Source organism: Pantherophis guttatus, chromosome 1 (genome assembly GCF_059756535.1).
Source record: "Pantherophis guttatus breed Tessera chromosome 1, ASM5975653v1, whole genome shotgun sequence".
Taxonomy (NCBI): domain Eukaryota; kingdom Metazoa; phylum Chordata; class Lepidosauria; order Squamata; family Colubridae; genus Pantherophis; species Pantherophis guttatus.
Genome location: NC_142063.1, coordinates 9,554,791 through 9,614,011, shown reverse-complemented (window position 1 = coordinate 9,614,011; position 59,221 = coordinate 9,554,791). Strand labels below are relative to the sequence as shown.

Genomic DNA, 59,221 nt, shown 5'->3' with positions numbered 1-59,221 from the left:
TAGAAAAAATGAGATATACAAAAATGATCCCCATGTCAGTTAATACTTAGTTGGGTAACCTTTAGCATGAATGACGGTCTTACAACGTCTTCCCATGGAGCGAACCAAGTCTTTTAGTTCTGCAGCTGTTCTAATGGGAAACCAAGATTGAATGATGGCTTCTATTAACTGGGTTTTATTGCTGGGTCGCTTCTGACTAACAAGTTTCTTTAGTCGGCTCCATAGATTTTCAGTTGGGTTAAGAAGGTTAGGGCTATTCCCAGGCTATTCCAGCAGTGGAATAGGATTATCTTGAAACTCCCCCCCCCAAAAAAGCAGTGTTATTAGCCATCAAACCTCAAAAATACACTTTTCCCAAAAGGTTTCTACAATTTTGGCCACTACTGTGGGATCCCGAGATTAACTTTTCTAATAAAGGAGAATATTTGCAGCTCAGGGTTGAACTGCGCTGTCCTTGCTTGTTTTCTTACAGACGTTTCATGACCCAACTAAGTAACATCATTGGTGAGGGTGGAGGTTCATTCTCCGAGCTTATGGGTTGTTTTCTGAATGTTTTGTTACCAGGCTAGGTAACATCTTCAGCGGAGTTTAGGGGATGTCAGTGTCGGTGTTCTGCTTACTCCATGTGGTCAGTAGGTCTTGTGATGGGGAGGTCATGTCAGGTGAGGGTCAAGTCAGGTGAGGGTCTTGTGATGGGTCCTATGACAGGGAGGTCACATCAGTTGGGAGGTGAAGTGCTGGTTTTGTGGGGGGGGCGGTTTGTGTGGGTGGATCAACCACATAGCCAATCAGTGACGGCACCAACTCTCAACCAACCCATGCAAACAGAGGTGGGCTGCTGGCTGCTTTGCACCAGTTCGAACGAACTGGTAGTTAACATTCTACACAGTTTGGAGAACTGGCAAATCCCAAGACTGGCTGGCCCCGCCCTGATTCGTTTTCAGCCTGTTTTCCAGGCCGTTTTCAAAGCCATTTTCCGACTGTTTTTTGGGCCAAAAACAGCCCAAAAAAACACCTGAAAACGGCCCAAAAAACCGCTTGAAAAATGGCCTGAAAAATGGCCGGAAATGGCCTGAAAATGGCCCCAAAAACGGCTGAAAAACAGGCTGAAAAATGGGCGGGGTGGGGCCAGCCAGTGGTGGGATTAGCCTAACCGGCTGAATCCTACCTCTGCCTTTGAGACAAGTGGCCAGGAGGCAGGTCTGGGTGTGATGAGTGACGTGAGTGAATGACCAACCGGCCATGCCTACCTAGCCAGAGAATCGGTTGTTAAGTTATTCAAGTCCCACCACAAACCCCCCCACCCAACAAGCACTTTTCCTCCCAACGACCCTCACCTGACGTGACCTCCTCATCATAAGACCCATCACAAGACACCTGACGTGACCCACACCTGATGTGAATTCCACATCACAAGACCTACTGACCACATGAAGGCCCTTAATAGCACTGACATCCTCTAAATTCCACTAGGTAAGATATTACCTAGCCTGGAAACATTGAGAAATTAACCCACAAACTCAGAGAATTAACCTCCACTCTCATCCTACACCCAAGCTACAGATATTCACCACTATCACAAACGTCATCGGTGTCAGAGGGAGTGTGGAGTTTGCTCTCCGTTTATATTCTAGTGCAGGGCTGTCGAACTTCCGGCCTGCAGGCCGGTTTAGCGAAAGGGGAAAAAGTCCCGATACGTCACGTGACGTCGACGTGACGATGTGAGTTTGACACTCCTGTTCTAGTGAGCCGTGATGGTGCAGTGGTTGGAATGCAGTATTGCAGGCTAAATCACTGCTTACTGTAGGAGTTCGATCTTGACTGGCTTCAAGATCGACTCAGCCTTCCATCCTTCCGAGGTGGGTAAAATGAGGACCCAGATTGTTGGAGGCAAGAGGCTGACTCTGTAAACCGCTTAAAGAGGGGCTGTAAAGCACTGTGAAGTGGTATATAAGTCTAAGTGTCAGCCTGGGAACCATCTTTTACATTGGGCCTTCAGGATTGCCACATTTACTACTGAGGGAAACTGGGAGGGGGGATTGTATGGAGCATGGGTGATATGTAGTCATAATAACATTCTTTTCTCAAAGAGTCAAGGACATCTTGCCCTGCACCTGGAGGGCTGGAACTGAGAGGCATCTCCAGTTGGGACGGTGTTTTGATTGGACCATGTAATGGACATGTGGGTGCTGGGCAAGGACCTGGACTTTCCTTTGGGTGGGGAAAACCTGGAAGCTTTCAGAGTCGGGTTTTCCCAGATGTGCCAATATGACATCTCTAATAAAATGGAACGTTGAGGAACTTCAAGCCTCGGAGTCTTCTTTCGTTGGGGGTGTTACTTGGAACCCTGACACTAAGTGCTATTGCTATTGCTTAACCTGTCAAGGTTAATGGGGGTGGTCTTAGAGATTCTTTGATCCAGAAGGCCAACAGCCCCAGAAGGAAAAACAGGAGTCATCTACAACATACAGTGTAAGATCTGCCACAACCACTATGTAGGACAAACAGGCAGAAGACTCACAGAATGCATCCGTGAACACCAACTGGCAGTCAGAAGACACAATGAAAACTAACTTCACAACATATGGACAGACCTAACCATAGTTTCAATTGGGAAAAGGTGACCATCCTAGACCAGGCCAAGTCCAAAAATGCCAGGGGATTTCTAGAAGCCTGGCACTCTGACCAATCAGCCATCAACTGACAAATAGACATTAACAATGTCTACAGACTATGCAAAAGAGATGATCAACAAGCCAAAAAGGGAACAAAAAGACTCTTCCCATCAGCAATCAGCACCCAGATCAGCATAAAAGAGCATTCATAGTGCAGCCACTGTTAAGTAGCACCAGCTGCCTGCAATTACTGCAAGTTCAAATCTCACCAGGCTCAAGGTTGACTCAGCCTTCCATCCTTTCGAGGTAGGTAAAACGAGGACCCGGTTTGTAGGAGCAATAAGCGGACTTTGTATAAAAAAGAACACCGCTGGGGGGGGCGAAAGCCCTACTAAGCAGGTATATACAAAAGTATGAAGGCTATTGCTTAACGCATTGTAAGCCGCTCGGAGTCTCTGGAAAAGGGCAGCATATAAATCGAACCAATTAATTAATTAATTAATTAACTCCAAGATTAACGACAGACCAAAAATCAAGTCAACAACATCCCAATCGAACTGCCAAACAACTCAACAGTAAACAGCCAAAAGAATCTCTAAGACCAAATCCCACCAACACTGACAGGGCAAGCTGCTAACTAGAATATAAATTGAGAGTAACCCTCATTTCTTACTAGCACTGGTGATGTTACTTAGTTGGGTAATGAAATGTCTGCAAGAAAACCACCAACCTCAGAAAGCACCAAGGACCCCTCATAAACATTTCTGCCTGTTGTCTCAATATTTTACAGAATGGGAAGGGACCGTGGAGGTCTTCTAGTCCAACCCCTTGCTCAAGCAGGAAACCCTATTCCGGACAAATGGCTGTCCAGTTTCCCCTTGAAAACCTCCAGTGATGGAGCACCCACAACTTCTGGTGGCAAGCTGTTCCACTGGTTAATTGTTCTTACTGTCAGGAAATTTCTCCTTAGTTCTAGGTTGCTTCTCTCCTTGAGTAGTTTCCATCCATTGCTTCTTGTCCTGCATTCAGGTGCTTCGGAGAAGAGGTTGACCCCCTCCTCTTTGTGGCAGCCCCTTAAATATTGGAACCCTGCTGTCATGTCACCCCTGGTCCTTCTTTTCATCAGACTAGACATACCCAATTCCTGCAAACTGTTCTTCAAATGTTTTATTTTCCCCCAATCCTTTTCGTTGCTCTTCTCTGCACTCTTTCTAGTGTCTCCACATCCTTTTTGTATCGTGGTGACCAAAACTGGATGCAGTATTATTCCAAATGTGGCCTTATCAAGGCATTATAAAGCGATATTAATACTTCACATGATTTTGATTCTATGCCTCTGTTTATACAACCAAGGATTATACTGTATTAGCATTTTTGGCTGCTTCTACACACTGCTATTTAAGTGATCGTGTACTAGAACTCCAAGATCCCTCTCACAGTTACTGCTATTGAGCCAGGTATACCACCTGTTGTATACCTGTGCATTTGGGTTTTAAAATATTTCAAAACATTGTTTAAAGAAAGGTCTTTCCGGATGGACTTTCACTTTTATTTTTAAATTCCTGGCCTTTAAGGAGAAGTTTTCTCCCCTGTGTTTGTTCCATTTCAGTGCAATGGGTGTGTGATTCGACCCACTCCCTGTTTATTTCCCAACTGGCCAACTGTACATGCTGTTTTTCTGATCCTCCTCTGGTCCGTTTTCGCCTTTTGCTCTTTAACAATCGGAAGGTTTAAAGGTATCAGTAGGGAAAAACAAAATCCTTTATATTGCTTGAAACATCTGGGTGGAATCTGCGCATCGTGGATTGTCTGTAAAACCCAAATAGCTGCGTTCGCACAACTGCTTGGTTAGTTTTCACACTAGTGATGGGGAATTGTGTTTTTAGTGGATCAGGAAAATCCAGACCGCTTGGTCAATTTACAGACCGAGCTTCAAAGTGCACCCCCACCCCCTCCCCCATTTGATCATCATGTCATCCGAGGTGCCAAATTTTATTTCAGGGATCGTTAACTAACATGCTACAGAAATTCAGAAAAACTTAAAATTTCCCAAATGGCTGGTATCTCTGGGAAGGCAGCTCTGATTAAAAGCTTTGCTAGCTTTTTTATATCCCTGGTGCATGGTTTGGCTGAATTACAGGCAGTTCTCGACTTACGATGGCAAATGGGACCAGAATTTCAACTGTAAGTCGGTGTAGTCGTAAGTCGAGACGTCACGTAACTGATGTTACAACTGTTTCTACCACAGCCGTAAAGAAAATCACATGGTCATTAAGTGAATCACATGGTTGTTAAGTGGCTCATGTGGTCGTTAAATGAATCCAGCATACCAATTGACGTTGTTTTGCTGGAATTCAGCTGGCAAAGTCACAAATTGCAATTGTGCCACTGCAGCATGCGGCCGCTGGTTGTAAATGCGAGCTAGCAGCTGAATTGCAATTGTGCGACCGTTAGAATGATACGAAGAGTTGTAATTGCAAGGACAAGTCATAAATCACTTTTTCCCTGCCTGTCGTAACTTTGAAATGTCATTAAACAGACATTGTTGTAAGCCAAGGAATATCTGTATATCCACAGAAAGAATTGGTCTCCTCAAAATTAGGAGCACTATGGAATAGTGCCCAAGACTGCAGTATATAAATTTGATAAATAAATCAGGAAAACGCTGCTTTAAAAGCAGAATGGCTACAGTTATGAACAGTTAGACAGAGGAACTCAGGACCTCAATCGCTGTTGGGATTCTCCTTTGCTGGATGTCTTCAAGCAAAAGCTGGACAGCCATCTTGAATTCGAATTCCTGCCCTGAGCAGGGGTCGAGACTGGATGGCCTCAACGGGCCCTTTCATGGAAGGATTCTCCCTATGTACACCCGTGTGAGTGCCAAGTAAGCGATCACAAGTGGTGGCCATCATCACCTTCCCTGCTGTCCATAATCACCACCAGCCATGAGTTGGTAGAACATCTTCAACTCAGGTTGAGTTGAAAAGAGGCCAACTGTAGCTACTGTATTAGAGCAGTGCTCCTCAAGCGTGTCATCTTGAAGATGGGTGGACTTCAACTCCCAGAATCCCCCAGCCAGCCAGACTGGCTAACTGAGAAATTCTGGGAGTTGAAGTCCACCCATCTTCAAGCTGACCAGCTTGAGGAACTCGTCAAACCTAGATGTTTAGCTGGAACAACTGTTTGAGGAGATCCTGAAGGAACGTGCAGATGCTTGCTGGTTTCCAAGGGTCTTTAATTGGAAACGATGCCTTGAAGCCCTTCTGCTGGCCCAGGGGAAGCTGACCTACCTCTCCCCAGCCCTACGAGACCTCCATCTCCCTCCCACGGCTTCTGTGGTGGAACCGAAGCCCGCTAGCTCATCAGCCTTTCAACGTTTGGCATTTGTGGTCAAAGGAGGCTACAGTCGAGGTGGGGCTGGAGGTGGTGGGTGGGGAAACTGCCGAGACCCTGTGCTCTCTGCCTTGACTTTCTGCTCAGAGGTGGTCCCTTCTCGTTGCCTGAGGGTGGGATGATACAACAGTTCCTTGCCTGAGGGAGAAGAACTGGCCTGGGGTAGCCAAGGAGACCCCGCATTCTTTCCCATGAATTCCAACAGCTCATCCAGATTCTCCCGGGCCGTGGCTATTTTTTGCCGGCTTTGGAGAACGATGCTGTTGGGCAGATCCCTCAGGTTGGTGCTGGAGGACAGGTAGCCCTGCATCTCCTCCAGGTTTTCGTGGATCTGAGTCACCTTCTCCTGCAGGTGCGCCGGCAGCTCGGAGATATGCGGCAAGAGGTTGTGATAGGTGTGGTAGAGCTCCCGGGCCAGGTCACGGGTCAGAAGGAAAGCTTTCATCTCCAGTTGCTAAGAGTAATCAAAAGAAAGAAAGAAAGGAATTGGATCTCTAGCTTTGGTGCGGGAGATCTTTCAAATCAGAAAGTTGCTTTGGGTGGCAAGAAATCTTCTAATCTTCTGATGTAGGGTTTTCTATCTTAGCAACTTTAAGATAGGTGGACTTCAACTCCCAGGATTCCTCAGTCACCATTTGTGGATTTCAACTCCTAGAATTCTCCATATATATGTAAAATCTCTCTCTCTCTCTCTCAATTTCTCTCTCTCTCTCTCTCTCTGTCATCTATCTATCATCTATCTCTATCTATCTATCATCTATCTCTATCATTTCTATCTATCTATCTATCTATCTATCTATCTATCTCTATCTATCTATCTATCTATCTATTATCTATATCTATCTATTGATCTCTCTCTCTCTCTCATCTATCTATCTATCTATCTATCTATCTATCTATAAATTTATAAAATTTATGTTTTATAAATAAATATATTTTACAGCTCTATGTACAGTAAACTAGATAGTCAGGCAAACAGGAGCACCCTGAGGTAAATCTAGTTTGCTGCATTGTATTGTATTGTATATGTATATAAGCCAGCCATGTGCAGCAGCTGCCAAAAAAGCCAACACAGTTCTAGGCTGCAGTAACAGAGGGATAGAATCAAGTGTTAATACCACTTTATAAGGCCTTGGCAAAGAAGGCCACATTGGAATTCTGCATCCAGTTTTGGTCACCACAATATTAAAAAAAAAACGTTGAGACTCTGGGAAGAGTGCAGAGAAGAGCAACAAAGATGATTAGGGGACTGGAGGCTAAAACATACGAAGAACGGTTGCAGGAACAGGGTATGTCTAGTTTGATGAAAAGAAGGACTAGGGGAGACATGATAGCAGTCTTCCAATATCTCAGGGGCTGCCCCAAAGAAGAGGGAATCAAGCTGTTCTCCAAAGCACCCGAAGGGAGGATAAGAAGCAATGGGTGGAAACTAATCAAAGAGAGAAGCAACATAGAACTAAGTAGGAATTTCCTGACAGTGAGAACAATTAATCAGCGGAACAACTTGCCTCCAAAAGCTGTGAATGCTCCGACACTGGAGGTATTTAAGAAGAGATTGAATAACCATTTGTCTGAAGTGGTGTAGTAGGGTTTCCTACCTAAGCAGGGGATTAGACTGGAAGACCTCCAAGGTCCCTTCCAACTGTGTTTTCTATTCTATTCTATTCTATTCTATTCTATTCTATTCTATTCTATTCTATTCTATTCTATTCTATTCTATTCTATTCTATATATATATATATATATATATATATATATATATATATATATATATATGTTTTTCTTTCTTTTTCGTAGGTTTTATGTGTATTTCTCTTTAGCCAGGTTCTACCTACGTAAACCAAGATATTATGCAGCCCTAGTTCAGTGAAATCCCAGAAACTAGTGAATTGTGATTTCACTGAACTAGGGCTGCATAATATCTTGGTTTACGTAGGTAGAACCTGGCTAAAGAGAAATACACACACACATATATATATATATGTATGTATGTATGTATATATATATTACAAACTTAAGAAGACAGATATATTACAACTGTATATACAGCAAACTAGATAGACAAACTGGAGCACCCTGAGGTAAGTCTAGTTTGCTGTATATAGTGTTGTAAAATATATTTACTTATAAAATATAAATATATATTTATTTTTATATACTGCGTATTTATTTATATATATTTTATAACTCTATACATAGCAAACTAGTCAGGCAGGCAAATAGGAGCGCCCTGAGGTAAATCAAGTTTGCTGTATCTAGAGTTATAAAATATATTTACTTATACAATATAAATATAGATTTATTTTTAAATTATATTTATATATATTTTACAACTAAATAGTCAGGCGAACAGGAGCACCCTGAGGTAAATCAAATTTGCTGTATCTAGAGTTGTAAAATCTATTTACTTATGAAATATAAATATATATTTATTTTTATATCATATTTATACATATTTTACAACTCAAGATAGTCAGGCGAACAGGAGCACCCTGAAGTCAATCTAGTTTGTTGTAACTAGAGCTGTAAAATCTATTTATTTATAAAATATAAATATATCCTTATTTATTTATATATATATTTATTTATATATATTTTACAACTATATATAGCAAACTAGTCAGTCAGGCAAACAGCAGCACCCTGAGATAAATCATGTTTGCTATATCTAGAGTTGTAAAATCTATTTATTTATAAAATATAAATATATACTTATTTATTTATATATATATTTATATATATATATTTTACAACTCTATGTACAGCATACTAGATAGTCAGGCAAACAGCAGCACCCTGAGGTAAATGACGGAGTGCACACGGCCCACAGAAGAAAAAGGCGGGAAAAAAGGGAAACACTCCCTCCCCCTCCCACATCCACAGCAACCAATCACAGCGCAGATTGCCTCAGTTATATAAAATTACAAGTTCGTGTCAGCGTCTCTTGACTACATTAGAACAGCCGCTGCGTGGTGGCCTCACACACGTTTAAACTCAGCTCCTGACGACCGAGTTGATTCCAAGCTCCCACTGCTCTTTCTGGGAGGGAAGACTTTTTAAACTTACTTTTAAGCTTCCCTCCTGTCAGTTTGGGGTTATGCCCTCCCGCTCTCCCCCCGGATTCTTGATTTTTGCTTAATATTGAAAATACTGCCTTCTAGAACCTCATTCCGTTAGAACAATTAATCAGAGGAATGACTTGCCTCCAGAAGTTGTAAATGCTCCAACACTGGAAATTTTTAAGAGACTGGATAACCATTTGTCTGAAGTAGTCTAGGGTTTCCTGCCTAAGCAGGGGGTTGGACTAGATGACCTCCAAGGTCCCTTCCAACTCTGTTATTCTATTCTATTCTATTCCATTCCATTCTATTCCACTCCACTCCACTCCACTTCACTCCATTCTATTTTCCATATTCCATTCCATTCCATATCCTATATTCTATTCTATTCTATTCTATTCTATTCTATTCTATTCTATTCTATTCACAGCCTTAATACAGGTAGTTCTTAAATTACATCCGTTCATTTAAGTGACTGATCAAAGTTACGGCGGCACTGAAAAATGTGACTTATGACCGTTTTTCACATTTACCTTTATAGCATCCCCATGGTCACATGAAAATTCAGAGACCGGGCAACTGACTGGTATTTATGGCGGTTGCAGTGTCCTGAGGTCACGTGACTCCCCCCCCGCGACCTTTTGACAAGCAAAGTCAATGGGGAAACCAGATTCACTTAACAACTGTGTGGCTAACAGAACAACAGCAGAGATTCACTTAACAGCTGTGGCAAGAAAGATGGTAAAATGGGGCAAAATTCATTTAACAACTGTCTCACTTAGCAACAGAAATTTTTGGCTCAATTGTGGTCATAAGTCAAGGACTAACTGTATATTTAAAGGTTCCAACCATGTGTCCCTTTTCCCTTAGTCCTCCAGGCTGTGTATACTCCGTTCCTCCAATCTCTCCTGCTAGCTTTTGTCCCTCAGACCTTGCGCCATTTTTGTTGCCCGTCTCTGGACTCGCTTTATCTTATTAATATCATTTTTTAAGTGAGGTCTCCAGAACCGGACACGTAGTAGTCCTCAAGTTACGACCACAATTGAGCCCAAGTTTTATATTGCTAAGTGAGACATTTGTTAAGTGCCAAGTTTTACAACTTTTCTTGCCACATTTGTTAAGTGAATCACTGCAATCATTAAATTAATAACCTGGTTGTTAAGTAAACCTGGTTTCCCCATTGAGCATGATTACCAGAAGGTCGTAAAAAGGGGATCCTATGCCATAAATATCATAATGTGAGTCAGTTGTTAAGCATCCAAATATAAATCATGTGACTATGGGGATGCTGCAAAGGTCATAAGAGTGAACATGGTCATAAGTCACTTTTTTTTAGTGCTGTTGTAACTTCGAACTGTCACTAAGCGAATTGTTGTAAGTTGAAGGCTTCCTGTATTCCGAATGGGGTCTGATTAAAGCCTTGGGGGCATGCTTAGGTGATCTGAACCCTGCCTTGTCCATGCGTCGTCAAAAAAAGAAGAAGGAATCGAGCTGCAAAATCTTGGATACCTGCTTGACTTTTTTGCCTTCTGTTGGGTTATTCTTGTGCTCCGCCCCCACCCTCAGCCCCCCATCCCACCAATGGCCACTAATAAAACCTGGACCCACTTGGGTTTTCTGTTTTACCAAAATACCTCAGGCATTAAAGAGAGGGACTCTTTGACGGTAGCCGATGTTGGCTGTGTGTTGGGCAAACCCTGGGATGTATTCCATTGAGTCCACAAATTAGCCAGCTTTTGTGGGACATTGGACAAAGTGGTGCTCCCCGTGGTTTGGGCAAATTCCACCTGCAAAGAGAGAAAGAAGCATTAGTACAGCTAGTCCTCGACTTACAACTATCCAAAGCGTGAAAGAAAGGTTACAGATGGTCCTCAATTTACAACCCTTCACCTAGTGACTGTTCAAAGTTACATTGGCACAGAACAATGTGACTTACGACCATTTTTCACAGTTATGACCTTTGTAGTACCCCCATGAAAACTATTACCCAGGAACAGGGTATCTCTACTTTAATGAAAAGGAGGACTAAGGGGTGATATGATAGCAGTCTTCCAGTATTTGAGGGGCTGCCCAAAAGAAGAGGGAGTCAAGCTATTCTCCAAAGCACCTGAGGGCAGGACAAGAAGCAATGGGTGGAAACTAATCAAGGAGAGAAGCAACCTAGAACTAAGAAATTTCTTGACAGTGAGAACAATTAATCATGGAACAACTTGCCTCCAGAAGTTGTAAATACTCCAACACTGGAAGTTTTAAAGAAGTGGTTGGATAACCATTTGTCTGAAGTGGTGTAGGGTTTCCTGCCTAAGCAGGCTGGGGTTGGACTAGAAGACCTCCAAGGTCCCTTCCAACTTGAACGGTCATTAAATGAAATGTTGTGAGGACTAGCTGTATGATGGTGGTGAACTTTGAAACAAGGATGGAGCATGGAGGATATATGATAGCAGAGAACTTTGGGATAAGAATGGAGGACATATGATGGTAGAGAACTTTGACACAAAAATAGAGGACATACTATAGCAGAGAACTTTGGAATAAGGACGGAGGACATACGATAGCAGAAAAGTTTGGAACAAAGATGGAGGACATATGATAGCAGAAAATTTTGGAATAAGGATGGAAGACATGATAGCAGAGAACTTTGGAATAAGGATGGAGGACATATGATGGTAGAGAATTTAAGGACATATGATGTAGAAAACATAAGGATGGAGGTCATATGGTAGTGGAGAACTTTGAAACAAGAACACACAATAGCAGTGAACTGGAATAAGGATAGAGGACATAGATGGTAGAGAACTTTGACACAAGGGTGGGTCATATGGTAGTGGAGAACTTTGAAACAAGAATAGAGGACATACAATTCTGTAATTCTATCCATATTGCTATACTTTTTTCTGTAATTTTTAATAATTTTCAATAAAAAATTAAAAAAAAGAATAGAGGACATACTATAGCAGAGAACTTTGGAATAAGGACGGAGGACATACGATAGCAGAAAAGTTTGGAACAAAGATGGAGGACATATGATAGCAGAGAATTTTGGAATAAGGATGGAAGACATATGATAGCAGAGAATTTTGGAATAAGGATGGAAGACATATGATAGCAGAGAATTTTGGAATAAGGATGGAAGACATATGATAGCAGAAAACCATGGAATAAGGATGGAGGACATATGATGGTAGAGAACTTAAGGACGTATGATGTAGAAAACATAAGGATGGAGGTCATATGGTAGTGGAGAACTTTAAAACAAGAACACACAATAGCAGTGAACTTTGGAATAAGGATAGAGGACATATGATGGTAGAGAACTTTGACACAAGGGTGGGGTCATATGGTAGTGGAGAACTTTGAAACAAGAATAGAGGACATACGATAGCAGAAAACCATGGAATAAGGATGGAGGACATATGATGGTAGAGAACTTAAGGACATATGATGTAGAAAACATAAGGATTTTCAATAAAAAATTTAAAAAAAAGAATAGAGGACATACAATAGCAGAGAACTTTAGAATAAGGATGGAGGACATACGATAACAGAGAACTTTGAAATAAGGATGTGATGGTGGTGGGACTAGCCTCTTCCAGCTTCTCTTCAGACCTACCATCTCTAAAATCTGATCAAGCAGTGAGAGGTTCTCGTGTGTGTTTTGACGCGCTGCCTTGATTTGGTGCAACACAATTTTGAAGGCCCGGTTCCTCAGCTGGGTCGAAAGTGAGTTGATCCTCATGAAACAACCTTCTTTGCAAAGATCCTGCATAGATGTGTCCGCTCCTCCTGGGATGGCTGAGAAAACACAATCACACATCTCCTTGATATGGAAGCATCAAAGTGAATTTCGTCAAAGATTGCGGCCTTTGGTGTTTAAAAAAAATTTAGATTGAACATCACAGTGCTGGTGTGCTACTAATACATCACATTACCTGATGTAATAGTAGAGATAGTCTCTCACATACTACCGTAATGGAGCTTGCCCATATGGTCGTTTGTTCTATCAGACATAAAACAGGTTGGTTATGTGACTGATCCAATTTTAGGATCTTTTTTGCAATGGTCATTAAGCGAATGCAGTGGTTGTTAAGCAGCCACAGCAGTTATTAAGCAAGTGCCATGGTCACTAAGTGAACCAATGATTCACAATGGGTGAGGTTTTGCCAAAAACTGAAAATGTTGGTTTTCAGTAAAACTGTCATAAAACACAGTCACATGACTATGGGAAGTTGCAAATGTCCATCAATGCAACCATATTGCTGAGTACCTAAAGTTAGGTCATGTGACCATAGAGGGGACTTAACCGTTGGAACGTTGAATCCAGGTTGTAAGTCCCCTTGTCAGCTACCTTACTACCTTACGTTTGCTTCTGCTTTGCTACCATGTGGTGGTAATCTTCCGTGAACTTCAGGAAAGGAGGAGTTCACAGCAGGGAAAAGGAGTTTACAGTAGGGGAAAGCGAAAGTAATGGCTGTATCTCCCCGAAATACTGCTTCAAGGTCACTTGGGAGAAGAAGGCAGTTTGAAGTGACCATTCTGAAAACATTTTGCTGGAACCCAATAAATGGAGCCAAGGATAATTTCTATTTAGAGGTTTAAATGCTGGCAGGTCTGACATTCTTTTTTTTTTTTTTTTTTGGGTCAGTTGTAACTTTGACTGCTAAGTGATTGGTCATAAGGTGAGGATTACCTATAAGTGGGAATGACCTTGGAAGACTTAAGGAAGAGCTCCTTAAAAGCATGTTCTTTTCATTTTGTATCTGGAAAACAACTCACTTTGCTTGGCATCTTTTCTAATATATTGAGCATTAATTGTGTGACTTTAGTAATTATCTGTCCATTTATAAATACTGCCTTTGCCGGAAATATAGCTTTTGTTTTAATTTTTTAAAAATTAAATCTAGGGATAACCTCGCATCACCTTAAGGAAATGACAGAAACTTTTTCAAATATTAACTGTATTCCTATATGTAGGTACTGGTAGTTATTTGTAGATAAATAGATGATAGATCGATGATAGATTAATGATAGATCAATAGATAAATAGATAGATAGATAGATAGACCGACCATGTTTTCCCCAAAATAAGACCGGGTCCTATATTAATTTTTGCTCCAAAAGACACATCATGGCTTATTTTCTGGTTAGGTCTTATTTTGGGGGAAATATAGTACTAAACGCCTCTGTCTTCTGATGATCTTAACTGGGGCTTATTTTTTGGGTAGGGCTTATATTACAAGCATCATGAAAAATCATGCTAGGGCTTATTTTCTGGTTGGGTCTTATTTTTGGGGAAACAGGTTGGATAGATAGATAGATAGATAGATAGATAGATAGAGAGACAGACAGACAGACAGACAGACAGTATGTTTCCCCAAAAATAAGGCATCCCCCAAAAATAAGCCCCCCGCAAAAAAATATTTAAACGCATGCACAGCTGGTCCCTGCCATTTCCTCTGGTTAGGGAGACAGAGCTGGAAATGCTCCATGCCCCAAAATATGGGGCATGACCTCCCCGAATATGACCTCCCCGAAAATAAGGTCAAGTACTTATTTCAGTGTTCAAAAAAATATAAGACAGGGTCTTATTTTCGGGAAAACACAAGAGAGAGAGAGAGAGAGAGAGAGAGAGAGAGAGAGAGAGATGGATAGATACCATGTTTTCCCAAAAATAAGACATCCCCTGATAATAAGCCCTCCCCCTAAAATAAATCCTCCCCAAAAAATAAGCCCTCCCCAAAAATATTTAAATGCATGCACAGCTGGTCCCCGCCATTTCTTCTGGTTAGGGTTAGGGAGACAGAGCTGGAAATCAGGTAAGATGGCAAGAGGAGCCCCATCTTGTTCCTTGCACCCCAAAATAATAAGACCTCCCTGAAAATAAGGCCAAGCACTTATTTCGGGGTTCAAAAAAATATAAGACAGGGTCTTATTTTCGGGGAAACACGATAGATAGATAAATAGATAGATAGATAGATAGATAGATAGATAGATAGACAGACAGACAGACAGACAGACAGACAGACAGACAGACAGACAGACATAGAAATATGTGAAACCCACCTCTGCCCATAATGCTGAGAAAGGGTTTTGAAAAGCGATGAACGTTGGAGGAGAAACAAGAGTTAGAAGATGTGCCAAGAGAGGAGTCTTTAGCCTCAACTAGCGTGACCTGTTTCTCACCTTTGTTAGACTCTGGTGCTGGAAGGTAATAATTCAGCCATTCCTCGGATTTACTGAGCGCCCGCTCGATGGTGTCCGCAAAGACCTGTCCGACGGGCGATACCACGAATGAGCTGAGGCTGGTGGCCATAGCTGAAGAATTTTCCTTCTCAGCTGGCAATAAGAGAGAAGTCTCTTCACTGGTAGCCTTCTCCTTTCCTCGTTGAGATAAAAGTCTCCCCTTGTGGGTCACCAAAATGCTGTCCACTTCGTCCTTCTTGGGCCAGTAAGATAGGCAGCAGGAAGAGGGAGAAGAGACATGAAAAAAACGGGTTGAGTAGGTTGACCAGATGTAGTTGCCCTTTTTTTTCCCTCCCACGGTCATTAAGCGAATCCATCTTGAGGAGTGGCCTAGAGGTGGAGCTAGAGACCTCACAATTAGGAGGCTGTGAGTTCGATCCTAGGTAGAGGCAGATATTTCTCTCTCTCGGCACGATGAGAATATATCTGCTGAACAAAACTCTGCATTGGCGACAGGAAAGGCATCCGGCCATTAAACATTGCTAGCTCCATTCAGTTACCCAGACTCCAACCCGCAAGGAATTATGGGGTCGTTAAAAGATGATGATGATGATGATGATTAAGGGAATCCATCTTCCCCCACTGATTTTGCTTTTCACAAGTATCAGATCAAAAGTATTCAGAAGTCCTTGATTTACAACTGTTCGTTTATAGTGACCGTTCAAAGTTACAATGGTACTGAAAAAGCTGACTTATGACCGTTTTTCACTGTTACGACCTTTGCAGCTTCCCCATGGTCATGTGATCAAAATTCAGATGCTTGAACCAGTGGTAACCAGTGGTAACCGCCGGTTGAAACCTACTACTGATTTTAAGCCTATCTTCCGGAGTGTTGTCACAATGGGAACATAGGGTACTCCATCATAAGGACTTTACTTGGGTGCAGTTTTGGGAAATGAGTTCAAAATGCGAATAAGTGGGTCTACCTTTGTTTCGGTTGGGACCGCCGTCTGTGGGTGATGCATCGATGCAATTTCTTGTATGATAGTATGAAGACCCTTCGGGACCATGTCAAAGACGGGTTTGGTCTGATGGAGAAGACAAAGAAGTTGGCTTCTTAAAGGACCAGATGGTTGCTGAGTGTGAATGTTGCTTTTCAAGAGAATTTTCATTTCTTTCACCTGCTATTTACTTTATTTAAGATGATGGCGGTCAAATCCAGAACTTTCTATGTTTGACCCTGTTGAAGTAAAACCCTATGACTTCTATCCAGTCATATAGAACAGAGTGCCACAACCTTTCTGGGTTGGCAACCCGGAGCAGGGAGAGGGGGGAAAGAGGGGATGATTTTGTGGGAGGGGCAAATGTTTGCAGTGATGCAAACGTTGAGTGGGACCACAGGCACCTGCGACAAGGATCATGTGAGTGGGGCCACCGGCACCTGTGATGACGCTCACATGAGTGGGGTCACGGGCACTCATGTCGAGGCTCATGCAAATGGGCCCACAGGCGCCCATGACGAGCCTCGCGTGAGTGGGGCCACGGGCACCTGTAATGAGGCTCACACAAGTGGGGCCATGGGCACCTGTGACGAAGCTCACACGTGTGGGGCGATGGGCACTCATGTCGAGGCTCATGCGAGTGGGGCCACAGGTGCCCATGACAAGGCTCATGTGAGTGGGGCCACGGGCACCCATAACAAGTCTCAGGCAAGTGGGGACACGGGTGTCCACGACGACGCTCGTGCGAGTCAGGCCGCAGGTGCCTGAGACAAGTCTCATGTTAGTGAGATTGTGAGCACTTGAGATGATGCTCACGCAAGTGCAGCTGTGTGCACATGCGGAGGCACATGCATCGGCCGGCCACTCACATGGCTCCGTGGCAATTAGCCCAGTTGGGGACCCCTGATGTAGAAGACTGGATAGTGGGGTTCAGAAGATGAGACAAGAAAAATGGATGGAAATGACCAGATTTTAGAAGGCTGTGAAGGCAATATCCATAATGGGATTCACCAGTGGACTAGATTGCCTTCAAAGATGGTAGACGCTACTTGTCTGGAGGTATTTCAACTGATGCCGGTGGCCATCTGCTTGGGATTCTGGAGTCATGGATTCCTGGGATCCGAACTAGATGAGTTTGGAGATTCCAAATCCCCAACTCTTCCTTCCCATGATTCTGGGAGAACATTTCAAATAATAAAGGGCCACCAGATGATCTCCAAGGCCCAACCCCAGCTCATGATTTTTTATGAGTCTGAATTTCTCAAAGGGAAGGAACACCATACCCTCTCAAACAATATTCGAAGGACCGAGCCTTCCTCAAAGCACTTTGATTGAAGAGTCTTCGGTTCCTGCGGAGAAGGAGGCGGGAAGGCTGGTGGAATCTTGTCTGGAAGTGGAACGGATCCTGAAAAAAAAAATCCCATCTCAATTATTGGGTCCTCATCACTCCTGATGAAGATGTCTCACTATGTCCTTCCTTCAATAAGTAAGCAACGGATGGAAACTAATCAAGGAGAGAAGCAACCTAAAACTAAGGATAAACATCTTGACGATGAGAACAATTAATCAGTGGAACAACCTGCCTCCAGAAGTTGTGGGTGCTCCAACACTGGAAGATTTTAAGAAGAGATTGGAGAAGGACTTGTCTAAATGGTGTAGGGTTTCCTGCCTGAGCAAAGGGTTGGACGAGAAGACCTCCAAGGCCCCTTCCAACTCTGCTATTCAACGACAGTTTGTTAGGATATGGTTTGAGCCTAATAAGTTGTCCAGGCAATATATGTGTTCTGTGACTTTAATATGAATATGTATTGTGTGACTTTAAAGTTTTCCTGCTGATTCATTGTAATGCTGAGTCATGCTGTAATTAGTTGTGAACGTATTTAAGAAAGGTACTGTAAAGTATTCAGTTGATGATAAGCTACCATTGTGTGTGGAGTTGCAAGCATTGTGCTATCATCGGTTGGATGGATCTGCTACCATCGTGGTTTGTGAACCAGAGTGAGTTTGTTATTCTAACCAACTACTGTTTGTGTGGTAAGAAGATTTTGTATCACTGGACTGATTTAACTAGCAAAGACTTGGATTGATTTAAAGACTATGAGATTGTTTTTTCACTATAAAGTAAACTTGATAAACCAGTTTGCACATCTCTTATTCATTGCTCTTAGCAATGTTTCTCTGTGCTCTACACTCTGCTGGTTGGTAACACAACAACAATATCCTTAACACAGTCAACACTTACGTGGAGCTTCGGAAGGTGGTGGCAAGACGGCCAAAGCTTCACATTTTGGCGGAGTACGGGGCGGTGAGAGTTCCCTCTCAACAACTTTGGGTTCCTCAAGAGCTTTGCGTTCTTCTTTAAGTTGTTCAGTTGAGCCTGATTCGAGCAAGATAATGATGGGTCCAGTCGGTGTGACTAAGGTGTCCAAGGTCCTCCTAGATGACATCTCGCTTGCCTTCTCTTCACGTTGAACTGCTTGGTTCTTTATCTGGACCTCTTTTTCTTCCTACAATGGTGGATGCAGAAAAATGAGAACAGTTGAGAGGAACAACAATGGGACGCCATCCATTTCGCGCTAGATGGAATGTTAGATGAGATAAACATAAATAAAACATGGGGCCAGCATATTTTATGAAGGGTAAATGTTGTACGGGAAATCTCTTATCTTTTTTCATAGCGCATGAAGAACGGCTGCAGAAACTGGGTATGTCTGGTTTTTTGTTTTTTTTAAAATTTGATTTATATGCCGCCCTTCTCCGGAGACTCAGGGCGGCTTACAGTGCGTTAAGCAATAGCCTTCATACTTTTTGTATATTTATACAAAGTCAGCTTATTGCCCCCACAAACCGGGTCCTCAATTTACCTACCTCAGAAAGGATGGAAGGCTGAGTCAACCTTGAGCCTGGTGAGATTTGAACTTACAGTAATTGCAGACAGCTGGTGTTAATCACAATGCTATCAGTCTGCTGAGCCACCAGGTTTAATGAAAAGAAGGACTAGGGGGGACATGATACAGCATTCCAGTATTTGAGGGGCTGCCCCAAAGAAGACGGGGGTCAACTTCTTCTCCAAAGCACCTGAAGGCAGGATAAGAAGCAATGGATGCAGGTGTGGTATTCACTTACCTTCGCTACCGGTTCGTAAATGTGAGCGGGCATGCATGCGCAAAGCGTCAGTGAGGACAATTAACCAGTGGAACAGCTTGCCACCAGAAGTTGTGGGTGCTCCACCACTGGAGGTTTTAGAAAGAGATTGGACAGTGATTCGCACAACTAAATAAATGGGCTCCTTTAATGGCCATGGCAAAAAAAGGTCATAAAATTCAGCACAGCTCACTTAATGCCCCCCACACTAAGTGCCGGAAGTGCCAGTCTCATTTGTGATCATAACTTGAGGTCTACATGTATTAGAGCCATGGTGGCACAGTGGTTAGAACGCAGTATTGCAGGCTACTTCTGCTGACTGCCGGCTGCCTGCAATTTGGCACTTCAAATCTCACCAGGCTCAAGGTTGACTCATCCTTCCATCCTTCCGAGGTTGGTAAAATGAGGACCCAGATTGTTGGGAGCAATAAGGCTGACTCTGTAAACTGCTTAGAGAGGGCCGTAAAGTACTGTAAAGCAGTAAGGTAAAGATAAAGGTAAAGGTTCCGCTTGCACATATGTGCTAGCTGTTCCCGACTCTAGGGGGCGGTGCTCATCTCCGTTTCAAAGCCAAAGAGCCAGCACTGTCCGAAGATGTCTCCGTGGTCATGTGGACGGCATGACTCAACGCCAAAGGCACACAGAACGCTGTTACCTTCCCACCAAAGGTGGTCCCTATTTTTCTACTTGCATTTTTTACCTGCTTTCGAACTGCTAGGTTGGGAGAAGCTGGAACAAGTAACGGGAGCTCACTGCATTACGTGGCACTAGGGATTTGAACCGCTGAACCGCTGACCTTTCGATCGACAAGCTCAGCGTCTTAGCCACTGAGCCACCGCATCCCTTGTAAAGCGGTATAGAAGTCTAAATGCTATTGCTATTAATCTAAGTAGGCTGGATGCAAAAATGATATGTAAAAGTAAGTTGAAAGGGTGTTGTTGAATGGAATAGAAATAGAGAATAGCGGTGTTTGTAGAAAGTAAATAAAATACATAAAAATGGAGACCTTGCGAGGAACAATAATCTCTTCCACGACTGGTTGAGGTGCTGGGGATGAGTCTTCTTCCACCAATTCTTTCTGTTCATCCAGAGCTCTGAAGTTCAGATGATTATCCCTGCACAGGTCCTTGGGTTTTCGGGCTGCGAAGGTGAACCTCAAATGAACCTTCCCAACCCGGAGAAAGATCCAGTTCTGAAATCCATCCCAACTTCCCAACGGTTAGAGCTGCTCGATCCCCATCTTCACCATCACCCCCACCCCCACGCCTCACGCCAAACCCCTCAACTCGGCCGATACTCACTGGGACTCTTGGAACGAGATTGTGGATCTGAAAACATGGAGATGGTCTCCATCATAAGGTCAACGTCGTACTTTCGGTCATCCAAGACTCCGTCAAAGTCGGCGTCGAGACTCTCGCACTGGCTCGTGACTCTATTTATTGCAAGCTGAAGGGTCACGACAATTCAACAATGCCATTTAATTAACAATGCCCTTTAATTAACAATGCCATTTAATTATTTAAAGCAATGAGAAAGATATTTTGATATTTTGTCGCTCGCCTTTCGTTTTATCCCTCCTTTGGCATCCTTTCTGTAATGATTCTATTCCAACAATCGTTTAAATATGAGCCAGCCGTAAATAGGAGCCTGAGTGGCGTAGGAGGCTAATGCCTCCTACTAAGGCAGCATTTAACATCCAGCTGTCTGCAATTACTGCGAGTTCAATTCTCACCAGGCTCAAGGTTGACTCAGCCTTCCATCCTTTCTAAGGTGGGTAAAATGAGGACCCAGTTTGTGGGGGCAATAAGCTGACTTTGTATAAAATATATAAAAGTATGAAGGCTATTGCTTAACGCATTGTAAGCCGCCCTGAGTCTCCAGAGAAGGGCGGCATATAAAAATAAATAATAATAATAATAATTAAAAAAAAGTGTGCTGCAGCTGCCAAAAAAAGCCAACACAGTTCTAGGCTGCATAAACAAGAGGGATAGAATCAAAATCACGTGAAGTCTTAATACCACTTTATAAGGCCTTGGTAAGTAAGGCCACACTTGGAATATTGTGTACAGTTTTGGTCGCCACGATGTAAAATAGATGTTGAGACTCTAGAAAGAGTGCAGAGAAGAGCAACAAAGATGATTAGGGGACTGGAGGCTAAAACATACAAAGAACGGTTGCAGGAACAGTTTGATCAAAAGAAGGACTAGGGGAGACATGATAGCAGTGTTTTAATATCTCAGGGGTTGCCACAAAGAAGAGGGGAAGTCAACTTATTCTCCAAAGGACCTGAAGGCAGGACAAGAAGCAATGGGTGGAAACTAACCAAAGAGAGAAGCAACCTGGAACTAAGGAGAAATTTCCTGGCAGTTAGAACAATTAATCAGTGGAACTACTTGCCTCCAGAAGTTGTAAATGCTCCAACACTGAAAGTTTTTAAGAAGATGTTGGATACCCATTTGTCTGAAGTGGTGTAGGGTTTCCTGCCTAAGCAGGGGGTTGGACTAGAAGACCTCCAAGGTCCCTTCCAAGTCTTATTCTATTCTATTCTATTCTATTCTATTCTATTCTATTCTATTCTATTCTATTCTATTCTATTCTATTCTATTCTATTCTATTCTATTCAATATTATTCTTGTCCCACAGTAAGTTATCCCATGGCAAATTGGCTATGGCAAGTTAACTGTAGTGAGTTGTCCCAGAACGAGTTGGCTGTGGGAGGTGTTGTCGTAGACACAAATTGGTGATGAGCACGACTCGACAGGGGAAACCTTTGCCTTTACATTTTACAGGGCAAGGACCTGGTTACTCCCCTTAAGAGGTAATCCCTCCTTAAGAGGGATTGGGGGGCAAAGGTCAGTACTGACCGCGAAGAGTCAGGATCAGGTTGCTGTGCTCGAATAAAGAGAAAATTTCCTTAAAGATCGGTAGTTTGGAAGTTCATTTATTTTGAATTAGCATCGAAACCTGACAACCTGCCCATCCTACTAAATCCCACCAGATTCAGATCACTTCCCTAAAATCGTGCCACCTGGTGGGATCTTGGAAGCATGCTGTGGGACCTGCTACAGCTTCAACCTCTAATCAGAAGTGATTCTTGGCTCCATTTGTTGAGAAAGGAATAGCAGTAGCGCTTAAATTTATATACCGCTTCACAGTGCTTTGCAGCCCTCTCTAAGCGGTTTACAGAGTCAGCATTTTGGCCCCTAACAATCTGGGTCCTCATTTTACCCACCTCAAAAGGATGGAAGGCTGAGTCAACCTTGAGCTGGTCAGGATCGAACTCCTGGCAATGGGCAGAGTTAGCCTGCAATACTGCATCCCAACCACTGCGCCACCATGGCCCTTCCTTCCTTCCCTCCCTCCCTCTTAGCAATACCACTTCACAGTGCTTTACAGCCCTCTCTAACAGTCAGCCTGTTGCTCCCAACAATCTGGGTCCTCATTTTACCGACCTTGGAAGGATGGAAGGCTGATTCAACCATGAGCCGGTCAGGATCGAACTCCTGGCAGTGGGCACAATTTGCCTGCAATACTGCATTTTAACCATTGCACCACCAGGGCTCCTATAGTGTGTAGTTTATTAGAGGTTAAGTGTACAGGTAGTCCTTGGCTGACAACAGTTCATTTAGTGACCGCTCAAAGTTACAACGGCACTGAAAAAAATGACTGATGACCATTTTTCACACTTATGACCATTGCAGCATCCCCATGGTCCTGTGATTTACATTTGAATTCTTGACAAGCAGTTCACCTTTATGACGGTTGCAGGGTCCCAGAGTCATGTGATCCCATTTTGTGACCTTCTGACAAGCAAAGTCAATGGGGAAACTGGATTCACTTAACAACCGTGTTACTAATTTAAAAACTGCAGAGATTCACTTACCAAATGTGGCAAGAAACGTCGTACAATGGGGCAAAACTCACTTAACAAATTTCTCACCGAACAACATAAATTTTGGGCTCAGTTGTGGCCGTAAGTTGAGGACTATCTGCATTGCAGTATTGCATAGAACAGAACTGAAAACGGTGCGCCCAAATCCCTAAATTCTACTTTTCCCCTCCCTTAACTGTCTCTCATTGTTTCACCTGGTGTAACCAATCAGGTTCAGGCAAAATGTTTTCCTAACAGCCAACCCAAGCAGAGTTCGGTATGCGGCTCCTTCCTTTTTCCAGCTGGGTGACGTTGAGGCAGCATCTCGAGAAGATACAGCGTTTACTTTCGCTTCCCCAAGCATTTTCCCCTTTCCTTCCCCTCCGCACAGTTCATGGCAGCCTGTCACCTCATAGCAGCAAACCACAAGCAAGCATAAGGTGGCAGCTGACACATGCCTTTTCAAGGGCCGCCCCTTCCTTAGGGAATACCCTCCCCTTGCTGATTTAATCAGGAGCCCCTCACCCTTTTGTCTTTTAGAAGTTCTTTAGGATCAGTCTTTTTACTAGAAACAAGATAGCTTTTTCATTGGAATAAGATGTCAGCCTTTCCAGATGGACCAGACTTAAAACACGACCAGATGAGCTAATTCTATTTTACAGGTAGTCCTTGACTTACAACCATTCATTTAGTGACCATTTTAAGTTACAACAACACTGAAAAAACTAACTTAGGATAATTTTTCACATGACCCTTGCAGGATCAAAATTCTGACACTTGGCAACTGACTCATACTTATGACCGTTGCAGTGTCCCAGGATCACACGATCCCTTCTTGCGACCTTCTGACAAGCAAAGTCACATGGGGAAGCCAGACTCGCTTAACAACCTTGTTACTAACTTAATGACTGCAGTGATTCACTTAACAACTGTGGCAAGAAAGATCACAAAATGGGGCAAAACTCACTTAACAACTGTCTTGCTTAGTAATGGAAATTTTGGGTTCAATTGCGGTCATAAGTCAAGGACTACCTGTATTATTATTCTTGATAACCAATTCATTATCGCATCTTTCTTTAATGCTTTGGATAGTAAGATGGGAGGCATATAATTTAATAATAAGCAATAAATAAATAAATAATAAGTACCCTTTCCAATTCAATCCAAAGGAAACAAAGAGACAATACCGTTTTCTCCTCACGCAAATACAGAGTTTGTGACATAGGATCTGAAGAACCAGCAATCATCTTATATTCTTCCGAGCTCCAAACTAAATAATAATTTAAAAAAATTCAATCTGTTTAATTGATTACAAACATTTATAGATCCCAGCTCTCTCCTTCAACCGGTTCGCCCTTCCGTTCCAGACTTTAGGACAAAATTAATAATTCTTCCATTCCTTAATTTCGGCCCTCCACCTTCAACCTTTCTGGTTCTTTCATCATCACACCCCCTTATAGCACTGATGATGTTACATAGTAGGGTCATTAAAAGTCTGCAAGAAAACCACCAAACTCAGAGAGCATGAAGAACCTTATGGTTGTTCTCCTCCTCCTCCTCCTCCTCTTCCCCTCCCCCTCCTCCCCCTCCCCCTCCTTGTCCTCGTCCTCCAACCCCATCCCCTTCTAGCACTGATGATGTTACCTAGTTGGGTCATGAAAGGTCTGCAAGAAAACCACCAAGCTCAGAGACCACCAAGGACCCCGCAGTTCAACCCCGAGCTGCAAATATTCTCTTTCATTGCTCAAGGCAACGATAAATGATATTCCTAGCCAAAAGGCAGCAGGATATGGTCTATGTAGTCACCCAGCCTGAAGCAAAAGCTGGACGACTGAAGGACGTATAGAATTTGGGTATTTCATCCCTTCTCCAGCCACTTAGAAGACTTCGGAAGGGGCCTAGGAGCTAGTTTAACAAGCACTGAAGCCTCCAAAATTCCCAAGCAAAGTCCATTCCTGGTTCTTCCCTGCCACAGCTGACCACTCGGCTTTCCCACTCACATCTTGCCATGATCCGGGCTTGGGAAAAGCTGGAATTCAGGGCATTTTGGTTTCCCCACCCAGGCCAGCCATCATCCCAAGGGCGGTGGGCCAAGGCTAAAGATTTTCCCATCATTCCAAGCGGCTCTTGTGATGTAGCGTGTGATGTCACAGATCCGGCGACGGGGCCAGCTTTTCTCCCCCCTCCCCGCCGTCTGGCCGGGCACTACAATGCCCAGTATCCACAGCTGGATGGGGAGGTGGAGTCCCCGCCACCTCCCCAACTGGCGGGAGTTTGCCTTAGCTGTGAAAGAGAGTGGGAGGGAGGACGTTCTGAGAATCGCAGGCTATGCTTGTAATCAGTGGTGGGTTTCAAAGAATTTCACCACCGGTTCGCCAAAAATGTGAGGCACACGTGCGCAGCTTCAGCACGGCGAGGCTCGACCGAGCAGCCTTTCAAGGCCTGCTCCTCTCCATCTGTCCGGATGCGGCCTAAGTCCCATCCGGACAGAGCTGTGGCACAGTGGTCCAAACGGTGGTGCGATTTGCCGGTTATTTGAACTACTCTAAATTTCCCCTATTGGTTTTCCCGAACCGGCTGAATACCACCTCGGCTTGTCATTTACAGGGCAAGCGATAATTTTGTGATTGTTATTTATGTTTGCTGCAAAGGGAATTGAACATGTGTCGACTCTGAAAATGACATATGTGTAGCCATTTTTTTAATCGTAGCCTTTGTCTATCCTTTTCTCAGCTTTTAGGTTTGCTAGTGAAGGAATTTAGTATTACTTCAGGCTCGCCACTCTCTAACTGTTTGTTTGTTTGTTTGTTTGTTTGTTTGTTTGTTTATTTATTTATTTATTTATTTATTTATTTATTTATTTATTTATTAGATTTTTATACCGCCCCCTCTCCCGAAGGACTCGGGGCGTTGAACAGCCAAAATTAAAAAACATACAATATAAACATTAAAATACGTTTTAAAACAGAATTAAATCCAAAATGGCTCCCCAATTTAAAACGCCTTACCCATGACCCTATAAATAAGACGAATTTAAAATTTAAAATTTCCACATTTAAAAGGGGGAAGATTTAGGCCAAGCCAGCTTGATAAAATAGAAAAGTCTTAAGCGCGCGGCGGAAGGTGCGCAGATCCAGGATCCTCCGTATCTCCGGGGGGAGCTCGTTCCAAATCGTAGGTGCCCCCACAGAGAAGGCCCTCCCCCTGGGGGCCGACAGCCGACATTGTTTGGCCGACGGCACCCGGAGGAGCCCCTCTCTATGGGAGCGTAATGGTCGGTGGGAGGCTATTGGTGGTAACAGGCGGTCCCGTAGATAACCAGGTCCTAAGCCTAACTGTTGAAAGGGGGGTTATAGAGATAAAGGGGGAATGTTATGTCTAGGTGGCTTTCCTTTCCCGTGAGAACAGAAAAGATGCCTGCAGCTGGAGGACGATGGAGTTTGGAATCACCGGACTGATGGCCTGAGAGTTTATTGGAGGTTGTGACTGGGGTGTGTCTGTGTGTTTCTGTCTTTTGCTTTTTATTGGGTGTAATTCTGGATCCGGGTCAGAGTCGGAATTACACCAAGTCCTTGCCAATTTGATATGTTCCTAATAAACAGACTTTAATGGACAATGGAAGCCTTGGATTTTATTTCAGGGGAACATATTACTTGGAAGCTTATTCTTTGTTTTGGCCCCTTTGATCCTGCCTGCCTGCCTGTCTTCATCCTTTTTTCTTGTATTCCCTTCCTTCCTATTTCCTACCCTTCTTCCTTCCCTTTTTCTTATATTTCCTTTCTATTTCCTTCCCTTCTTCCTTCCCTTTTCATGTCCATCCTTGCTTTCTCCTGCATTTCCTTTCTTCCTTCCTGCCTTTCTTCCTTTTTCTTGTATTTCCTTCCTTATTTCCTACCCTTCTTCCTTCCCTTTTTCTTATATTTCCTTCCCTTCTTCCTTCCCTTTTCTTGTCCATCCTTGCTTCCTCTTGCATTTCCTTTCTTCCTTCCTTCCTTCCTGCCTTCCTTCCTTTTTCTTGCATTTCCTCCCTTCCTATTTCCTACCCTTCTTCCTTGTCCATCCTTGCTTCCTCTTGCATTTCCTTTCTTTCTTCCTTCCTGCCTTCCTTCCTTCCTTTTTCCTGTATTTCCTTCCTTCCTATTTCCTTCCCTTCTCCCATTTTCTTGTCCATCCTTCCCTTTTTCTTGTATTTCCTTCCTATTTCCTTCCCTTCTTCCTTCCTTTTTCTTATATTTCCTTCCTATTTCCTTCCCTTCTTCCTTCCTTTTTCTTGTCCATCCTTGCTTCCTCTTGCATTTCCTTCCTTCCTTCTTCTCGTATTTCCTTCCTTCCTATTTCCTTCCCTTCTTCCTTGTCCATCCCTGCTTCCTCTTGCATTTACTTTCTTCCTTTCTGCCTTCCTTCCTTCCTTTTTCCTGTATTTCCTTCCTTCCTATTTCCTTCCCTTCTCCCATTTTCTTGTCCATCCTTCTTTTTGTATTTCCTTCCTTCCCTCCTCCCTCCCTTCCCTTTTCTTGTATTTCCTCCCTTCCTTCATTTTTCTTGTATTCCTTCCCTTCCCTTCCCTGTTTTCACTTGGTTTGTTTTTATGTTCTTTTAAAAACTTTTCATAAAAATTATTTTTCAAAAAGGAATCACACACCATGTGCAAGATGCCATGCTCACACCCAATGGTGCGATGCTCACAGCTGATAGGTGTTGTTGTCCTTTCTTCCTTGCACACTCAGTTTCTTTCTGGGCATCTCCCAAGTTTAAAACTGAGCAGGTTGTGTGTATTGTATGAATGGCAATTGCTTTTGTTAACCCAAGTTACATTAGCTAAATATATATGATTGTTTATCTGAGTTCCCAGGTGAAGTTTGGATTGTTCCAAATTTGGATTGGTGAAATCCAAATTCTTTTACTACCGGTTCTGTGGGCGTGGCGTGGTGGGCGTGGCAGGGGAAGGATACTGCAAAATCTCCATTCCCACCTCACTCCAGGGGAAGGATACTGCAAAATCCCCATTCCCACCTCACTCCAGGGGAAGGATACTGCAAAATCTCCATTCCCACCTCACTCCAAGGGAAGGATACTGCAAAATCCCCATTCCCTCCCCACTCCTGGGGGGGAAGGAGATTGCAAAATCTCCATTCCCATCCCACTCTGGGGCCAGCCAGAGGTGGTATTTGCCAGTTCTCCAAACTGCTCAAAATTTCTGCTACTGGTTCTCCAGAACCTGTCAGAACCTGCTGGATTTCACCCCTGCTTGTATTCTGAAAGGGTGTTGGGCAATTCCTGTTGTGGCTAATGGCTTTAGTCCTGTGTTGGATCTTGGGTGAGGGGCTGCTTTCTAATCCTATCACTCTGCCTTCCTTAGCTTTGCTGCAAGGAGTTTCGAAATATCCTGTCTTGAATGGATTGCCAAATCTGCATTCCTAAAAGCTGGCCTCCTCAGTTTCTGCTTGGGGCCTATTAAGAAAGACCGAGTTTGCTTTCTGTCTTTAAGAGCATGTTTCTCCATTTCTTCCTTTAGGGAAATATAATATTTTGTCTTTTAATATTCCCCAAATATTTCATTCTTCTATAGAATGAATCTTCTATATTTCATTCTATAGTGACTTTCTACACTATATAACCTATAGCAGTGTTTCTCAACCTTGGTAGCTTGAAGAGGGGTGGACTTCAACTCCCAGAATCCCCCAGCCAGCAGCGCTGGCTGGGGGATTCTGGGAGTTGAAGTCCACCCCTCTTCAAGCTACCAAGGTTGAGAAACACTGATCTATAGGATCATACTTACGGTTGGAAATGGAAGTATTTCTGTGTTCTGCTCCCAAGAAAAACTGACATCATCATCTTCGTTTAATGACCCCATAATCCCTTGCGGGGTAGAATCTGGGCAACTGAATGGAGCTAGCAGAGGGTTTCCTGTCCAGATGCCCTTCCTGTCACCAGTGCGGAGTTATATTCAGGAGATATATTATCATTGTGCCCAGAGAGAGAAATATCTGCCACTACCTAGGATTGAACTCACAGCCTCCTGATTGTGAGGCGAGAGCTCCACCTCTAGGCCACTGCACCACTCCCCAAGAAAAACTGACATGCAAAAATCAAAGATCTTCCCCCATCCTTCCCTTTTTTATTTATTTTTTTAATGTGTAACCTTTTATACGTTTTCTTTTGCGGATGGGATATGATTTTTCTCTTAGCTGTTGTCCTTTCCCAATGCATAACTGATCTGATTTCCTGCTGCTACATGCACCCAAGCCTACAGCCATCTCTTAAAGCTTCTAGTCCTCATGTTCCCCCTTTTGGATTCCAAATTAGCAAAGGCCACCTCGTCCTAGAGCAAAGGGAGCAATTGGGACAGTTGGATGACCTCTCCTCCCCCCCCACTTCTCCCCTTGGAAAACATACCAAAAAAAAAGTTTCCAGCTTTTTAATGCAATGTGATATTAGTTTTATTTTGTGAGTTAAGGCACGGGTTATAAAATTGACAATGGGAAGTATGGAGGGCAAATCCATGTTTACAGAACATACAAAGAGCGCATGGAAAACTCTGAAAGCCATTACAAGCAAGGAGCTGAAAATGAAATAAGTTTGATCATCTGTATTGGTTCCCCTCCTTCAAAGATGAAGGTGTCTACCCTGTAAATCAGGGGTCTCCAAAGTTGGCAACTTTTAAAACTTGTGGACTTCAACGCCCAGAATTCCCCAGCCAGCCATACATGGCTGGCTGGGGAATTCTGGGCGTTGAAGTCCACAAGTCTTAAAAGTTGCCAACTTTAGAGGCTGGTGATGTAAATGATGGGAAAAACTTTAGCCAAAGGATGTTACACTGCCCTAGATAACTTCACTTGCAAATACAGAAGAAACTTTGCAAAAATGTTTAATCTCATTTTCCTTCCTCTCACCTCAAATTTACAGGCACCGAAGAAAGGCTGAATAAAAAGGACCGGAATGCGGGAATAAAAAGAAAACAGATAATTTCCTAATCTTTGTCTCCATCTCTTCATCCCGCTTACATTTCTGGCAATTTCAGCTTTCTCAGTTCTGTCACTCTTTGCAAAAACCCTGAATCCATGTCCTCAGCAGAAAAGGTGGAGGGGAGAGAAAGACCAATTAAGCCAGAGAATTATCACGGGGAAGAAAAAATTGAGAGGAAAAAGGCACTAGTTGGGTGTAATTGGTTAAACTTCCCCGTTGTTTTGCTGCATTTTGCACCAAACGTGAATAATTCTTCGTCTCCCAGATTTCCTTTGCAAGAATAATCTTCCCTGCGATTGAAAAAAAATAATTTGGGCGCAGATGAAAAATACAGATAACCGTTTCTTAATTTTGGCCCTATCCATTTAAAATGGATTCTATTCTCCTAATCCTGCGATGTAAAAAATTTTGCTTTTAAAGATGAGTTAGTGAGGGAAAAAAAATGCCTCTCCAATTGCCAATTTACAGTACTAAGTCAGCCGTGTTAAATTGGGCGAAATAAGCCATCGAGCCCAAAATTTCACTGGATTGTGTTAGAAAAACCAAAGCAACCAGACTGTCAAAAAAAACTTCTGGGCTTTGCATGGTCCGGCAATCTTTTGCACCAAAAATTCTATATTTATTTAAACTATTTGCAGCCAAGCTTAATTCTTCCCTTTGCTCCCCCCTCAAAAAAAAACCCCTTACACTTAACAATATTCTGAATTGCTCACATCTTTGAAATGCTATTTCATTTCTATTTCTTCCCCCTCTGGTTTGCCTGAGGGCGAGAAAGGGCCTACAAGCCAAGTAGGAGGGACATTTTGGACCACGTGATCCATCAGCTCATCCGTCAACTGACGGGCCTTGGCGACTTTTTCCCGACTCTGAGCTAGAATGGATCCCGGCAGATCTTGGAAAGATCCAGCGGTCATGAAGGCGGTACGGAGCTCGTCGACGTTCTGGCGGATGAGACCCACTTTCTCTTGGAGGCCGGCTGGTAGACCTTGGAGGTTGGAGACCAGTGTTGTTGTAGCTGACTGCAACTGTTGGGTGAGTCCGCGGGAGACCTCCAGAGCTTGGGACTCGATCTCCTGTAACAGGATCCAAGCGAGAGTCAGGTTAGTTAGCAGGGGGTTGGACTAGAAGACCTCTGAGGTCCCTTCCAACTCTGTTATTCTGTACCTGTGGCTTGGGGGCCTCCTTCTGAGTCTCCTCAGGAGCCTGTTTTTGATGCCACTGAAGCCACATCTGGTGGAGCTTTTCTTGGCCACTTTGAATCTTCTGATCAACCCCCTGTTTGACGTGTTCAATCTGAGAAGAGAGAAAGGAAAGGGCTGAGTCAGCAACTCTGAAAAAAAATGGGGGGGGGGGAATAAATAGCCAAACAGGAACCCCAAAGAGTCTATACCAGGAGTGTCAAATTCAAGGAATGGGGGCCAGATCCGGCCTAAGGAGTGCTTAGATCTGGCCTGCAGGAAAGAGAAAGAGAGAGAGAGAGAGAGATTGTAGATAGAAGAGAGAGAGGGAGAGAGGAGGGGAAAGAGAGAGAAATGTGTGTGTGAGAGAGATTGTAGATAGAGGAGAGAGAGAGAGAGAGAGAGAGAAATGATATATAGATAGATAGATAGATAGAAGAGAAAGAGAGAAATGAGAAATATTGTAGATAGGAGAGAGATTGTAGATAGAAGAGAGAAGGGGAGAGAGGGGGAGAGAGAGAAATGAGAGAGATATATTGTAGGTAGAAGAGAGAGAGAGGGAGAGAGAGATTGTAGATAGAAGAGAGGGAGGAAGAGAGAAATGAGAGAGAGAAATGAGTGTGTGTGAGAGAGATTGTAGATAGGAGAGAGAGAGAGGGAGAGATATTGTAGATAGAAGAGAGAGGGAGAGAGAAATGAGAAAGATATTGTAGATAGGAGAGAGTGGGGGAGAGAGAGATTGTAGATAGAAGGGAGAGAGACGGGGAGAGAGATTGTAGATAGAAGAGAGAGGGAGAGAGAAATGAGAGAGATATTGTAGATAGGAGAGAGGGGGAGAGAGAGATTGTAGATAGAAGGGAGAGAGAGGGGGAGAGAGATTGTAGATAGAAGAGAGAGAGGGGGAGAGAGGAGAGAAATGAGAGAAATATATTGTAGATAGAAGAGAGAGAGGGGGAGAAATGAGAGTGATATTGTAGATAGGAGAGAGAAAGGGAGAGGGAGGGAGAGAGAGAAATGAGAGAGAGAGAGAAATGAGTGTGTGTGCGAGAGATTGTAGATAGGAGAGAGAGGGAGGGAGGGAGAGATTGTAGATAGAAGAGAGAGAGGGGAGAGAGAGAAATGAGAGTATGAGAGAGAGATTGTAGATAGAAGAGAGAGAGGGAGAGAGAGATTGTAGATAGAAGAGAGAGTGAGAGAGAGAGAGAAAGAGAGAGATATATTGTAGATAGAAGAGAGAGAGAGAGAGAAATGAGAAAGAAATATTGTAGATAGGAGAGAGGGAGGGAGAGAGAGAGAGGGAGAGAGAGGGAGAGAGAGAGAGAGAAGGATGGGTAGGTGGATGGATAGATGATAGCAATAGCAATAGCACTTAAGACTTATATACCACTTCACGGTGCTTTACAGCCCTCGCTTAAGCCGTTTAGAGAGTCAACCTATTGCCTCCCCAACAATCTGGCTCCTCGTTTTACCAATCCCGGAAGGATGGCAGGCTCAAAAGAGTCAATCTTGAGCCAGTCAGGATCGAACTCCTGGCCGTGGGCAGAGTCAGCCTGCAATATCGCATTCTAACCACTGTGCCACCAGGGCCCCATTGTGCCACTACGGCTTCCATCCCATATCCGTTTCTCCTTACCAGTTCAATGGTCTGGTGCAGCTGGGACAGGGAGTCTTGGGTTCCCTGCTTGGCCCTTTTCAACTTAACCAGGGAGTGCTGGAAGGCCCGGTGACGAAGTTTGCTGGACAAGGACCCCAGGCGCACAAAGTAACTTTTCTGCTCCTTCTGCTGCTCCACCGTGCCAATTTCGAAGCCCTCCACGGAGGTAGCCAGCTTGGCTAGAAAAAGGAGCGATAAAAATTGGAGTTACCCACCACACCTAGCCAAACACAAGAGAATCTATGTAGCTCGGGGTTGAACCGTGGAGTCCTTGGTACTGTTGTGGCCCGTCAGCGGCCTGTGCGGGTTGTAGCTGATTCCGACAGCGAGGAGGCTGGTGTGGTGCTGCGCCAGCAGCCTGTGCAGCTGGCACTCGAGTCGGACAATGAGGAGGCTGGAGAAGATGTGGTGCCAGAGGCGGGGGATTCAGCCAGGGTCTTCAGAACCTCTAGAAGCTTCCATGGGTGAAGAGGACGAAGAGGAGGAGCCTCTTCTCGATGCACGGGCGCGCAGAGCTGCCAAAAGGCAGGAGTGGCTCCTCAGGAGGAGGTCTCCTCGAGAGTAAGGCTTGGGGCTAATTGGCCACTCCCTTAGCCTATTTAAGGAGGAACGCCGACTAAAGCAATTTGCAGGGAACAACTTCGTTCCCTCTCCTTCGCGTCTTGATCTTAGTTCTCTGCAAATTGCTTCTGGGCTTTCTGCCAATCCTAGTAAGATTACTATTATTTATTCTTTGGATTCTTATAGGCTGTTAAGAAAGTTAATTAACAGCCTTTGTTTGAAAAAGACTGATTTAATTTAGTAAACTAAGGTTTGTACAGACTTTGTGGGTACTGCGTTCTTTGGGGTCCGTAGCTGGCGCAGAACAGGTACTCTCTGAGCTGGGTGGTTTTCCTGCAGACCTTTCATGACCCAACTAGGTAACATCATCAGGGCTACAAGGGAGTAGGATTAGTGGAGTGGAGTGGAGTGGAGGAGGAGGAGGAGGAGGAGAACGACAACTATGAGGTGCTCTCTGAGCATGACTGTTTTCTTGGAGACATTTCATGACCCAACTAGATAACACCATCAAGTGCTAGAAGGGAGTGGGGTTTGCAGGGAGGAGGAGGAGAAGGAGGATGAGGATTGTGGGGTTCTCTCTGAGCTTGGTGGTTTACTTGGAGACATTTCATTGCCCAACTAGGTAACATCATCAGTGCTAGGAGGAGTGTGGGGTTTCCTTTCTATTTTACATACAGTAGCTTGCCACTACTAACTCAGACAAACAAGCTAACAATAAACCACAGCCTATTCAAGGAACCACCAAGGCCACCCCCACCAATACTGACAGGGCAAGCCACTTTGTGTAAACAGAGGGAAATCCCCACTCCCTTCTAGCTCTGATGATGTTACCTAGTTGGGTCATGAAACGTCTCCAAGACGACTGTCGAAGCGTGAATCAGCCTCGTTCCCCCCTCTGGGGAAACTGTAATTAATTAGAGGTGAATGGATCTTGTTTTCCATGCTGTATACTTTCAAAGAAAGAAAACCTGAAGTACTGTATATATTCTAATAAGGATTTTATTATAAAGATAGAAAAAACTAGCTAACTACATCTTTACCGGCAGCCCATCTCAGAGACGAACAAGACGCTCCCATGTGACATCTTGCCTGCGCGAGCTGCACTGGCTTCCGGTGGTCTTCCAGGTGCGCTTCAAGGTATTGGTTCTCACCTTTAAAGCACTCCATGGCTTAGGGCCCGGTTATTTACGACACCACCTTCTGCCACCGATAACCTGCCACCGGCCAACTCGGTCCCACAGAGAGGGCCTCCTCACGGTGCCATCGGTCAAGCAATGTCGACTGACGACCCCAGGGGGAGAGCCTTCTCTGTGGGGGCACCCGCCCTCTGGAACGAGCTACCCCCAGGAATACGACTGATCCCGGACCTCCGGACCTTCCGTCGAGCTTTGAAGACCTTCCTATTTCAGCAAGCTGGGCTGGCTTAAAATTTTAATGGGTTATTTTAAGGGTAGTGGGTTTTAATTTTTGGGAAGCCAATTTGATTTAATTCTGCTTTTAAATTAATTTAAGTTTCATATTGTATGTATTTTAATTTTGGCTGTTCACCGCCCTGAGTCCTTTGGGAGAAGGGCGGCATACAAATTTAAATAATAAATAAATAAATAAATAAATAAATAAATAAATAAATAAATAAATAAATAAATAAATAAATAAATAAATAAATAAATCAGGAAGTTACTTCCTTAAACTTGGACTTGCGCAGTAGCTCAGAAATCACAAGACAGTCTTATCTCTGTTACTACAGAGACGTGATCAAGTTCTCCGACAGGCTACCTTAAGTCTTAGAATGGACGCTCAGCTGGCAAACACAACGCAGTGACAAAGGCAACCAAACTCAGAGACAACACCAAGGACCCCACGTATGGCTGGCTGGAGTATTCTGAGAGTTGAAGCCCACCCATCTTACGGTGGCTGAAAACTTTCAGCTTCTTTCGGACAACCGACTCACCCAGTTCTTCATCGGTCATGGGAAGATAATGGTCCACGATCTCTTCAGATTTTCCAAGGGCAGCTTCCAAATTGCTGGACACCATCTGTCCCACTGAGGACTCCATCACGGTGTTGACACTGCTGGAAACCGCCGAGCGGGTCATCTCCACACCACTTTGGACAGCCGAGCGGGTCATCTCCACGCCGCCCTGGACTACTTCCTTGGTTTTGTCCACCATGCCGCTGACGGTGGAACTCACCGCCTCCTTAGCTCCGGTCACCAGGTCTTTTGTGTCCGAAATGATCTGAAAGAAGAACAGAATAAACAGAGTTGGAAGGGACCTTGGAGATCTTCTAGTCCAGCCCCCTTTGCTCAAGCAAGAAACTCTATCCCATTTCAGACAAGTGACTGTCCAATCTCTTCTTAAAAATCTCGTTTTGGAGCACCCACAGCTTCCGGTGGCAAGCTGTTCCACTGGCTAATTGTCCTCACTCTCAGAAAGTTTCTCCTTAATTCCAGGTTGCTTCTCTCCTTGATTAGTTTCCCATCCATTGCTCCTTGTCCTGCCCTCAGGTGCTTAATGAGAATAGCTGGCTGTGTAGATCGTCTTCCACTTACGACCGTCATTGGGAATGAAATCACGGTTGTAAATTGAGGCAGCCGATTTTACAATTTTTTTGTAGTGGTCATTCAATAGTAATCAAGTGATCTTAGAAAATGCCTCAAAAGTCTCTGTAAACCAATTTCTATTTTCAAACTCCCAAGAAAGTGGAATGTAATTTTATGCATTGAGATAAATATTTATTTATCTATGTCAATGTTTTTCAACCTTGGTCCCTTTAAGATGGATGGATTTCAACTCCCAGAATTCCCCAGCCAGCATGGCTGGCTGGGGAATTCTGGGAGTTGAAGTCCATCCATCTTAAAGGGACTGAGGTTAAAATATACTTGTTTAAATTATTTATATGCTAGTTTTGGGCCCAGAATTTACAATATGACACCATCTACACCTGTCAAACCTTGGCTTAACCTCCTTAACTATGATGGCTGACAAGTCAGAATCCACCAATCACTGTTTGTCTTTTTTTTCTCTCTTTCAAGCCAGCCCTCGGCTGGCATAAGCTGAATCTAGGTAGACATTCAACCGACGGAGCTTCATTTAAAAAAAATTCCCTTGTCAATCTAAACCTACTTCTTCTCTGTAAAACGTAGTTTTTTTCCAAATTCAGCTACTGCACTGATGTAGCAGGCAGAAATTGTCACTTGAAGCATGAATCAATCTGTTGACTGGATAAAATTTTTGATCTTCGAATCATAATTTGAGTAAGCCGGAAGGAAGGTTTTCATTACCTTATCTGTGGGCTGTTGGAGAATTGGCAGCTTCTCTTCCAGTTTGTCCAAGCCTTTCAAGGCGTATTCATTCGCTGTGGAAACTGGAGACGAAGAAAGGGTTAGCCTGTCTCCGGAGGTCAAAAAAGTCAACATGGTGGCCATTCCCCATGCAATCAAGTCCCTTTTACGTGGTTATGCATATGATTGCTCACCGAGCTACGGCGTCAAGGGGGAGAAGGCAGATTCAGTTAACAACCACATGGTTCTCTTAACGACTGCAGCGATTTGCAGAAGTGTGGCAAAAAAGTCACAAAGTGGGGCAAAACTCACTTAACAACCATTTTGCGGTTGTTGTTAAACGGATCTGCCTTCCCCCACTGACTTTGCTTGTCCGAAGCCAGCTGGGAAGGTTACCATCCCTTGATCCCAAGAAACTGTCTCATAAATATGAGCGAGTTGTCAAAACGCCCAAATTTTGATCCCGTGATCTTGGGGATGCTACAACGGTCATAAGTGTGAAAAATCGGTCACAAGTCACTTTTTCCAGTCCCGTCAGAACTTGTGCCAATTGTAACTTCGCCCATTGTGCCACTAAATGTAAATAAATAATCATAAAAACTTTAGATGGTCACTAAATGAATGATTGTGAGTTGGGGAGTGCCTGTAATAGAGAACGTAGCCCCTGCCTCTCCCCTCCAAACTCTTGGTTTTCTGAATTAGCTTTAATTTTTGTAATTTGAGTCCGTCTTTATAATTGTTTGAATGTTTGTGCAATTTACCTTGTGGTAAAGCTACTCAGGGTCACCTTGAATGGCGAGATGTGCATCAAATACATTTGATAAATGAAATTAAAAAAAAAAATAAGAAAACCAAAACTCTACGGAGATTCTCAGTCATCCAGGTCATGGTTGTCCCAAAGGTGTTTTTTTCCAAAAGGCGACTGGACTTTGGTTTTGCTTGAAGACGTTTTGCTTCTCATCCAAGAAGCTTCTTCAGTTCTGACTGAATGGTGGGAAATGGAAAGGGTTTCTATTCCTTGCAGTCATCTGGTTATTAGCATTCTCTCTGAGAGTCATTGAGGCCACTTGGAAGTTTATCTGTGCCCTCAGGGTCATTTGAATAATGCAAAGGGGTGTGGAACCTTCTGGAAACTGCCGGAAGAACTGTGTTGCAGACAGGAGATAGGTGGTGTCATATTTCTCCTCCTCTGTTGAGACAGGGCTGTTCAATCTTAACATAGATCAGTGATGGCTAACCTTTTTGCCAGTGTGTGCCAGGAGTGGGGGGGGGAGGAGCACAGGGGGTGTCACGCATACACGTGTCACCGGAAGTTGGCAAACGGGCCGTTTTCGGCCTCCAGACGGCCTCCGGGAGGTGGGGAAGGCCGTTTTTGCCATCCCCAGGTTCCTAGAAAGGCTCTGGAGCCTGAGAAGAGCAAAAGGCAAATGAGCCGTTTCCAGCCACTGGAGGGCCTCCGGGGGGGTGGGGAAGGCCATTTTTGCCCTCCCCAGACTCCTAGAAAGGCTCTGGAGCCTGGAGAGAGAAAAACGGGCCTTCTCCACCACCATCCCCAATGCCCTCCGGAGGCAGGAAACAGCCTGTTTCCCTACTTCCGGTGGGCCAAGAAGGCCCGAAAATCAGCTGGTTGGCGAGAGAGAAAAACGGGCCTTCTCCACCACCATCCCCAATGCCCTCCGGAGGCAGGAAACAGCCTGTTTCCCTACTTCTGGTGGGCCAAGAAGGCCCGAAAATCAGCTGGTTGGCGCGAGCATGCATGCTGGAGCTGAGCTCGTGTGCCCATTGATATGGCTATGTGTGCCACCTGTGGCACACGTGCCATAGGTTCGCCATCACGGACATAGATGGTCTCTTTGATCCCACTTTCAAATCAGCATTAAGGCAGAAGCTTGTCCACCGCAAGGATAAAACAGGCAGACACAAACTGAGCAATGTGATATATGCAGTATAATGAAGTGAGACATGTACATTGGAGAAACAAAACAACCACTTCACAAGCACATGGCACAACATAGCAGAACAAGCCCACCAGGACAAGATTCAAGATTGAAAGACAAAGGGCGCTCTTTTGAAGACAGCAAAGTCCACATTTTGGACAGAGAGGACTCTTGGTTTGAAAGAGGGGTCAAAGAGGCCATCTACATTAAGATTGAACAGCCCTCTCTCAACAGAGGGGGAGGGCTACGACGCCACCGATCTCCTGTTTATAACACAATCCTTTCAGCAGTTCCAAGAAGGTTCCACACACCCATCTGCACTACTCAGGTGACCCTGAGGGCGCAGATAAACCTCCAAACGGCCTCAACGACTCTCAGAAAGAGTGCAAACGACCAGAGGACTGCAAGCAGTATAAATCCTTCCATCCTTCACCATTCCGTCAGAAGTGAAGAAGCTTCTTGGATGAGGAGCGAAACGTCTTCAAGGAAAAACAAAGGAAGTCCAGTTGTCTTTTGGAAAGACAAGAAAGCAAAAAAGAGACTGCAGTTTCGTTTATTGTACTCACTCTGTGGCTCCAGTTTGTTGAGGATGGGTTGGGCGCCGCTGACCGCCGCCGAAGCAATAGTCTTCACTCCTTTCTCCGCCATGTCACAGACAGACTTCATGTAGGGATGGCTCTCTTTTGTAGAGGCGTACGCCGCCGAGACCATGTCGTAGGCGGAGCTGACCAGCGGCAGGCTGGCTACCCTATCAGCTACATTCTGGCAAATGGAAGAAAGAGAAAACAGCGGCAACCATGAGAACTAGCAACTTAGTCGCACCTTCTCCCTGCTTCTCCATTTTTTTTTTTTACGAGCTGTGGTGGTGCAGTGGCTAGAATGCAGGATTGCAAGCAGTGGTAAAATCCAACTTTTTTTACTACGGGTTCTATGGGTGTGGCTTGGTGGGCGTGGCAGGGGAAGGATACTGCAAAATCTCCATTCCCACCCCACTCCAGGGGAAGGATACTGCAAAATCCCTATTCCCACCCCACTCTGAGGCCAGCCAGAGGTGGTATTTGCCAGTTCTCCGAACTGCTCAAACTTTCCGCTACGGGTTCGCCAGAACCTGTCAGAACCTGCTGGATTTCACCCCTGATTGCAAGCAGACTCTGCCCACTGCCAGGAGTTCGAATCTAACCAACTCAAGGTTGACTCAGCCTTCCGTCCTTCCGAGGTCGGTAAAATGAGGACCTAGATTATTGGGGGGGGGCAATAGGCTGACTCTGGAAATCGCTTAGAGAGGGTTGTAAAGTACTGTGAAGCGGTATATAAGTCTAAGCGCTATTGCTAATGAAAGTTGATTGTTGCAGCAGGAATACACAGTCTGTAGCCTTTTGATGGACTAATTTTGTGGGGTGGGTGGACTTCAACTCCCAGAATTCCCCAGCTAGGGAAGGGAAGCCCATCCTAACTTCAAATTGTCATTAAGTCAAAAGTTGAGGACTATCAGGACAGGTAGTCCTTGATTTACAACAGTTCATTTAGTGACTGTTCAAAGTTACAACGGCACTGAAAAAGGTGACTTATGACCATTTTTCACACTTACGACCACCGCAACGTTCCCATGGTGATGTGATCAAAATTCAGACGCTTAGCGATGGACTCCTATTAATGACCTTTGCTGTGTCCCAGGGTCATGAGTCCCTTTTGCGACCATCTGACCAGCAAAGTCAATGGGGAAGACAGATTCACTTAACGACAAGCAGTGGTGGGTTGCTCTCGGTTCGCACCGGTTCGCAAGAACCAGTAGTAACAATTTTTAATAGTTCGAAGAACCGGTAATAACATTGGCTGGCCATGCCCCCGAATTGGTCCCCGGCCCGGTCGCCGCTCGCTTACCCCGCCTACCTCATCAGAGCCTTTTTTTTTTTTTTTTTTTACTTTTAAAAGCATTTTTTCTAAAACCTCTTCAGCCGAAAAAATGCTTTTAAAAGTAAAAAAAAAAGCCTCTGATGATCGCGCGGCTCAGCTAGGATCGTCAGAGGCTTCTGAAAGCATTTTTTCTGCAACCTCTTCAGCCGAAGACGCTGTAGGAAAAAAAAATGCTTTTAAAAGTAAAAAAAAAAAAAGAAGAAGTTGGCCACGCCCACCCAGTCACATTACCCCAAGCCACGCCCACAAAATAAGCCACGCCCACAGAACCGGTAGTAAAAAAAATTAGAACCCACCCCTGACAACAAGGTTACTAACTTATCAACTGCAGTGATTCACTTAACAACCGTGGCAAGACAGGTTGTAAAATGAGGCAAAACTCACTTAGCAACATAAATTTTGGGCTCAATTGTGGTCATAAGTCGAGGACTAACCGTATTCTCTTTAAATAAATTTCCCATTTATTTCTGTATCATCACAAGTCAATCAAATGCCTTTTTGTTTTGTATCGAGGGGCCTATAAATGGCATAACTAGATTAAAAAATGTGGAACAAATTGAGCAGCTAGGGGCGCCACAACCTAATATTTACGAGACGCAAGCAGGAAAAGTAATTGTGTGCATGGTTTTTCTGCAGTCACCTACAGGAGAGTCACCGCAAGAAGAGATTAGAGCTGGCATCCTGTGGACTGGATCCTGATGCCCTCCCCCCTGGCATCTTGCCTACTGAGCTCAGAAACGAAACATTGGCATCTCGTCCTTGACAAAAGCACCAAGGAAAGGACTCTTGTTCCAGTTCCAAATTCATTTTCCGAGAGTTGTGCAACCGTCTTGGCAAAAGGGAGATTGTGACAGCCATCGCTCGCTCTCAAAATAGATCCAGGGTTGTCATCTCAGCTCCGGGATAAACTCTACGCAAACTTGACCCAGCTTCAAACCTGTTTGGCAACGAATCTCAACCACGAGCCACGGTGGCGCAGCAGTTAAGAGTGCAGTACTGCAGGCTACTTCTGCTGACTGCCGGCTGCCTGCAATTTGGCAGTTCGAATCTCACCAGGCTCAAGGTGGACTCAGCCTTCCGTCCTTCCGAGGTCGGTAAAATGAGGAGCCAGATTGTTGGGGGCAAGAGGCTGACTCTGTAAACCGCTTAGAGAGCGCTGTAAAAGCACTATGAAGCGGTATATATTCCTTCCTTCCTTCCTTCCTTCCTTCCTCCCTCCTTCCTTCTTTCCTTCCTTCCTCCCTTCCTTTCCTTCCTTCCTTCCTTCCTCCCTCACTCCCTCCCTCCTTCCTTTCCTTTCCTTCCCTTCCCTCCTCCCTCCCTCCTTCCTTCCTTCCTTCCTTTCCTTCCTCCCTCCCTCCCACCCTCCCTCCTTCCTTCCTTTCCTTCCTCCCTCCCTCCCACTCCTTCCTTCCTTCCTTTCCTTCCTTCCTCCCTCCCTCCTTCCTTCCTCCCTCCTTCCTCTATTCCTTCCTTCCTTCCTCCCTCCCTCCCTCCTTCCTTCCTTCCTCCCTCCTTCCTTCCTTTCCTTCCTTCCTCCCTCCCTCCCTCACTCCTTCCTTCCTTCCTCCCTCCTTCCTTCCTCTCTTCCTTCCTTCCTCCCTCCCTCCCTCCTTCCTTCCTTTCCTTCCTCCCTCCCTCCTTTCCTTCCTTCTTTCCTTCCTCCCTCCCTCCTTCTTTTCCTTCCTCCCTCCCTCCTTCCTTTCCTTCCTTCTTTCCTTCCTTCCTCCCACCCTCCTTCCTTTCCTTCCTTCCTCCCTCCCTCCTTCCTTTCCTTCCTTCCTCCCTCCCTCTCACTCCTTCCTTCCTTTCCTTCCTTCCTTCCTTCCTTCCTTCCTTCCTTCCTTCCTTCCTCCCTCACTCCCTCCTTCCTTTCCTTCCCTTCCCTTCCTTCCTCCCTCCCTCCCTCCTTCCTTCCTTCCTTTCCTTCCTCCCTCCCTCCCACCCTCCCTCCTTCCTTCCTTTCCTTCCTCCCTCCCACCCTCCCTCCTTCCTTCCTTCCTTTCCTTCCTCCCTCCCTCCCACCCTCCCTCCTTCCTTCCTTTCCTTCCTCCCTCCCTCCCTCCCACTCCTTCCTTCCTTCCTTTCCTTCCTTCCTTCCTCCCTCCCTCCTTCCTTCCTCCCTCCCTCCTCCCTCTATTCCTTCCTTCCTTCCTCCCTCCCTCCTTCCTTCCTTCCTTTCCTTCCTCCCTTCCTTTCCTTCCTTCTTTCCTCCCACCCTCCCTCCTTCCTTCCTTTCTCCCTCCCTCCCTCCTTCCTTCCTTTCCTTCCTTCCTTCCTCCCTCCCTCCCTCCTTCCTTTCTCCCTCCCTCCCTCCCTCCCTCCTTCCTTCCTTCCTTCCTTGTGGCACAGTGGTAAGACTGCAGCATTGCTATGCTCTTCCTTCCTTCCTTCCTTCCTTCTTCTTTTTTCCCCCAATCGAGGAAGCTAGCCAGCATTTTAATCACGATGACCCAAAGCCTGGCTGAAAAGGAGGACCCGAGAACCCGGTGCAAACATCGCTGCTTCTCGGGCCATAATTTCACACCAGTGAAATTATAACAAGCACAAATGTTTAGCCCATTTCAGACTGTACAGGTAGTCCTCAAGTTACAACTGTTCGTTTAGTGACCGCTCGAACTTACGGCATTGAAAAAATTGACTTTATGCCCAATTTTCACACGTATGACCATTACAGCATCCCCATGGTCACGGGATCAAAATTCAGATGTTCAGCAACTGACTCGTATTTACGACGGTCGCAGTGTCCCGGGGTCATGTGATCCCCTTTTGCGACCTTCTGACAAGCAACGGAGAAGCCGGATTCACTTAACAACCAGGTTATTAACTTAACTTCTGCAGTGATTCATTTAACAATTACGTTACTAACTTAACTGTACTGATTCACTTAACAGTTGTGGCAAGAAAGGTCATAAAACGGGGCACTTAAAACCTCACTTAACAAAGGTCTCCCTTGGCAACAAATTTTGGGCTCAATTGTGGTCGTAAGTCGAGGACTACCCCTAGTTGAGAGATACACCCTGCCGAACCAAAGAACATCGAGAAATATGACTTTCCGATGGAAAACCGTTCCGTATATCAACTTCATTCAGATCTGTTTTGGGATCAGACAGATTTTGAGTCATCTTTAAGAGGCGGTGTCTCACCAAACACCCCTCCCTTGAATCTAGAAGCCCAAGACCACCTCAGGGGTGAAATCCAGCAGGTTCTGACAGGTTCTGACAAACTGGTAGCAGAAATTTTGAGCAGTTCGGAGAACCGGTAGCGGAAATTTTGAGTAGTTCAGAGAACCGGCAAATACCACCTCTGGCTGGCCCCAGAGTGGGGTGGGAATGGAGATTTTGCAATATCCTTCCCCCAGGAGTGGGTAGGGAATGGGGATTTTGCAGTATCCTTCCCCTGCCACGCCCACCAAGCCACGCCCACAGAACCGGTAGTAAAAAAATTTGGATTTCACGACTGGACCACCCCCCTCTCAAACGAAAGAGGTCCCAGAGAAGATCTAGAAAAAGTGCAGAGAAGAGCAACAAAGATGATGAGGGGACTGGAGGCTAAAACATATGAAGAACAGCTGCAGAAATTGGGCATGTCTAAGTTTGATGAAAAGAAGGACGAGGGGAGACATGATAGGAGTCTTCCAATATCTCAGGCGCTGCCAAAAAGAAGAGGGAGTCAAGCTGTTCTCCAAAGCACCTGAGGGCAGGACAAGAAACAATGGGTGGAAACTAATCAAGGAGAGAAGCAACCTGGAACTAAGGAGAAATTTCCTGACAGTGAGAATAATTAACCAGTGGAACAACTTGCCACCAGAAGTTGTGGGTGCTTCATCCCTGGAAGTTTTAAAGAAGAGATTGAACAACCATTTGTCTAAAATGGTATAGGGCAGTGATGGCTAACCTTTTCTGGACGGAGTGCCGAAAGTGCACGCCTGAACCCCTCAAAATGCAATATGTTCACGGCCGCCGCACATGCGTCCTGGCCCCGCGCATGCACACATGCACCCTGCATGCACCCCCGGGTATGCGCATGTGACCCCTACATGCGCCCCATCCACCGCGCACGCACGACAGAGACCCGAAGATCAGCTGGTCAGTGGGAGGCGCGCGTGCATGCACGGCAGAGCTGAATTGGGGCAACGGCTCACGTACCCACAGAGAGGGCGCTGCGTGCCACCTCTGGCATGCGTGCCATAGGTTTGCCATCACGGGTATAGGGTTTCCTGCCTGAGCAATGGGGTTGGACTAGAAGGCCTCCAAGGTGCCCTCCAACTCCGTCATTCTATTTTTATTTTATTTTATTAAATTTCTATACCGCCCTTCTCCCGAAGGACTCAGGGCGGTGAACAGCCACCAGATAAAACACATAAAGACAAACATTTAAAATAGATTAAAAACGAATTAAATAATTTGGCTGAATTTAAAATACCCCATAATTTCTCTCTTCTCTTGTATCTACAGTTTCCAAATTATTTCCAAACCTCAGTTACTTTCTCTTCGACTTTTTCCGCCGCCGGGCCGGTGGTGGATTGGGCGACGGATTGGGCGACAGATTCGGGACTCTCGTTGGAAGCCATGACCAGTTGAGGTGCAGCTAGAAAGAAAGGAAGAAAGTTCGGATTACGGTTTGGTTTTATCTAGATGAGCCTCCGAGTAAATTCCAGAGAGATAAAAGACAAGCATGTGATCCTCGCCCGAAGGTTGCGTCGAGAACAAGGATCAAATGATCTACACAACCCATTCGGAAGTCCCAAGGTGACGGAGGTGGGAGGCAGCGGACACTCCTTATTCACCCTGGACTTTGTACCCCCCCCATCTCCCCACGTTAGACCCAAAGATTCAGAAATTCACAGCACCGCCCGACTGATTTGAGATGATTCCCCGCCGCTAGGCAGGGTCTATCTTCTTTTTTTCCTTAGATATGAGACCACCGTCTTAAAACTGAGAAATTTAAAAGTATCACTGCCTAGTTCCCAAAACGTTGGGAACTGGCAGTGGAAGAGGGTAGAGGTGGGAGAAATACCCAGACTGAACAGCCAAGAAGCAGATTCTGACAAGAGATAAGCGATCCAGGAGAGGAATATGGGAGGCAAGTTAAAAAAAAAAAGTATAGCAATTAAAGTATTGAAGCGGGCAAGGGACGATGGATAGATGATTTTTCTTCTCTGTTGTTTTGATTTGCTATCCCTTTTTTTCCTCTTTCTTTTCTTTTTTTTTTTTTTAAAGTAGGTGACATGATTACAAGTTAGGTAGTAGGATAGAAAGAAAATGGGCCTGGTGGCTCAGCAGACTGATAGCACTGTAATTTAACACCAGCTGTCTGCAATTACTGCAAGTTCGAATCTCACCAGGCTCAAGGTTGACTCAGCCTTCCATCCTTTCTAAGGTAGGTAAATTGAGGACCCAGTTTGTGGGGGGAATAAGCTGACTTTGTATAAATATACAAAAAGAATGAAGGCTATTGCTTAACGCATTGTAAGCCGCCCTGAGTCTCCGGAGAAGGGCGGCAGGGGTGGGTTCTAAATTTTTTTTACTACCGGTTCTGTGGGCGTGGCTTATTTTGTGGGTGTGGCTTGGAGGTCATGTGACTAGGTGGGCATGGCTATGTGTATAGGGACTACTCAGAGGGCTGAAGAGTCATTTCTGGAAGGTCCTCGTACTTACGACCAGTCCTCGCACCTACGACCCGACTCATTTGTTTGTTTTTAACACTGATCAGCTGTAGGGCGGCCCTTTGAAGCCCCCCAGCAAGAGTTTAAACAGTTTTTTTCCCTCTAGTCATCAGCTGGGACTCAGGAGGCAGCAATAGATTGGGGGTGGGACCAAAGAAAAGGTAAGAATAACGTGGGGGGGGGAGGGCGGTGGGGGGAGAACCAGTTCGGTGACGTCTGCCGAACTGGACCGAACCGGGAGGAACCCACCACTGAAGGGCGGCATATAAATCAAATAAAAAAAAAGAAAAAGAAAATGTTTTTTTTTTTAGTAAAAGGTGATACGATTAAAAGTTAGAATAAGTGATAGAAATAAGAGAAGGGGGAACGTATAGTGTGTATTCTTTTATATAATGAAACAAAAGTAACAATAAGAGAAACATGGAATGATTGAATAAATGGCAGATTGCAACTTATTATCATTGTGTATCATTATTAGAAATATATAAGTTGATTGAATCTAATAATTATGATTAATTTTACTAGTTTTATTTGTATTAGAATGTTGGATACCCAGGTGCCCCACTGTTCACGCATTGATATGATATGTTTGTAAAAAAAAACTTTTTTAAAAAAGGAATGTAAAAATATCAAAGATTAAGGGAGCAGCATTGTATTGTCTTTATGTTGGGGAGACAGCAGGAAGGGGCAGGGGTGAAATGCTCCCGGTTCGGACCGGATTGCCTGATCCGGTAGCGATGGCAGTGGGTGGTTCGGAGAACCAGTAGCAAAAATCCCTGCGCCCCCCCACCCACCATGCCCAGCTGAGCCGCACGATCATCAGAGGCTTTTTTTTTTCACTTTTAAAAGCATTTTTTCTACAACCTCTTCCAACGAAAAAATGCTTTTAAAAGTAAAAAAAAAAAAAGCCTCTAATGATCGCGTGGCTCAGCTGGGATCGTCAGAGGCTTTTCAAAGCATTTTTTTCTGCAACCTCTTGGCCGAAGAGGTGATAAAAAAAAAATGCTTTGAAAAGTCTCTGACGATCCCAGCTGAGTTGCCTGATCGCCAGAGAGGCTTTTTAAAGCATGAGAAAAAATGCTTTGAAAAGGTTAAAAAAAAAAAAAAAAGTTGGCCACGCCCACCCAGTCACATTACCCCCCAACACCACCAAGCCACGCCCACAGAACCAGTAGTAACAAATTTTACATTTCACCCCTGGGAAGGGGGTTGGGAAAGACAGGTAGTCCTCGACTTACAACGGTTCCTATAGTAACCGTTCGAAGTTACGACGGCACTGGGAAAAAAGTGACTTAGGACCAGTTTTTCACACTTACGACCGTTGCAGCATCCCCATGGCCACGTGATCAAAATGGCAACTGAATTTATGACGGTTGCAATGTCCCAGGGTCATATGATTCCCTTTTGCGACCTTCCGACAGGCAAAATCAATGGGGAAGTCAGATTCGCTTAACAACCGTGTTACTAAGTTAACAACTGCAAGTGATTCACTTAATAACCGCTCTTCGGCCCAAGAGTGAGGTCCTTTCTGCTTATCTAAGCAACGGACCTGGCTAGGCTGAACACAAGAGATTTATTCTCTTGAATTTATTAGAAATACACACACACACACACACACACACACACACACACACACACACACACACACACACAAAGGAATCAATATGAAACTGAAGATAAAAACAGGATTGGAAAGCAAAGGGATAGAAATGCCCAGAGATAAAAATGGAAGTGTAGTGTCGTTTGCACGTATGGGGCTATTCTGAGAGGAAACGGCACTCCCCCTAACACTGATGATGTTCCCCAGTTCGGTAATGAAACGTCTGCAAGGAAACCACCAAGCTCAGAGAGCACCAAGGACCCACACAAACAATAGCTTGACCAACAGCCTGTGAAACTTGGCATTCCCAGCAGAGTCCAAAAAGAAGCATAATTAAATCCAACACCCAGAGAAGCAGGGATTAACCCTAGACAAACAATCAGGAAGAAAGCAATAGCGTAAACCAAGAATCCACCAAGGGGGGGAAAAAAAAAACCACATTCCACCAACACTGGCAGGGCCAGCTACTATACAAAAATAAGAGCAAACCTCACTGCCTTCTAGTTCTGATGATGTTACCCAGTTGGGTGATGAAACGTCGGCAAGAAAATCCTCAAGCTCAGGGAGCACCAAGGATGTCACAATCTTTTTCTTCTTCCTCCTCCTTCTCACAAACCCCATCCCCTTCTGTCACTGAAGATGTTACCTAGCTGGGTCACGAAACATCTGCATGAAAACCACCAAGCTCAAGGACCCCCCCAAGGACCCCAGAATCCTCCTCCTCCTCCTCCCCCCCCAGTGATGTTTATTTATTTATTATTTTATTGGTTCGATTTATATGCCGCCCTTCTCCGGAGACTCAGGGCGGCTTACAATGCGTTAAGCAATAGCCTTCATACTTTTGTATATACCTGCTTAGTAGGGCTTTCGCCCCCCCCCAAGCGGTGTTCTTTTTTATACAAAGTCAGCTTATTGCCCCCACAATCCGGGTCCTCATTTTACCTACCTCAGAAGGATGGAAGGCTGAGGCAACCTTGAGCCTAGTGAGATTTGAACTCGCAGTAATTGCAGGCAGCTGGTGCTACTTAACAGCACTTTAGTCTGCTGCACCACCAAGGCTCTTTTGCAAGAAAACCACCAAAAGCTCAGAGAGCACCAAGGACCCCAGAATTCTCCTCCTCCTCCTCCCCCCACTGATGATGTTATCTAGTTGGGTGATGAAACGTTTGCAAGAAAACCACTAAGCTCAAGGAGCACCAAGGACCCCAGAATCCTCCTCCTCCTCCTCCTTCCACTGATGATGTTATCTAGTTGGGTGATGAAACGTCTCCCAGAAACCCACCAAAAGCTCAGAGAGCACCAAGGACCCCAAATGTTCTGATTCCTTTTGACTTTTCACCCAGGACCCCAATACTCAGAGCTTGGCTATTTGCTTCTGGCCAAACCCTGCGGAAAAAACTTAAATAAATCTGCCCCACCCTGGCGAGACAGAAGAGGCTGCATGTATCTCTGGCCCCATCCCCACCCCAAAGATGCAAACGATCTTTGGCCGCCCGAAAAACCAACCCTTCTTCCCAGTCAACCCATTGCATCACACACCCTCCCCCTCTGGGCCAAAGGATGGAGGACTTTCACCCAGAAAGCAATTTTGCAAGAAACACTCACCAATGGGATGAGTCAATGGAAGCCCACTTCCCGTCGGCCCCCCACCCCTCCCTTCACCATTTGTTCCAGATTGCAACATTTCACCCAAGCTTGGTCCACCAAAGAGCCTTGGTGGCGCAGCACATTGAAGTGCTGTTAAGTAGCACCAGCTGCCTGCAATTACTGCGAGTTCAAATCTCACCAGGCTCAAGGTTGCCTCAGCCTTCCATCCTTCCGAGGTAGGTAAAATGAGGACCCGGATTGTGGGGGCAATAAGCTGACTTTGTATAAAAAAGAACACCGCTTGGGGGGGGCGAAAGCCCTACTAAGCAGGTATATACAAATGTATGAAGGCTATTGCTTAATGCATTGTAAGCCGCCCTGAGTCTCCAGAAAAAGGTGGTATATAAATCGAACCAGTAAATAAGCAATAAATAAATAAATATCAGGAGGAGAAATTTCTCCTTTAGCAACAGAAATTTTTGGGCTCAGTTATGGTCGTAAGTCGCGGACGGCCTGTCCAAGCAACATTTACACCTTGAGATTCAAATGGGGAGGTCCTGATAAGACTCATCACAGCCTTCTGTCAATTACAGATAGTCCTTGATTTATGACCACAAGCGAGCCCTGCATTTCCGATGCTAAAGCGAGACAGTTGTTAAATGAGCTTTGCCCCCAATTTTACCACCTTTCTACCCCCAGTTGTTAAGTGAAATCACTGCAGTTCAATGAGTCACCGGGTTGTTAAGCGAATCTTGGTTTTCCCCATGGACTTTGCTTGTCGGGAGGTCGCAAAATGGGATCGCGTGACACACATATACACACATCCCCGGGACACTGCGACCGTCATAAATATGAACCATTTGCCAAGCGTCTGAATTTTGATCCTGTGGTCATGGGCAACGGTCGTTAAGTGTGAAAACTGGCCATAAGTCATTTTTTTTTCAGTGCGGTTGTATCTTCGAATGGTCACTAAGCAAACCGTTGTAAGTCGAGGACCACCTGCAACTCCGAGCATAACGCTTTACGCAAGGAGCGCAAAAAATGAACCCTTTGTCACTTACGCACTGCCTTGGAACACACAACACACCCCACACAATCACAATGGCTTATTTCTAATTTAATTCTTGGACAATAATACCTCCCATTCATACCTACCAGGTTCCTTGTCCCAACTGGTTTATTTGAATGCAGGGAGTCCTCGACTTATAGCCATTTGTTTAAGGAACCATTTGAAGTTACAATGCCATTGAAAAAGTGACTTATGACCGTTTTTCACACTTACGACCGTTGCGGCATCCCCATGGTCACGTGTGATCCAAATTCAGCCGCTTGGCGACTGTCTCACAGTTATGACGGTTGCGGTGGTCCCCGGCAGCCACGCAATCCCCTTTTTGCGACCTTCCGACAATCAAAGTCAACGGGGAAAGCCGGATTCGCTTAACAACCGTGTTGCTCACTTAACAATGGCAGTGATTCACTTAACAACTGTGTTACTCACTTAACAACGGCAGTGATTCGCTTAACAACAATGCCGACTGGCGGCCCCCAGGGGGAGAGCCTTCTCTGTGGGGGCACCTACTATCTGGAACGAGCTCCCCCCGGAGATACGGAGGATCCCGGATCTGCGCACCTTCCGCCGCGCCTTAAAGACCTTACTATTTCACCAGGCTGGCCTGGCCTAATTTTCCCCCTCTTTTATAAAAGATTTTTAAAATTTTAAATATCTTTTAGTATTTATATATTCAATTTTAAATTGGTTTTAAAAGTTTGGGGGTTTTAAATTTGTTGGGGCCAAAATTATTTAATTTGATTTTATTCTATTTTTAAATTTTGTATTGTATGTGTTTTTATTGTTTGGCTGTGCACCGCCCTGAGTCCTTCGGGAGTAGGGCGGTATAGAAATCTAATAAATGAAATGAAATAAATGAACTGTGTTGCTCACTTAACAGCAGTGATTCGTTTAACAATCGTGTTGCTCTCTTAACAACGGCAGTGATTCACTTAACAACTGTGTTGCTCACTTAACAGCAGTGATTCGTTTAACAATCGTGTTGCTCTCTTAACAACGGCAATGATTCACTTAACAACTGTGTTGCTCATTTAACAGCAGTGATTCGTTTAACAATCGTGTTGCTCACTTAACAATGGCAGTGATTCACTTAACAACCGTGTTGTTTACTTAACAACGGCCGTGTTGCTCACTTAACAATGGCAGTGATTCACTTAACAACTGTGTTGCTCACTTAACAATGGCAGTGATTCACTTAACAATGGTGTTGCTCGCTTAACAACGGCAGTGATTCCCTTAACAACCGTGGTGAGAAAGGTTGCAAAATGGGGCAAACCTCACTTCGCTGTCTTGTTTAGCAATGGAAATGTTGTGCTCATTTAAGGTCGTAAGTCAAGAACTACCGTACCTGTAATTAATTCTCCTATTTTTTTCCCCATAACGACAACCTTGCAAGGTGGATTAGGTCGACCGAAAGGGACCCACCCAGCTGTCCTTGACTTAAATCTCAAAACTGGAGCTAAATGCTGACCCCAGAGCCTATTTGGACACTCGTCCCTCACTTTTGAAAGACTTTTAATTTTATTTAATCTTACTTGGAAGAACTCCAGGGACGAGATCCTGATGGAGTAATCCAGAGCAAACCTCCACTAAGCCTAAAGCAAAAATTGCACAACGTGGTTTTTGCAAGACAATCTTCTAAGCCAGTGTTTCTCAACCTTGGGAGCTTGAAGATGGGTGGACTTCAACTCCCAGAATCCCCCCCAGCCAGCAGCGCTGGGTGCCGTTGTAACTTTGAATGGTCACTAAACGAACTCTTCTAAGTCAAGGACTACCTGTACAGGTAAGATTAATAGAAGTAGGTGTGAAAATTAGAAAAGTGAACTGTGCATTTATGGGGCTGGCGGGTTTGAACTCACCCAGGAAACCCCAAATGCTCCCAGAAATTTGGTAAAGGATTGTTTTCAATTCACAGATTTATTAAAAAGCTTTTTAAAAAAATTATAAAAACTTTTATAGCCATAAAATGCATTGGTGGGAAAACGATGCTTAACAGTGAAAAATTGAATCATTCAGGAATGAGCAGAAATTTTTTAAGTATCTTCTTTGTTGGCACTGCAACCAGGCCAACATTTTTCCAACTCTGGCACGTTTGAGAGAGATGGGCTTCAACTCCCAGAATTCCACAGCCAGCAGGCAGTGACTAGGGAATTCTGGGAATTGAAGTCCAGCAATTTAGACATTTATATGCCATTGTTTGGTCCAGAATTTACAATACACATCACACCCTTGTAAAATCTTAGTTGTCGTAGTTAAGCAGATTAAGTTAAGATTTTACTAGTGTATGATATATATATATATTGTAAATTCTGGGCCAAAATGGGCATATAAATCACCTAAATTGCTGGGCTTCAACTCCCAGATTAACCAGCTAGCACGCAAGAGGACGACAAACAATGACTTGGTGGGTTCTGAGTCTTTAGCCATCATAGCTAAGGAAACCAAGCCAAATTTTACAGTGCATTATATGTATTGTAACTACTAGGCCAAAATTCGCATCTAAATCAACTCAATTACAGGACTTCAACTCCCAGAATTCCCCAGCCAGGATGCAAGAGAAAGGCAAACAGTGGCTTGGTGGATTCCAGCTTGTTAGCCATCATAGCTAAGGAGTTTAAACCAACATGGCAGAGTTCATTCAACATGCCTTTCTCTGGCACGCTGGAGCTAGGGAATTCTGGGAGTTGAAGTCCACCCTTCTTTAAACTTGCCAAGGTTGGAAAAACAGGGTGCTAAATTCTCACAGCCGTTCCTTTCCCATCCTAATTTTGAATTATTTTTACATGTGAATGAGTTTCGCCCGAGATTGCTTAAGGCCTGATTTAGCAATGTCAGCGGTACAAATTAAAAATGTCACAATGCAATGTCTGGCGTAAGTCAGCAAATCTCACTGGGAGCACCTGATCCTACTGGAATTTGCTATTAGAAGTAATGCATAATTTTTTTGTAAACGTTTGCAACCGAGGCAGCTTAATTAGGAGCTTTGCACAAACTATGCCTGATCTATTCTGGAATCGGGTACATGAGTGGCCAAAATTGTGGAAACCTTTTGGGAAAAGTGTATTTTTGAGGTTTGATGGCTAATAACCCCATTTTTTTATTTATTTTTTTGGAGTTTCAACATAATCCTATTCCACTGCTGGAATGGCCTGGGAATAGCCCAGTCTTTCTTAACCCAATTGAAAATGTATGGAGCCAACTAAAGAAACTTGTTAGTCAGAAGCGACCCAGCAATCAAACCCAGTTAACAGAAGCCATCATTCAATCTTGGTTTCACATTATAACAGCTGCAGAACTAAAAGACTTGATTCACTCCATGGGAAGACTTTGTAAATCTGTAATTCATGCTAAAAGTTACCCAACTAAGTATTAACTGACATGGGGATCATTTTTGTATATCTCGTTTTTTCTACGTCTTTCACTTGTCTTCTTTATACTGTAAATAATATTCTAACAGCAAATCCTTCATAAAAGTTATGGCATTACATTCTTGATTAAATGATCTTTCCATTGATATATAATTGTATGGTACTACTGCCAAAAAAAAAAAAGTGATTAGCTAGTTTTAGAAAATACACTTTTCCCAAAAGGTTTCCACAATTTTGGTCACTACTGTATGTCTAGTTTAATGAAAAGAAGGACTAGGGGTGACACGATAGCAATCTTCCAATATCTGAGGGGCTGCCCCAAAGAAGAGGGGGTCAAGCTATTCTCTAAAGCATTTCAAGGCAGAAAAAGAAAACAGATGAAAACCAATTAAGGAGAGAAGCAACCTGGAATTAAGGAGAAACTTCCTAACATTGAGGACAATTAACCAGTGGAACTACCTGCCTCCAGAAGTTATGGGTGCTCCATCACTGGGGGCTTTTAAGAAGAGACCAGAGAGCCATTTGTCTGAAATGGTTTTGGATTTCCTGACTGAGAAGAGCAGGATAACAAACAATGGATGGAAACTAATCAAGGAGAGAAATAACCTGGAATTAAGGAGATTAAATTTCCTAACAATAATGGTACATATAGAATCTCCTGCTTGAGCAGGGGGCTGGACTAGAGGACCTCTAAGGTTCCTTCCAGCTCTATTTTGATTCTGAAATGCCACCAGGGTCGCTTCCAACTCTGTTGTTCGATTCAAGAAAGAAAATAAACCGTTTAAACTATTTTAAATAAACTATTTAAAACTTTTTTGAAATAAACTTTTAAATAAAAGTTTTTAAACTTTTTTTAAATAAACTGTTTAAAAAAAATAATAATTGTACCATTTTGAATAGATTTTAACTTTCAATACCAAACCACAAAATTCAACTGTTTCCCTTTCCAATAAATAATAATAATAATAATAATAATAATAATAATAATAATAATAATAGCAGCTTCCTGCAATAACACCAGCGGAACTGCAAAAAACTGCGCTACTTGGAACATCGTACATCTTAAGAAGGTACTTGGTTGATACCTAGGATGCTGGCAGCAACCCGCATCAACCATTAGCACCAGTCAATGGTATTTGTGACACATTTTTAAATGTCCACTTGACCGAGTTTCATTTTTAATGAATAAAAGATAATAATAATAATAATAATAATAATAATAATAATAATAATAATAATGGGTACCCAGTTTTGCTTCAGGCTGTGGGCTGCACCCAAAAGAGGAGATGGGTCACAGGAGGAAAACGAAATGGGATTTATTGAAAAGATTGCAAATTTAAGAAAATGTTTCCCAAATAGACAAGGTACCCATGTCTGAAATTTCAGGAGTCAAGACGCATGGGAAAAATTGGTTTTTGAAAAAGGAATTAAGTTGTTAACAAGGTTTGGGAGCCTTATCAGCATCATTTCAAGTTTTATACAGGTAGTCCTCGATTTACGACCACAATTGAGCCCAAAATTTCTGTGGCTAAGCAAGACAATTGTTAAGCGAGTTTTGCCCCATTTTACGACCTTTCTTGCCAGAGTTGTTAAGTGAATCATGACCCAGGGACAGTGCAACCGTCATAAATATGAGTCATTGCTAAGCATCTGAATTTTGATCACACGACCATGGAGAATGCCACAATGGTCATAAGTGTGAAAAATTGTTATAAGTCCCTTTTTTCAGTCCCGTTGAAACTTTGGTCACTAAATGAACTGTTATAAGTTGAGGACTATCTGCTGCATTTGACGGCATTCCAAACCATCAAAAGTTGCTTGATAGCAAGATGGGAGACATCTCAAATTTAACCAAATAAAAGGTATTCAAACTTCTCAACAGAAGCTTTTTTTTAAAAAAAAATATATAAGACAAAACTAAATCAAGTTTAGCTCCTACTGGGCTCATCACTAACTACTAAACCTGTTTGGGACACAATTAACATTGCTAATTTCTGGGCACGATGTGTTTTAATTTATACACATTTTAATCTTGTCATTTTATATTTTAAATGTACGTCCTATATAGCAGGCCTTATTTTAATTGTGACGCTCCGGACACAAATAAACCAGCCAACAAGTTTGGCAACCTTAACAGTTTTAAGATATACATAATTTCAGGATCCAAATGCTCAACGAGGGGAAGCAGAAAGGAGCGAGCTACTCTCAGATAGACTACTCTTCCAAAGGAGGCTTTGGAAACAGGAGATGCCTTCGGAAGTTGTGGGAGCTTCACCTCTGGAGGCTTTCAAGAAGAGACAGGACTGCCATTTGTCAGAAACGGTGTAGGGCAGGGGTCCCCAAACTTGGCAGCTTTAAGACTTGTGGACTTCAACTCCCAGAATTCTCCAGCCAGCTGGCTGGAGAATTCTGGGAGTTGAAGTCCACAAGTCTTAAAGCTGCCAAGTTTGAAGACCTCTGGTGTAGGGTCTCCTGCTTGGGTGGGGGGTTGGACTAGATGACCTACAAGGTCCCTTCCAACTCTGATAATCTGTAATCTGAAAGCAGCCGGTTTTTAAACGCCTCCCCAGCTCATAAGACTGTGTCATTGCTAGGAGTCAACACCCACTGGAGGACACGTGTCTAATCCATCCATTCATGCAGCCACTGCGATGAGCCCACTTAAAAGCACCAAATTTATTTATTAAAAGTTATTGGTTTTTTTTTTTAAAGACCTCTATTTAAACAACTCTTTGCAGGCACCGGCTGGAGCGTTTTAAAAACCCTGCACGGTTTTAGAACCAGGATGGGGATTAATTGATTTAAACCACGAACAGACCACGAATGGACCCGCCCACCGCACTCACGCGTGGAAATCACAGCTGCCGGAGAGGGAGAGAGAGAAAGCTGGAGAGAAAGGGAGAAAGAGAGGGAGAAAGAAAAAGGGAGAAGGAGAAAGAGGGAAAAAAGGGAAGAGGACAGAGGGAGAGAAAGAGGGAAAGGGAAGGAAAAACAGGGCGAGAAAGAAAGTGTAAAAGAGAGAGAGGGAGAGAGATCAAAAGGGAGAAGGAGAAAGGTAGAAAGAAGGGGAAGAAAGGGGGGAAAGGAAAAGGGAGAAAGAACTAGAAGGAAAAACGGGGAGAGAAAGGGAGGAAAAAAGTGTAAAAGAGATAGAGGGAGAAAGATAAAAAGGGAGAAGGAGAAAGGGAGAAAGAAGGGGAAGAAAGGGGAGAGAGAAAAAGGGAAAGGGGGAGAAAGAACTAGAAGGAAAAACAGGGAGAGAAAGAGGGAGGAAAAAAGTGTAAAAGAGATAGAGGGAGAAAGATAAAAAGAGAGAAGGAGAAAGGTAGAAGAAGGGGAAGAAAGAGGAAAGAGAAAAAGGGAAAGAAAGGGGGAGAAAGAACTAGAAGGAAAAACGGAGAGAAAGAGGGAGAAGAAGAAAGAGGGAGAAAGAAAGTGTAAAAGAGAGCGGGAGGGAGAAAGAAAGGGAAAAGGGGAGAAGGAGAAAGAGGGAGAAAGAAGGGGAAGAAAGAGGAGAGAGAGGGAAAGAAAGAGGGAGAAAGAACGAGAAAGAAAAAAGTGTAAAAGAGATAGAGGGAGAAAGATAAAAAGGGAGAAGGAGAAAGGTAGAAAGAAGGGGAAGAAAAAGGAGAGAGAAAAAGGGAAAGAAGGGGGGAGAAAGAACTAGAAGGAAAAACAGGGAGAGAAAGAAGGAGAAAGAGAGAGAAAGAAAGTGTAAAAGAGCATGAGGGAGAAAGAAGGGGAAGAAAGAGGAGAGAGAGTTGGGGAAAGAAAGAGGGAGAAAGAATGAGGAGAAAAAAGTGTAAAAGAGATAAGGGAGAAAGATAAGGGAGAAGGAGAAAGGTAGAAAGAAGGGGAAGAAAGAGGAGAGAGAAAAAGGGAAAGAAAGGGGGAGAAAAAACTAGAAGGAAAAACAGGGAGAGAAAGAGGGAGAAAGAACGAGAAGGAGAAAGAAAGTGTAAAAGAGAGAGAGAGGGAGAAAGAGAAAGAGTAAGAAAGAGAATAAAAAGAGAGGTAGGACGAGGGAGAAACAGAGAGAAAGAGAAAGAAAGGAGGAAGGGAGAGAAAGAAGGAGAGAGAGAGACGAAGAAAGAGAGAAAAACGCAGTTCTCCAACTTACCCGAGACCGAAGTAAAGACTCACTTCCACAAATAGCGCAGCCACGCCCCCGCTTCGCAGCTGGGCTCCTTTTATACTCCGGAGTGACTGCCCTTTGTTGCTGGAGGCAATCAGGAGCAAGCAGGCATCACGTGCACGTCGGAATGTGGGCCGGCTCAGGAGTTGGGGAAGGGGGCCGACCTCTTTTCCCGAAGCCTCTCTTTTTGGGGTTTTTCTTTTTTTTTAAACCATCCTATGACCTCTCGGTTTCTGAAAGTGGCGGATCGACTCCGCTTTCTCGTGTAAACGGCGCCGGAAAGGGGCAAATTCGGAGCGGAGGGCAGGAAAGTTTGGAAAGTTGGGTTTGGGGGAATCTTTCTCTCTCCCCACTCCCCAAGTGGGAAGAAAACTGGTCCTCTGGGTCTTGGGGTAAAAAGATCGGGTCCTCCTTGCTAATCCGGAGTGAATTCGGATTGAAAGATGCCACACAAACACATACCCCAGCTCGGAGCACTTCCACTTTCTATTATTATGATTTTTTTTCTCTCGTGAAAATGTTTATTTATTTATTTATTTATTATTCAAACTTCTATACCGCCCTTCTCCTTTCGGACTCAGGGCAGTGAACAGCCAAAATAAAAACATTTATACATTTATTTATTTATTTGTTTCCATTTCTGTACCGCCCTTCTCCAAATAGGACTCAGGGCGGTGAACAGCCAAAGTAAAAAACAGGACATACAAAATTTAAAAACAGTTTAAAATAATTAAATATTTTGGCCGTAAATTAAAACAACCCAATTTAAAATCAATTTAAAATTTAACTCAAGCCAACATAAAGTTACAGTTAAAAAATAGATTTAAAATAATTAAATAAATTTGGCCCCGTAATTTAAAACTTACCAATTTAAAATCCGTATCAAATTTTAAAACCAACCCTAAAATCAAGGCAGACCGGCTAACTGAAAAAAGTAAGTTTTTAGGGCCCGACGAAAAGTCCGGAGGTCGGAGATCACTCGTATCTCTGGGGGTAGATCGTTCCAAAGGGTAGGTGCCACCACAGAGAAGGCTCTCC

At 44.1% G+C, this 59,221-nt stretch overlaps 2 protein-coding genes across 6 annotated transcripts; both read right to left on the bottom strand.

The window, feature by feature from the left end:
- Positions 1 to 5,833: 5,833 nt before the first annotated feature.
- Positions 5,834 to 25,548, bottom strand: LOC117668666 (uncharacterized). 4 transcript variants are annotated; one of them, XM_034422732.3, is made up of 11 exons: positions 25,264 to 25,548; positions 24,451 to 24,533; positions 20,694 to 20,838; positions 20,399 to 20,532; positions 18,491 to 18,755; positions 17,532 to 17,653; positions 16,234 to 16,335; positions 15,248 to 15,503; positions 12,678 to 12,859; positions 10,702 to 10,854; positions 5,834 to 6,462 (listed from the first exon to the last, which is right to left on the bottom strand). In XM_034422732.3, exons 1-11 carry the CDS (start codon positions 25,376 to 25,378, stop codon positions 6,016 to 6,018), a joined length of 2,004 nt encoding a protein of 667 aa, XP_034278623.2. In that variant the 5' UTR covers positions 25,379 to 25,548; the 3' UTR covers positions 5,834 to 6,015. The 4 variants fall into 4 exon arrangements, with proteins under 4 accessions (XP_034278623.2, XP_087750323.1, XP_034278620.2 ...); XM_087894197.1 differs by having other exon boundaries at positions 15,248 to 15,500; XM_034422729.3 differs by having other exon boundaries at positions 24,412 to 24,533; positions 25,264 to 25,393.
- Positions 25,549 to 29,678: 4,130 nt separating this feature from the next.
- On the bottom strand, positions 29,679 to 58,335 carry LOC117668667 (perilipin-3-like). Of its 2 annotated transcripts, none has more exons than XM_034422734.3 (8): positions 58,169 to 58,335; positions 45,234 to 45,346; positions 39,409 to 39,604; positions 36,906 to 36,988; positions 35,574 to 35,859; positions 33,041 to 33,240; positions 31,394 to 31,522; positions 29,679 to 31,302 (listed from the first exon to the last, which is right to left on the bottom strand). In XM_034422734.3, exons 2-8 carry the CDS (start codon positions 45,327 to 45,329, stop codon positions 30,955 to 30,957), a joined length of 1,338 nt encoding a protein of 445 aa, XP_034278625.1. In that variant the 5' UTR covers positions 45,330 to 45,346; positions 58,169 to 58,335; the 3' UTR covers positions 29,679 to 30,954. The 2 variants fall into 2 exon arrangements, with proteins under 2 accessions (XP_034278625.1, XP_087750136.1); XM_087894010.1 differs by lacking the exon at positions 58,169 to 58,335 and adding an exon at positions 54,508 to 54,595.
- Between the last annotated feature and the right edge of the window lie 886 nt (positions 58,336 to 59,221).

What these genes read in the sequence shown, in the direction of transcription:
- LOC117668666 (XM_034422729.3), bottom strand. Translation starts at nt 25,378, where the DNA reads ATGATGGGAAAATCTTTAGCCTTGGCCCACCGCCCTTGGGATGATGGC. An exon ending in ACCACCTTCCGAAGCTCCAC is followed by an intron (nt 17,654 to 18,490) that starts GTAAGTGTTGAC and finishes TTTTTTTTTCAG; the next exon opens with GATCCGTTCCACTTCCAGAC. An exon ending in TTCGAATATTGTTTGAGAGG is followed by an intron (nt 16,336 to 17,531) that starts GTATGGTGTTCC and finishes CTTCTCCATCAG; the next exon opens with ACCAAACCCGTCTTTGACAT.
- LOC117668667 (XM_034422734.3), bottom strand. Translation starts at nt 45,329, where the DNA reads ATGGCTTCCAACGAGAGTCCCGAATCTGTCGCCCAATCCGTCGCCCAA. An exon ending in TCCAACAGCCCACAGATAAG is followed by an intron (nt 35,860 to 36,905) that starts GTAATGAAAACC and finishes TTCTTCTTTCAG; the next exon opens with ATCATTTCGGACACAAAAGA. An exon ending in AGGAGGCCCCCAAGCCACAG is followed by an intron (nt 31,303 to 31,393) that starts GTACAGAATAAC and finishes ATCCTGTTACAG; the next exon opens with GAGATCGAGTCCCAAGCTCT.